The sequence below is a fragment of the Mobula birostris genome, chromosome 25 (assembly GCF_030028105.1).
Source record: "Mobula birostris isolate sMobBir1 chromosome 25, sMobBir1.hap1, whole genome shotgun sequence".
Classification (NCBI taxonomy): Eukaryota; Metazoa; Chordata; class Chondrichthyes; order Myliobatiformes; family Myliobatidae; genus Mobula; species Mobula birostris.
The window spans coordinates 6,379,218-6,451,306 of NC_092394.1; positions in this window are offsets into that span (position 1 = coordinate 6,379,218).

Sequence of the window (72,089 nt, forward strand, 5' to 3'; positions counted from 1 at the left end):
TGGCGACGCTTGCTGTCTGCTCCCAGCACACCCTCAGGTAGTGTTGGTTGTTAATGCAAATGATGCGTTGCACTGTGTGTTTCAGTGTACACACACACAAAAAAAAATTCTGGATCCGAATCTGAATTCTCGGGGTATGTGGTAAGTGGGACATAAAGAATCGAACAAAGGTGCCTATCCTCCCAGTTTTCCTATCAGGTTTAATGACCCATGTATTCTGCATCCTGTGTACAAAGAGGTGTGTCATCGGCAGAATTACTTTACTCTGCCCCAGGCCATTCCAGTTCTGTGCATGAGATGCAGCTACTAAAGGGAGGCAGATATTTGTTTTAGTTACAAATTGTAAAATCAATTTTTAATTTTGCTTTTGGTTCAGAAGATGAGGAATTTCTGATGCTGGACAGAAAGTCAGGTCTTTGTTTCTGTTATCAGAGGCAGCATTTAAACATAGAACATAGAGAATAGAACATGCAGCATACAGCATACAAAATAACAGCACAGTATAGTTTCTTTGAGCCACCATGTTGTGACAATCTATTAACCTACTTTAAGATCAATCAAACCTTTCCTTCTCACACAGCCCTCCATTTTTCTGTCATCCTCGAGCCTATCTAAGAGTTTATTAAATGCTCCTAATGTGTCTACCTCAACCGCCAGCCCTGGCAGTGTGCTCCATGTACCCATCACTCTCTGTGTAAAGAACTTACCTTTGACATCCCCCCCCCCCCCAATACGTTCCTGCCCTGGAAGATAACAGCCTGGGAGAATGTGTTGAGAAGAAGACAGAACGACCCCATTTCAGAGAACAGTGAGTATGCAGTGCCATTAGGCGCACTAGTGTGAAACCGACACCAGGAGGTCCTTCGAAAGCAGTCATTAGCTGTACTTCATGCTTGAGGACAAACGAGACAAAGCAAGACATTTTGCTGGCACCTTATCTGCAGCAGCAGACAGAAGCTCTGGGCAAAGCGCTGATAAAATAAATCCAATGCATTGTCGTAGAATGCTCCAGGCATGTTTACACAATTTAAAAAAACATCTTTCTAATGCTTCCACTTGGTAATACAGTACATTTAATGTTATCAAGGCTTGTTGCCTCCTGTATTTTCATAGTGCCTGACTCTTAACAGGCATTATGAACATAGAACAGTACAGTACAGTACGGACCCTTCAGCCCACAATGTTGTGACAACCTTTCAACTTGCTCCAAGATCAATCTAATGCTTCCCTCCCATATAGTCCTCCATTTATTTTCATCCATCTGTCTATCTAAGAGTCTCTGAAATGTCCTTAATGTATCTGTCTCTACCACCACCTATCAACGCACCCACCACTCTCTGTGTAAAAAAACCTACCTCTGACATCTCCCCTATATTTTCTTCCTTAAAATTATGCCTCTTAGTATTAGCCATTTCCACCCTGGGAAAAGTCTCTGGCTGTTCACTCTATCTATGCTTCTTAACATCTTGTACACCTCTATCAAGTCCCTCTCATTCTTCCTCATTCCAAAGAGAACAGCCCAAGGTTTAAGTTCTTGAATGGATATATTCTTAGGACTGAAGGCTTTGTTAGCAAGGGTATGGTTTGTGGTCACCTGTATAGATCATTCAGCTTCCTTGTTGCTTTGGTAGGCTTTTACAAAACCTTCGCATCTAACTATTAGAGGAGAAAGAAGAGATTGTTTGAGAATTAGACTGACTGGACAATGTTTTCTATGAGTCATAGACTCATAGAGCATGGAAGGGAGCCCACCAGGCCAACTCGTCCTTACCAACTGTAATTCTGAACTAAGCGGGTCCTATTCGCCTGCATTTGGCCCATAACCTTCTTAACCTTTTCTATCCATGTTTGCTCGTTCATTCATTATGTGACATGTTGTATGACGTGGGCGATGAAGGTCTTTCCATGACCGTGATGGTTCTTGGCAAATTTTTCTACAGGAGTGGTTTGCCATTGCCTTCTTCTGGGCAGTGACTTTACAAGACGGGTGACTCCAGCCATTATTCATACTCTTCATGGATTATTTGGCTGGTGTCAGTGGTCACATAACCAGGACTTGACCCTGACTGGGGTTGGAGGGGGGTGGTGTGCAGTAGGGGGGGGGGGTGAAGCAGGTGCTATACCTTGCCCAAGGGTAATCTGCAGCCTAGTGGAGAGAAGGAGCACCTCTCAGCTCCTTTGCTAGGGCCATATCTCCACCTGCCAGCCTGTTGTCCATCTATTTGCCTCAATCACTTCCTCAGCAGCTCATTCCATACACTGACTTCCTTCTGGGTGCAAAAAAAAAATCCTTCAGGTTCCGATTAAATCTTTCTTTTCTCACATATTAAACCTATGACCTCCAGCTCTAGATTCCTCAACCCTGGGAAATAGACAGTGCACGTTGCCATCTCTGCCCTCATGATTTTGTACACATCCAGAAGATTATCCCTTATTCTCCAAGAGCTGGCATGGGCATGGTGAACTGAACGGCCCTCTTTTTGTCTGCCTATTTTTAAGGCCAGGGAAGGACTGAAGACAGATATTGGCCAGGGGAGAACTGGCAGTAACTGGACATAAAGATCGGCTGAGTGTCCTCATCCCATTCTGTAAGATTATGTTATCTAATCGACGAAATATGATGTTAGTTTATTTTTAAAAATCCTACTTCAACAATGAAACCGACAGATCTTTAACAGTGGGTTTACGGACGGTTTAAACCAGTCCAACTACAGGGGACCCCGGCATCTCGATTGAACCACAAGTGTCTTTCCGCCACATCTGCCGCAGGTACTTAAAGTAACACCAACACATAATCCATAAACGGGACAAGGAAACGGTGGTGTTAATATTGCAGCCGATCACGTCCGTTGTCGGAGGATTCGCTCATTATTACGATGAACTCTACGGCTCCCATATTGCAAAGAAGTCTGTAAATCGCTCCATAGCCCTCAGACAAGTTTTAATGGCACTGCAGCGCGGGGGGAATGCGCCAATGTGTAATCCCGCAAGGTGAAGGACAAGTTCAGCAACACCATTAGGGGCAGATTTGTAAAGTGCGACCCTTTAATAAAATCCTCTCATTTCTGGCTCGCTCCGCAAAGGAAGCGGCTCGAAGCGGTATCAGACGCTCTCCGTCTCACCAGGCTTCGGAGTCATATTATAATTATTTGGAGTCATCTGATAAACAGCGGTTCACCAAACCACTGGAAATTCTTACGTTTAAATAAAAATACATGAAGATATCAACTCTAAATTAATAAGCATTCGCCGGAGATTCCGAAACAATAGATGAACGATTATGCAACCATTGGTGAGGTCGGGAACGGCCAATGCCGCGGTTTTAACTCCGTCTGCCGGAAAGTAGCCGGATCTCTAAGGGCTGGTCGGCCACTAACAATTTTGAAACATCAGTAATTTCTCGGTCTAATCCGCGGATTGCCTCATGCTCTGTCCAGAAAGACCTCGAAGGAACGCACGTCAAAAGAGAGGCGGTAACAGCGGTGTGAAGTCTTGGTTAAAGGGTTAATGGTGTTGAATTCAGCGCCCGCACTTTTAATATGGTCAACTCTCTTCTTCCCACATTGGTAAAATATTCCCCCGACACCCTTTGTGTTCTCAGCTTATCACTGAAATTTGAAACATTCACAGGAGATCCATATTTAAAAGTCATCCCTTCCCTTGAACGGACGATAGTATGTTGAGACATGTACATATTTGATAATAAATTTACTTTGAAGCACTGTCTGGCGTCTCTCCTGTATCTGAGGGTGAGATATTACCACAGAAATAGAATATACAGGAAATACTCTATAGGTCAGACTGCATCTGTGGGAAGGGAAATAAGCGTCAACGTTTCGGTTGGCGATCCTTCGTCAGAACTGAAAATGGGGCGGACCCCTGTAAAAGCTTAATGGTTAAAGATTAGTTTTGTCATGTGTACATCGACATATTGCACCATACAGTGAAAAGCATTATTTGTATCAATGACCAAGACAGGCTGGGGATGTGCTGGGGACAGCCCACAAGTGTCGCCATGCTTCCGGCGCCAACACAGCATGTCCACAACTTGCTAACCCTAACACTTACGTCTTCGTAATGTGGGAGGAAACCAGAGCACCCAGAAGAAACCAACACAGTCAGAGGGAGAATACAAAAACTCCATACAGCCAGTGGTGGAAATTGAACCCAAATCACTGATCACTGGCACTGTATACACTCATTGCAATACTACTGTGCTACCTACTGCAAGGGGAGTGGGGAGGCTGTAAGTCTCTGAGAGGGTAAAACCAGGATGACCATGATATCTGGTCAATAGTTAACGGGTGTGAGTTAGAGAGTGAGAGCACAGACAATAAAATGCGGGAGTTGCGAAGTGCAAAGCAGGAGGTTGTGCCCGGCAGGTCAGGCTGGGTGTGTCCTCCAATCCAAGTCAGAACAAGGAAAAACGTTAAACTAATAATGCAGTTGGTTGTCTGATATAGAGTGAGAAATCAAGTTGTAGAATTCAGTGTTAAATCCCGAAGGCTGCAACGTGGTGTCACAGGTAGAAAGGGTAGCAAAGAAAACTTTTGGCACATTGACTTTCATAAATCAGAGTATTGAGTACAGAAGTTGGAATGTTATGTTGAGGTTGTATAAGATGTTGGTGAGGCCAAATTTGGAATATTGTGCGCAGTTCTGTCACTTACCTAGAGGAAAGATATCAGCAACGTTGAAAGAGTGCACAAAAGATTTACAAGGATTTTTCTGGGACCTGAGAGCCTGAGTTACGGGAAAGGTTGAATATGTCAGGACATCATGCCCTGCACCACAGAAGAATGGGGGAAAATTTGAGAGAAGTATACAAACTCATGATAGGGTTAATATAAACAGGCTTTTTTTCCCACTGGGGTTTGGTGAAAATACAACGAGAGGATACAGGTGAAAGGTGAAGTATTTAAGTAGAACTTGAGCGGGTACTTCTTTCAGAGGGTGGTGCAAATATGGAATGAGCTGCCAGCAGAAGTGATGGATGTTTACTAGAATGTTACCTGGGTTTCATCACCTGAGTTACAGAGAAAGGTTGAACAAGTTGGGTCTTTATTCTCTGGAACGTAGAAGGTTGACGGGGAACGATAGAGGTATTTAAAATTTAGAGGGGGATAGATAGAGTTGACATGGATAGGCTTTTTCCATTGAGAGTGGGGGAGATTCAAACAAGAGGACATGAGTTGAGAGTTAAAGGGCAAAAGTTTAGGGGTAACATGAGGGGGAACTTCTTTACTCAGAGAGTGGTAGCTGTGTGGAACGAGCTTCCAGCAGAAGTGGTTGAGGCAGGTTCGATGTTGTCGTTTAAAGTTAAATTGGACAGATATATGGACAGGAAAGGAATGGAGGGTTATGGGCTGAGTGCAGGTTGGTGGGACTAGGTGAGATTAAGAGTTCGGCATGGACTAGAAGGGTCGAGATGGCCTGCTTCCGTGCTGTAATGGTTATATGCTGGTTCAATTTCAACATTTAAGTAAAATTTGGGTAGGTACATGGATGAGAGGGGCTTTGAAGAGCTATGATCCAGGCACAAGCCAATGGATCTAGGCAGAATAACAGTTATTCTGGCTAGATAAGCCAAAGGGCCTGCTTTTGTGTTTTAGTGCTTTGTGACTCTATTTGCAGATGGAGAATGAGGTGAGGTTCCTCATTCCTCATACTTGTGCTGGTCTCACAGTGACAGTACGAGAGGCTACAGACTGATAGGTCAGAGTAGGATGATGAATTAAAGGTGGCAGGCAACAGGAAGCTCAGGATCACCTCTGATGCTCCACAAAGCAATGGTCCAATCTTTGTTTAGTATCTCCAGTGTGAGGAGACCACACTGTAAACACAGAATAACCAGGAAAAAGGTGCAAATCAATTGCTGCTTCACGTGGTCCCAGGATGGAAAGATATGAAAAAAAAACAAGACAAAGGCAAGTTAATTGTCATGTGCACAAGTTCATGTATGCAGAGATGCGATGAAAAACGTACTTAAAGCAGCATCACGGGCAACTGGCATCATATAGGCAGCATTCACAACGCAATCTAAACATAAATTGTGCAAAGTTTTGCGCGAAAGCACAATTAGAACGATAAAAATGATGACCATTTTAGTGTAAAGTGGTCAAATTGCTCACAGTGGTGCTAAACTGTTGTGATTAGTGTTTTGTCGGTTGGCTTACGAATCCCTGATTGTGGATTCCGTTTCTCTTCCCCACAGGCACAGACTGACTGACCTGCTGAGTAGTTTCAGCATTTTCTGTTCAGATTTACAGCATATAATATAAAACACAGAGCAAGGCAGCACAGCACAGTCCTCTGGCCCACGATATTGTGTCGACCCTTTAACCATCTCTAAGATCAATCTACCCCTGCCCTCCCATATTGCCCTCCATTTTCTTTCATTCCACGAACCTATCTAAAAAATCTTTTAAATGCCCCTAATGTATCTGCCTCTACCACCACTTCAGTGAATTCCATGCCAGTCTGAGTTAAAAACTTATCTCTGACATCCACCCTAGACTTTCCCTCCAATCACGTTGAAGGCATGTCCTTGTCTATCAGCCATTGCCACCATGGGAAAAGTCTCTGGGGGTTCAGTCTAACTATGCTTCTCATCATTTTGTACACCTCTATTAGGTCGCCTCTCATCCTCCTTTGTTCCAAAGAGTAAAATCTTAGCTCGCTCAACCCAACACACGTAAAATGCTGGAGGAACTCAGCAGGCCAGGCAGCATCTATGGAAAAAAATGTACAGTTGACGTTTCGGGCCGAGACCCTTCGGGAGGACTGGAGAAAAAAAGACGAGCAGTAGATTTATAACGTGGGGGAAGAGGAGAGAGAAACGGAAGGAGATAGGTGAAACCGGGAGGAGGCGGGGAGAAATGAAGTGAAGAGCTGTGAAGTTGATTGGTGAAAGCGATACTGGGCTGCAGAAAGGGGAGTCCGATAGGAGGGAACAGAAGAAAAAGAAAGAAAACGGGGGAGGAGCACCAAAGGGAGGCGATGGGCAGGCGAGGAGATAAGGTGAGAGAGGGAAAAGGGGATGGGAAATGGTGAAGGATCGGGAGGCATTACCGGAAGTTCGAAAAATAGACGTTCATGCCATCAGGTTGGAGCCTACCCAAACGGAATATAAGGTGTTGTTCCTCCAACCCGAGTGTTGCCTCATCGTGACAGTAGAGGAGACTATGGACTGACATATCGGAATGGGAATGGAACGTATAATTAAAATGGGTGGCCACTGGGAGATCCCGCTTCTTCTGGCGCTCGGCGAAACGGTCTCCTAAACTGCGTCGGGTCTCATCGACGTACAGGAGGCCACACCAGGAGCACCGGACACAGAATAAGACCCCAACAGACTCACAGGTGAAGTGTCGCCTCACCTGGAAGGGCCCTGAATAGCGGTGAGGGAGGAGGTGTAGGGGCAGATGTCGCACTTGCCCGCTTGCAAGGATAAGTGCCAGGAGGGAGATCAATGGGGAGGGACGAATGGACAAGGGAGCCGCATAGAGAGCGATCCCTGTGGAAAGCAGAAAGGCGGGTGGGGAAGGTGTGCTTGGTGGTGGGATCCCATTGGGGATGGCGGACGTTCCGGAGAATTATATGCTGGAGGTGAGGCTGGTGGAGTGGTAGGTGGGGACAAGAGGAACCCTATCCCTGGTAGGGTGGTGGGAGGATGGGGTGAGAACAGACGTGCGTGAAATGGAAGAGGTGCATTTGAGGGCAGCGTTGCTGGTGGAGGAAGGTATGCCCCTTTCTTTGAAAAAGGAGGAGGACATCCCATTTGTTCTGGAGTGAAGAGGTTCATCCTGAGAGCAGATGCGGCGGAGACGGAGAATTGGGGGGGGGGGCGTTTTTACAAGTAACAGGGTGGGAAGTGGTATAGTCCAGGAAGCTGTGAGAATCAGAGGGTTTATAATAGACATCAGTAGATAAGCTGTCTCCAGAGATAGAGACGGTGAGATTGAGAAACGGGAGGGAGGTGTTGGAAGTGGATCAGGTAAATTTGAGGGCAGGGTGGAAGTTGGATGCAAAGTTGACGAAGCCGACGAGCTCGGCATGGGTGCAGGAAGCAGCACCAATGCAGTCGTCGATGAAGTGTAGGAAAAGTGGGGGACGGACGCTGGTGTAGGCTTGGAACATAGACTGTTCCACGTAGCCAACAAAAAGGCAGACACAGCTGGGGCCTGTGCGAGTGCCCATGGCTACAACTTCTGTTTGAGTGAAGTGGGAGGAGGAAAAGGAGAAATTATTAAAGGTGAGGACAAATTCCGCTAGACGGAGGAGAACTGGTTGTGTCTGGTGTCCAGAAAGAAACGGAGAGCTCTCAATAAGACATGTTCTCTAATCCGGGCAGCATTCTCATCTGCACCCTCACTAGAGTTTTCACATCCTTCCTATAATAAGGCGACCAGAACTGAACACAATAGTCCATAACCAGAGGGTTTTTTAAAAAAATACATAGAACTACAAATAATATGTCTTCTTGACCACTGATTTTTAACAGTCATACCAGATTCAAACTCACTCCTACCATCATCTTGCTTAAAGCTTCATTTACACGGGGTTATCACTTATTTCTTTTCTCTGTTAAACAAAACCTGACATATTGTCTGAATCATTTTATTATCTGCAAGGCACAGGTCAGGAGTGCAGGGGAATGATTTCCACTTGCTGCTGCCATCAGGAAGGAGGCACAGGAGCATTAGATCCCACACTTTGGAAAGCAATTATTAGCCTTCAAACATCAAGCTTCTAATCCAGCGTGGGTAACTTCACTCACCAGAACTCTGAACCAATTCCACAACCTACAGGTTCACTTTCAAGCACTCTACAACTCATGTTCTCATTGCTGTATTATTTATTTCCTATTTTGTTTTTTTTTGTATTTCTATAGTTTGTTTTCTTTTGCACATTGATTATTTATCAGTCTTTGTCTGCAGCTTTTCATCAATTCTATAATATTTCTTTGTTCTGCTGTGAGTGTCTGCAACAAAATGGTGACATATACACTCAGTGGGCACTTTATTAGGTACACCTGCGCACCCGCTCGCAAATATCCAATCAGCCATTCAAAGTATAAACGTATGCAGCCATGGTCAAGAGGTTGAGTTGCTGTTCAGATCAAACAGCAATATATGGAAGAAACGTGATCTAAGTGACTGGGAGCATGGCATGATTGTTGGTGCCAGGCGGGTTGTTTCAGTATCTCAGATGCCGCTGATCTCCTGGGATCTTCACGCACAACAGTCTCTGGAATTTACAGAGAATGGTGTGAAAAGCAAAAAAAAAGGCCAGTGAACAGCAGTTCTGTGGTCGAGAATGCCTTGTTAATGATAGAGGTCAGAGAAGAATGGGCAGACTGGTTCAAGCTGACAGGAAGGCGACATTAACTCAGGTAACCTCATGTTACAACGGTGGTGTGCAGGAGAGCATCTCTGAATGCAGAACTCGTCATACCTTGAAGAGGATGGGCTACAGCAACAGAAGCCCACAAACATACACCCAGTGGGCACTTTATTAGGTTCCTAATAACGTTGCCTTTGAGTGTATGTACTTCGATACATGGGACGTGGATGAATAGAGCTCTAACAGCACTCAGCATTATCTCCAGGACAAAGCGGCCCACCTGTCCACATCCCATACTCTCGTTTGAACATTCTCTCCCTTCAGACCATGACTGCTGAGTAAATTACCTTCAATATCATTGGGGGTTTGTTGCTTCTGTCGCTGTTCATTTCTGCGAAGGAGGGGGTTGGGGTTTGACGTTATTGTCGCTGTTTTCTCGCGGAGGAGTGAGTTGGGGATTTAGGGTTCAATGTTTCAGCCGCCATTTTCTGAGTGGGCGATCTGTTAGCTTTCGTGTGAGCGAGTTTGGGGTTTGCAAGTTTTGTTTCTCTTTCCTTTCCATGCACGGAGAGGGCTAACGTCTTTTCCCTTTTCTGTATTTCGTGGCTATCTGGAGAAGGCGACTATCAGAATGGTATTGTACATGCATACTTTGACAACAAAATTAACCTTTGAACCTTTGGACCAACAAACAAGAGGCTGGTCTCACCCTATCAGAGATATTCACTCATCCCACCCCAAACCCCAGCCTCTCTTCAATTTAGAAAACGTGTTTACTCCTTTTCTCATTTCTGAGGAAGGGTCTTCAACCTGAAGAGTTAGCTCTGCTTCCCTCTCTGCAGATGCTGCCCGAGCAGCTTCCTGTCTTGTTTTAACCGCCTGGGCTATTGTAGAATTTCTTTGGGCCAATATCGTATCGAATACAATATACTTATCTTGCATTCTGTATGTGCACAGTTTGGTAGTGTCTGTATGCTAATTGCTTGGGGTTTGCATTGTGTGTAATACAGGTTCAGTTACAGGTTATGTTGATCTAATCCAGCGCAGCTTTATCTACAGTGCCTGGCACCTTCATGAAATAAATAAATTACTGTCGACAAGAATTAAGCAGCCGGGGGGGGGGGGGGGAGAGACGACGCTGGTATTAATGCATGTTAGCTAGATATTTGTGAGCAGTTTTAGGCCCCGTATCTGAGAAAGGATGTGCTGGCATTGGAGAGGATCCAGAGGTTGACGAGAATGATCCCGGGAATCAAAGGATTAACGTATGAGGAGCGTCTGATGGTTCAGTGAAAGAATGGTGGTGGTGGGATGATCTTATTGAAACAATTGAACATTGAATGGTGAACGCGGGGAAGATGTTTCCTATACTGGGGTAGTCAAGGGCCAGCGGACAGAATAGAAGGACGCTCCTTTAGAATAAAGATTAGGAGGAATTTTCTTTAGCCAGATGGTGGTGAATCTGTGGAATTCATTGCCACATTCGGTTCTGGAGGCCAAATCATTGCGTATATGTATTGATAGGTTCTTGATTATTAAGGGCATCGGGGTTTACGGGGCGAAGGCAGGAAAATGGGTTAGAGATGGATAATAAATTAGTCTAACATTCCGCTCCTAAGCGTTATGGTCTCAAGTTTTGAGATCAATGTCAGAAGGTTATTGGCGGTGTGGGATATTGGAGAACTTGCTGGCTTCCCTAAGCCCAACTTGTTAAAACTCAAGTCCTTAAACTGGCTGGTTTCTGAGTCTCTCCATCTACGATCTGCGTTGGTCATACACGTGTGATTGCTTCCAGGAACACGACTGAGAATTAAAATTCAAGAGCAGCGAAAACAAACACTCACACACGCGTGTAGATTTACTGTTGAACATTACTATGCATGCAATTTTTTTCTTGCTTTTAATATGTATCATAAAATATTCGATGAATAATTCAATCGTTCAACAGCTATGGGACTGTGAAACAAGCGTTGCTGGCATTTGGTTTCACAACACTGTACTGAATGCCGCAGCCGTAGCGGAGCATGTCGTGCACACACCGCTAGATGTCGCCCCGGGTTGACAGTCCAGGCTCCAAAAGGCGGCCGCCTCGTCCCGTCCTGTCCTGACAGGAAACATTGGCCCAGTCACATCCACATTACGATGCCTTTGCAAGACAATAAAATGAGAAAATACTGGAGAAATTTAGCATGACATGGCGAGTGGAACAAAGAAGCTTTACGATGGCTACGAATGTTTTTTTTCGAAACAGGGAATGGCTAGAAATTATAAACACAGGAGATTCTGCAGGTGCTGGAAATCCAAAGCAACAAGGACATAATGCCGGAGGAACTTAGCAGGTCTGGCAGCATCTATGGAGAGGAATAAATAGTCGACGTTTCGTGCCAAGACCTTTCATCAGGACGGGAAAGGAAGGGAGAACAAAGCCAGGATGTAAAGTTTATCTCGCCATATCTGCTGTCTGCTCTGCTGAGTTTCGTCGGCAGGTGGTTAGAAATGAAACATGCTCCAAGTTGAAGGGAAGGAGGGAGGGCGGAGAGGATTAAGGGAATAAAAAGTTTGATGGCTCTGGGCCTGTACTCGTTGGAATTTAGAAGATTGAGGGGGTAGTGGGATCTCACTTAAACCTAACCAATATTGAAACGCCAAGATAAAGTGAACGTGGCGAAGATGTTTGCTATATTGGGAGATTCTAGGATCAGAGGGTACAGTCTCAGAATAGAAGGACGTCCCTTTAGAATACAGATGAGGAGGCATTTCTTTAGCCAGAGTGTGGTGACTCTACGGAATTCATTGCCACACAGCAATGAATGTGGGGGCCAAGTCACTGGGTATAGTTAAAGCTGCTGACCTCGATTAGGAAGGACACCAAAGTTACGGGGCGAAGGCAGGAGAATGGGGTTGAGAGGGATAATAAATGAACCGTGGTGGAATAGCGCAGCGGACTCGACGGGCCGAATGGCCTAATTCTTCTCCCATGTCTTATGGAAGGTCTGTGATAAGATGGAGAGGAAGAGAAGCTAGATGATAGAAGTGGAGGCAGTGCCAGCTGAGAGAGCGTGGAGGAATTTCGTTCAAGCCTCAACGTTACACTCAACAACTCACCGATGTATCTAATTTGTAACATACCTGTGCAGTCTGATATATTACCCAATAGAGTTAATTCCGTGTTTGCACAGATGCTGCCTGACCTGTTGAGTATTTCTACAGTTCCCTTTTATTTCCGATGCACTACAGCCGCAGTAGGTTTTACATCTCACAGTTCGAACCCGTTTTGCTCTGTTCCCATTCATCTGCCATCTACATACACCTCATCCGGACGGTCAGCAGCGTTTATAAGCCCCCGCCATCCTCTCTCTCTCCTATTCAGTCTCTCTGGGTCTTCACTCCACCTCTGAAGCTCTCACTTCTGCTTCTCTGCAACTGTGATTTCGAACTTTTCCGGAGGAAATCCTAAGACCATAAGAAATCATCGACCCGAAATCTCATGTTGCGAATCTCCACAGATTTCCAGCACTGCGTTTTTTTTTCTTCCACTCACATTGAGTCTTTTACTTGAAACTGTATAATACGGTACGTGGAATTTAATGCTGATTATAGTATTTGTAAATTTTTAAGTTACAAGTACTTGAAGATGTAATGTTCAGCGACTCCTCTCTGACTCTACGGAGACCGTGTGTCTACATGCTAATGGTAACAAAAACTACTTTCACTTTCCGCGCTCCAGGATAATGAAACGTTGGTATAGAACTGTGTCGACCAACAGGTTCTTAAAAACTTACTGCCACGGTCTGAAGTAATACAGCCATCCGTGTTAAAACCCAAACATGACGAGACTGGTCCCCTCGAGGCAGCATTCAATTCACATCGCCTAATTGCTGGCCAGTAAGTATGGTGATGTTATGTGGAAAAATATTCACCCTCGATGTTATAACTAAGGCAACGAGCCATACAAATGTTCCCGCGACCCGGCTCTGCCCAGGTATTCCTATAACACTTTCCTCTTCAAACCTTTATCCGACAGGAAAATTATTGTCCAAAACTGAAAATTTAATTCTAATACGGAGACCAAAGCATAATTTACAGATTACAAACAGGTCGGAGTTTGCATTTTTTTGGCGTGACCGTGGAAGTGCAGAAAATATACTTTCAAATAGGAAATGTTTGTAGAAGAGAGGAATAGACTCCTAGGATTATATCACAGAAAGTCTTCGAGTTAGCATTCAGGCCTAATGAACATCAAAACTGAAGCACTAACAATAGGATAAATATTAAACGATAAGGGTATCCAGACCAGTGTTAAACTTCTATGTAATCTTGTAGTTTTAAACCACTCGGCCCGAATGACAGACTCAATAAAGAGCCAAGATGAGCTATGTCCATCCGAGATTAATATTCGCGTCTCATGAGCATGAATGAAATATGAGGCAATTTTAGACGCGTTTCGAGGGTCGGGGAAGCTCACTTTCCGTGAAACAAAATACCCAACACTATATTTGAACGTAATCCCCGAACAAAAGACCCTCAACCCAATCGTAGTGAAGATTCATTGCATTTAATACACAAGCCCAGATTCTGTCTGCAGTGCCCCGGCCTGTTGTACATGTTGCAACACACAACAGACACACGTACACTGATACATTGTAACACTGATCTGTCGTGAGAGACAACTGTACCACAAGCAAGAATAATGACATTTACAGCATGCTGCATTTCGATGGCATCATGCATAATAAATTACACCGAACATGGGAAAAAGTAGCAATATGGGTTGGCTCCTAATTTATTGCCCGTTTACATTGCAACCGAGTACTTGGTGGAAACCACCAAGGGATTTTTCCATTCAAACGGCGAAACATAACTTAGTGTTCGATCTCGCTCTCACTGGAACATCTCTTATACCCCACAAGAAAATTTGCCACGTCATTATTTTAAGAATGCAATGAAATATTTTAATAAACTTTAAATACACAGTTCTATTTTTTAAATATTGTGATCATGTACACGTGCTATATTTATTCATACATTTTGCCTGCAAGTGTGGCGTTTACTGTACGTATGTAAGTGTGTGTATGTCTGCTTTAAGTGCGTTTATATATCAGGAGGTGTGCTTTTTTTCCCTCTAGTCTCTGAGTAAATGTAATTGTATTTTTATCTGTGTTAATACAAGTCTGTGTAATTGTATGCTTTTCGTGGTGGTCACATTGAAACGGCAGCTTCACTTTCAAATAATGAGCTTGATGTTAGCAACTTTTTTTTTGCAGGATAAAATTTAAACTCAAGATTTTAACAATGTGTCCGCGAGTAGTGACAGAGATCTGATTAACGCTGAGGAGACATTGGAAGATTGTTAAGGCGCAGGTTTCTTCAATCATAGTGAACATCATACCAAAGTAACAATACAAGACACGGAGTAGTTTCATAGTGTTACTTCATTTTTAATCTCTAAAAGTAAGCGTTAATGATGATTGGTCACTTATAGCAGCGACGAGCAAGTACCGAGATATAATAAAGGATACCTCATAAATCACCGACCGTCAATTTAATTAATTATTAACACACAAATTAGGATCAAACATCCGAACTAGCAAATATCTGCAGATGTACCGGGTCGCATCAGGACCTGGTATGGAGGATCTCTTCACAGGACCGTAAAGAAAGTTGCAGAAGGTTGCAAACTCAGCCAGCGCCACCATTAAACACCCCAGCACCCAGGATATCTTCAAAACGAAATGCCTCAAGAAGGCGGCATCCATTATCAAGGACCCCATCACCCAGAACATGTTCTATTCTTATTACAGTACTGCCATCAGAGAGGAGGTACAGGAGCCTGAAGACATATAGCCAACAGTTTCGGAACAGCTTCTACCACTCCGCCATCAGATTTATGAACGAGCAATGAACCCATGAACACTACCTCACCATTTTTGCTTTTTTCACAACATATTTATATTGTAATTATATATATATGTAGTGAAATAATTTACAATTATAACAATTATTTGTAAATTATAGTATTTTATGTATTGCACTGTACTGCTGCCGCAAAACAACAAATTCTCAATATATGTTAGTGATATTAAACCTTATTCTGAGAAGCAGGAGGAGATAATTCGGCCCCTCAAGCCTCCTTGGCATCCAATAAAATCATGACTGATCCGACCGTAAACTCGTCTCTACGTTCCTGTGCCGCGGTAAACTTTCACCTGCTTTCCTTAACGAGAATCTATCCGCCTCTTCCCTAATCAACATCCAAAGACTTTACTCTTATTGTTCTTTGACAGTGCCTTGGGAATAATTATCACTTTACAATCATCAGGCACCTCAACACTGAACTGATTCCGTAACCTACCGGCGCACTTTCGAGGATTCTTTACCGCTCGTTATTATTTTTATGCAATTGTCTTTTTGAACGTTGATTGTCAGCCTTTGTTGTGTATAGTTTTTTAAACTTCTATTTTATTTATTTATGTTAATGTGAATGATTGCAAGAAAATGAATCTCAAGGTAGTTGATGGTACATATAGGGATGCTTTGATAATAAATTTGACTGAGAAAGAGGTTTTCACGGCCCTCAGCGAGAAAAGGAAATCGCCCACCTTTGTCTTAGGTGCTTTATTTTGGAACAATGAACCTGCTTCCAGATTCTCCCTCAGCAGGAAATATCCTCACCACATCTACTCTGTCAAGACTGCTCAGGATTTTATATCTTTGATAGGCCCCCTCGCACTCGACTAAACTCAACAGTGAGCTAACGACATTGAATAGTAGTTTAATCTTGACATATTATCTGGGTTAAAATTAAATTCACACACACACAGAGCTGGAGGAACTCAGCAGGATATAGAGCTTCTATGGAGAAGAATAAATCATTGCTCCTTCGTCAGCTTGGTGAATTTCGAAGCCACTGCCGGGTTCACTGTGATCACCACAGACTCTTCCCTAGCCAGACAAGTAGTCTGTGGGGCCGATAAGACAATAAGATATAGGAGCAGAGTTAGGTCATTTGGCCAATCGAGTCTGCTCCGCCATTTCACCATGGCTGATCCATTTCCCTCTCAGCCCCAGTGTCCTGCCTTCTCCCTGCATAATTTCACACTTTGGCTAATCAAGAATCTATCAACCTCTGCCTTAAATACATTTGGGTTGCCTGCGGCAACGAATTCCATAGATTTAACACTCCAGCTAAACAAAATCCTTTCCATGTCCGTTCTAAAAGGACGTGCCTCTATTCTGAGGCTGTGTCCTCTGGTCGTAGACTCTCCTGCTGGTGATCTCGGCCCGAAACGTCGACTGCTTTTCCCCCTCCAAAGATGCTGCCTGACTTGCCGATTTCTTCCAGCATTTTGTGTGTGTTGCTCTTGCTTTCCAACATCTGCAGAATCTCGTGTTCATAATTAAAGTTGCATCTATGCTGTTACTGATGATGTGAGCGATACCCACTTTTGGATCCGAGTGACCGATGGACAGGCCCCCATTTGGCTGTCAGCCTGCCCACTGCTGTCTAGATAATCTCATCATCTCACAACAAGACAATAAAACAGGAGCAAGAACAAACAATCACACCGCCCAAGCATGGTCTGCCATTCAGACTGAACATGGCTGATCCTCTGTGTACCAGTTCCCCATAACCCTCAACTCCTCAGCTTTCAGATATTTCCTGATCTCGGCGGGGGGAAAAATACACACGCAGCTGGTGCCTCGGCTCTCCGGAGGGTGCAGGGCCCAGTGCCAAGGAGCGAAATAAGTGCAATTTTGAATTTACTGCATAAGCTTTGTGCAATGGTTTTGGTGACCGAAGTACAAGCTTTACATTGAAGCTAATAGCTTGGCGTGAAACCTTTGTGACCGCTGTGCCTTTTGAAAAAGAGCTGCCCTCCCTCTACTCCTCCGTTTCCTGTGCACTTTTCTTCTTCTTATTATTATTACTATTAGAGCCCTTCTGGGGCACCGCCGACACCAGCTCGCCAGAGTCCTCTGTCCTTCTCCGAAGGTTGATTGACCCCGTGACTACTCCTTTCACCGCAAGACCTCATAAACCTTCTAGTCGACGGATCTTCCACTCCCAGGGATAAGCCCTTCGGAGTTTCTGTTGGCGTTTCTGCAGTTCTGGGTTTTTACGGGATGGGGTTGCTAGCCTCATGCCCAACTCTTCTCCTTTCGCAGCCGGGCTTGGGACTATCCACGGCGGAGTTTTCCCATACATCCCTCCGAAGCTTAAATCGCCCTTGTCTGTCCCAATTTATCTACTAAATCTGGTAGAAACTAATCTACGTTTTACCCTGACTCCACACGATACTCTGACAAAAGGCCCAACGCGGTCTGAAGCGGAGTCCCTCCGAGTTATAATTAAATTCCTTAACACAAATTCAACCAAAGAATTTCATCGCAACATTCTCTTTCCAAATGATGTTGTAAAATTGAATTGTATTTCCTGATTTTGAAACAATGATTTGATTTATTTTTTCCTCTGTCTATAACTGAATATTAGGTCTGTTTTACTCACCTTGCTACTTTGAATTGGAAAATTCAACTTGACCTCGTTTAACAGATTCACTCTTCTTGCTTAATGTTGAAAGCAAACTCCAAACCAGATTAATGTAGACACATCATCTCCTGTTCTGGCTTCTCACCTGACGTTGGCGGTCTGAAATCTCGTGTTGCCAATCTGATTTTGTTTCTGTGATAAGGTTTCTGTTTTGTTTTGAGCCTAAGTGCTTTTTTTGTACTGTAAATGGTTGTGAAAGATCTTGCGACATGAAAGACCATCAGATACCTTTTAATCTAGCACTACGATGATTGAGAACCACCGGCCCAGGCACGCTAACAGCCACCGGAATTAACTATCTGATTTGAAGACAACAGAAGTTTGAAGAAATTAAAAGTTATTTTGTGATGATTACGGAGGAGGAAGGCTCGAAAGCAACGCTGTGGATTGCGGTTAGATCTCTGTTGAAATAGAGGATGACTGTCTCCTTTTGTAGAGATCAAAATGATCAAAGTTCAGAGAGTTCAAAATAACTTTCAAAGTTCAAAGTAAATTTATTATCAAAGTACATATATGTCACCATACACAACTCCGACATTTGTTTTCTTGCGGGCACGTTCAATAAATCCATAGTAGAATAATAATCATAACAGAATCGATAAAAGACCGCACCAACTTGGACAACACACATCAAAGTTGCTGGTGAACGCAGCAGGCCAGGCAGCATCTCTAGGAAGAGGTACAGTCGACGTTTCAGGCCGAGACCCTTCGTCAGGACTAACTGAAGGAAGAGTTAGTAAGAGATTTGAAAGTGGGAGGGGGAGGGGGAGATCCAAAATGATAGGAGAAGACAGGAGGGGGAGGGATGGAGCCAAGAGCTGGACAGGTGATAGGCAAAAGGGATATGAGAGGATCATGGGACAGGAGGTCCGGGGAGAAAGACAAGGGGGGGGGGACCCAGAGGATGGGCAAGGGGTATAGTCAGAGGGACAGAGGGAGAAAAAGGAGAGTGAGAGAAAGAATGTGTGTATAAAAATAAATAACGGATGGGGTACGAGGGGGAGGTGGGGCATTAGTGGAAGTTAGAGAAGTCGATGTTCACGCCATCAGGTTGGAGGCTACCCAGACGGAATATAAGGTGTTGTTCCTCTAACCTGAGTGTGGCTTCATTTTTACAGTAGAGGAGGCTGTGGATAGACATGTCAGAATGGGAATGGGACGTGGAATTAAAATGTGTGGCCACTGGGAGATCCTGCTTTCGCTGGCGGACAGAGCGTAGATGTTCAGCAAAGCGGTCTCCCAGTCTGCGTCGGGTCTCGCCAATATATAGAAGGCCACATCGCGAGCACCGGACGCAGTATATCACCCCAGCCAACTCACAGATGAAGTGTCGCCTCACCTGGTAGGACTGTCTGGGGCCCTGAATGATGGTAAGGGAGGAAGTGTAAGGGCATGTGTAGCACTTGTTCCGCTTACAAGGATAAGTGCCAGGAGGGAGATCAGTGGGGAGGGATGGGGGGACGACGAATGGACAAGGGAGTCGCGTAGGGAGCGATCCCTGCGGAAAGCAGAGGGGGGGGGGAAGGGAGAGATGTGCTTAGTGGTGGGATCCCGTTGGAGGTGGCGGAAGTTACGGAGAATAATATGTTGGACCCGGGAGGCTGGTGGGGTGGTAGGTGAGGACCAGAGGGACCCTATTCCTAGTGGGGTGGTGGGAGGATGGAGTGAGAGCAGATGTACGTGAAATGGGGGAGATACGTTTGAGAGCAGAGTTGATAGTGGAGGAAGGGAAGCCCCTTTCTTTAAAAAAGGAGGACATCTCAAGGCTCCATCCCTCCCCCTCCTGTCTTCTCCTATCATTTGGGATCTCCCCCTCCCCCTCTCAAATCTCTTACTAACTCTTCCTTCAGTTAGTCCTGACGAAGGGTCTCGGCCTGAAACGTCGACTGTACCTCTTCCTAGAGATGCTGCCTGGCCTGCTGCGTTCACCAGCAACTTTGATGTGTGTTGCTTGAATTTCCAGCATCTGCAGAATTCCTGTTATTTGCACCAACTTGGGCGTTAAACCAATGTGCAAAATACAACAAACTGCAAACATAAAAATAAAGGAATAACAATAATGATAAATAAGCAATAACTATCGAGACCATGAGGTGAAGAGCCCTTGAGAGTGAGTTCATGGGTTTGGGACTATTTCAATAATAGGACAAATAAAGTTGAGTGAAATTATCCTCTTTGGTTCAAGAGCCTAATTGGTTAGGGGCAATAACTGTTCCTGAACCTTCTTCCAGTTGACAGCAGCAAGAAGAGGGCATATCCTGGATGGTGGGGATCCCCGATAATGGACGCCACTTTCATGGGACAACGTTTCAAGCTGAATGGTGAGGAGGGGGCTTTACCCGGGATGGACTGGGCCATATCTACTACTTTTTGTAGGATCTTCCGTTCAAGGACATGGATGTTTCCATACCAGACTGTGATGCGGTCAATCAAAATACTCTTCACTACACACCTATAGAAGTTTGTCGAAGTTTTAGATGCCATACCGAATCTTTGCAGACTCCTGATGAGGTAGAGGCGCCGCCGTGCACTTATGTGCTGGGCCCAGGACAGGTCCTGCGAAATAATAACACTGAGGGATTTAAAGTTGCTAACCCTCTCCACCTCAGATAGCTCATGGACCTCTGTTTTCCTTTTCCTGAGGTCAATAATCTGCTCATTGATCTTGCTGACACTGTGACAACAGACAGACTTTCAATTTCCCTCGGATATGCTGATTCATCAGCACTTTGTTTCTGTGGCGACGGCAGACTTGAACGTGGCATCGGAGCTGTGCCGGTCACACAGCCACAAGGGTAAAGCGAGTAGAGCAGGGGCTAAGCACACAGCCTTGAGGTGCACCTGTGCTGATGGAGACCGCGGAGGACAGTTTGCCAATCTGAACTGACTGCGGTCTGCAAGTGAGGATATCGAGGATCCAACTGCACAAGGGAGTATTGAGGCCAAAGTCTTGGAGCTTATTGATTAGTTTTGAGGGGATGATGGTATTGATTGCTGAGCTGTAGTCGATAAAGAGCACACTGATGTATGCATCTTTGCTGTCCAGGTCTTCCATGGTTGAGTGAAGAGCCGATGAGATGGCACCTGTTGCTCCGGTAGGCAAATTGGAGCTGATCCGAGTCGCTTCTCCAGCTGGAGTTGATATGTTTCATCACCAGTCTCCCAAAACACCCTCACGGTTGACATAAGTGCTACTGGACGATAGTCACCGAGGCAGGGTACCACGTTCTTATTAGGCACCGGTACTATTGAAGCCTACAGGAAGCTGGTGGGTACCTCAGACTGCCAAAGCGAAGTGTCATAGGACGGTGGCTGGGAACGGACCCAAGTGCAAGACACAGACACTGAAGTACTAGGGACAGGACTAGGATAGAGGCTGAGGGCAAGGACATGGATACGAAAACCGGGAACCCGGAACAGGATTGGACAAGAGAGCTAGGAGCCCGGGCTTGGACTCCGAGCCAGAGACTGGACAAGGACCCAGTACCTGGGTCTTGCCTCTGACTCGGACCCCAGAACTAGGCAAGGACGAGGTTTGGCAGGCAGGCAGGAGGAGGCTGGAGTCTTCAGGCTTGAGCTAGAGGCGAGGATTGGCAGGAGGTAGGAGGCTGGAGTCTTCAGGCTTGAGGCTAGAGGTGAGGCTTGGCAGGAGGCAGAAGGCTGGAGGCGAGGCTTGGCAGGAGGCAGAAGGCTGGAGGCGAGGCTTGGCAGGAGGCAGAAGGCTGGAGTCTTCAGGCTTGAGGCTAGGCAGGAGGCTGGAGTCTTCAGGCTTGAGGCTAGGCAGGAGGCTGGAGTCTTCAGGCTTGAGGCTAGGCAGGAGGCTGGAGTCTTCAGGCTTGAGGCTAGGCAGGAGGCTGGAGTCTTCAGGCTTGAGGCTAGGCAGGCTCCTCCTGGGCAGGGCGCGGATCACCACTTGACAGAGGCATGGGACAGGAAGGGACAGAACCAACCGCAGGTAACGGCAAGACGGCCTGGCTTACCCGACGGAGGCAAGGGACAGGAAGGGACAGAACCAACCGCAGGTAACAGCAAGACGGGCTGGCTTACCTGGGCGGAGGTAAGGGACAGGAAGGGAGCTAGGTACAGGGTGGCTCCAGGACAAGACTTCAGGCGAGACGAGGCGAGAGTTACCGGCAAGACCAGGCAAGGCTTCAGGCAATGCAAGGCAAGATGAGAACTTCAAGCGAGGCGAGAGTTATCAGCAAGACAACGCAGGGCTTCAGGCGAGGAAACAGAAGGCAGAGGAGGGGATACAAGGAGTAAGGAGAAGAACAATCCAGCAGCCATGCACTGGTCTCTGAAGGTATTTATGCAGCCAGCCCCAACGAGCATCAGCTGACTCAATTAGAGCTCAACAAGAAAAGAAACAGGGTAGACAGGAAAACCTGGAGCAAGGGTCGACGGACTGGACCGTGAACCGGAATACGGGCTTCACGGACCGGACTATGACAGAAAGGTTAAACATCTCAGTGAACACGCCAGCCAGTTGATCAACACGGGTCTTTAATACCTGGCCAGATACCCCAGATGGGCCGGATGCTTTTCATGGGCTCTCCTGAAGACGGCTCGCACTTCGGCCTTAGAGACTGACATCACAGGATCATCAAAGGCTGTGGGAGTTCCTGATGATTCCTCCATGCTTTGACGTTTCCTCCATGTTTTGACGGTCAAAGCGAGCACAGAAGGCGCCGAGTTAATCTGGAAGCGACGCCCTCTTGCCGCCTATGCCGCTTGATTTAACTTGATAACAACTGATAGCACTCAAGACGTGCCACATCTGTCAGGCATCCTTCATTGGTTCAAGAATTGCCAACTCGCCCGTGAGATGGCTTTCCGGAGATTGTACCTGGACCTCTTGTAGCTGTTTTGGCCGGCTTGAATGCCTCTAATCTGATTTCAGCAGATTGCAGATATCAGGGTTCATCCAAGGCTTCTAATTAGGGAAGGCTCTGACTGATTTTGGGGAAACACACTCGTCTGAAACTGTTTTATTAAAGCCTGTCACAACCATGGTGCGTTCACTTAGATCCATAGATGAGTCCATGTACACGACTCGGTCCTCCGACTCGAAGCAATCTTTTTTACGCTGGGTTCGATGTCGCCAATAGAGACCCCGAGGTGAGCCGGCGAAGCGACCTGCACGTTGTTCACCTCAGAGGCTCAAGTACGCAAGTGTTTCCAGCGAGTGGACAGTCGCAAAGCTGCGGGACCGGACGGTATCCCAGGCCGGATACTCAGTGTGAACAACTGGCGGGGGTGTTTACATCCATTTTTAATCTCTCCATCTCCCAGTGTAGAGTGCCCTCCTGCCTCAAAACGTCTACCATTGTTCCCCTACCTAAAAAGACCAAGGTAACCCGTCTGAATGACTGGCGATAAAAAAGTTCACCTCAGACAGTTGAAGAAGTCCGGTGTGGAGCCCCCCAAATCCTCAGAACCTCAGGCAGGGGCACGGTTGTGAGCATCCTGACTGGCCGCATCACTGCCTGGTATGGGAACTGTACTTCCCTCAATCGCAGGGCTCTCCAGAGAGTGGTGCGGATAGCCCCGAGCATCTGTAGATGTGAACTTTCCGCTGTTCAGGATATTTACAAAGACAGGTGTGTAAAAAGGGCCCGAAGGATCATTGGAGACCCGAGTCATCCCAACCACAAACTGTTCCAGCTGCTACCATCCGGGAAACGGTACAGCAGCATAAAAGCCAGAACCAGCAGTCTCCGGGACAGCTTCTTCCACCAAGACATCAGACTGATTAATTCATACTGATACAACTGTATTTCTATGTTATATTAACTGTCCTGTTGTACATACTATTTGTTACAAATGACTATACATTGCATATTTAGACGGAGACGTAACGTAACGATGTTTACTCCTCATGTATATGAAGGATGTAAGTAATAAAGTTGTTTCTTCAAAGAAATCTGATGAAGACCCCCCCCCCCCACACACACACACACACACCAACTACGATTTGATATGCGCCGGGACTGACTTTCTTGTTTGGGGACAGCATCATGGAGTATCTCAAGCACTTGATTGCAGTCGCTACTAGTGGTATGTAAACTGCAGTCAGGATTATGGAGAACTCTATTGTTCACTATCAAAGTATGTGCATGTCACCATATATTACCCTGAAATGCATTTTCTTGCAGGCATTCACAGTAGATACAAAGAAGCAATAGAATAAATTAAAAATCAATAGTGGTCGTGATGATAACAGTAAAGGGTAATAAATAATATTGAGAACAGGAGTTGTGGAGTCTTTGAAAGTGAGACCACAGGTTGTTGGTTCACTGTGGAGATGAGGTGAGTGGAGTTACCTACGCCGGTTCAGGGGCCTGATGGTTGTGGGGTAATAACTGTTCCTGAACCTGGTGATGTGGGAATTCCACCTCCTGCCCGATGGGAGCAGTGAGAAGAGAGCATGGCCTGGATGGAAGCTGTCCTTGATTATGAATGCTGCTTTCTTGTGACAGCGCTCCTTGTAGGTTGTGTTCAGTGGCGAGGAGGGCTTATTTCTAGGCTTCCTTATCAGTCAATGACGTTTCAGCCTTATTTTTCTGCTCTGGGTGGTAACGACCTACGGCTGGTGACACCAAGTGAAGGTTATTGGCGGTGCACCACGGTACTGAATGGCCAATAACAGCTACGAGTAACCCACTTTCTAACCAAACGATATCGAGGGCATTTTTTTTTTAAACTTCAAATTTCAGAATATTTCCCAATTTCTGAAGGAAAAGTGGAACATTGCTATAAGGATTTTTAACTTTATTGCGAACTCTACGACAAAAAAATTTGACTGGGTGTCTTACATACTTTAATGGAGACAATAGAGATAACTTTATTGTGGTTTCATTTTTGACGTCTCCTTTTGCATTAATTAACCCAGTGGTTAGCATTTGAATGCTAAGATCTCTGCAGCAGAGGAAAATAATCATCTAAGTAGGGCCAGAAACCCCAACTAATTTATGCTGGGCCATGAACTGACGTGCAACTGACGGTCAAATGGACAAAAAATTCCGTTAGGAACCGGCAGACGAGCAGAGTTATTTCAGGCTAATCCACTAATCAACATAATTAAATAGAACAGATAACGTAATCATAGACTTAATTTATGTTGTACGAGCAAATTAGTGCCGTGTATTTCAGCTCATGAAAGACTTCAGTAATAGAAACGAAGTTATTTGTCACTAGTTTGAGTTATAACTCGCTTAACAACGCCCCCCACAAACTTTCTGCTGAACAAAATCTTAAAACCACATATTCGTCACGATGGCAGTGCCGATTGTACAGAACCCACAGGTGAAGTTCGAACATCTCGCACAAGAGATAGTCTTTCTCAAGACTCGACTATATTAATCTCATATTCAAAGCAATTTAACGGCCGCGACATTCAACAAGATTCCACCACTAGGTACACGTTTCCACCCACTCACTCACTCACTCCTTGCACAGGCGAAGGTGTTTCATCTGATCTTTACCTGTTAGTAAGTTAATTGGTCACATGGGTGTAATTGGGCGGTTTGGGGTTGTTGAGCTGGAAGGGCCTTTTACCATCATGTGTCTCTAAATAAACAAAAATAAATTAATTAACTCTCGCCCTTTCAAATTTTTAAGTAAATTTATTATCAAAGTAGGTATCTGTCATCAAATCCCACCATGACATTCATTTCCTTGCGGGCATTCACAGTAGATCAAAAAAAGTGCAACAGAATCAATGAAAAACTTCTCGCAAACATTGACAAACAGTGCAGATACAAAAGGACACTTGGAGTTTTGTCAGCATTTTGGGCCCCTTATCGAAGAAGGAATGTGCTGGTATTGGAGAGGGTCGAGGGGAGGTTCAAAAGAATGATCCCAGGAATGAAAGGGTTAACATGCGAGGAGTGTTTGATGGATCTGGGCCCATACTCGCTGGAAATTAGAAGAATGAGCAGGGGACCTAATAGAAACCTATCGAATATTGAAAGGCCGGCATAGAGTGGATGCTTCCTATGATGGGGAGCGGGGTCTAGGACCAGAGCGCATAGCCTCAGAATAGAGGGACATCCATTCAGTATAGAGACAAGGAAAGTTTCTTTAGCCCGAGGGTGGTGAACCTATGAAATTCTTTGCCACTGATGGCTGTGCAGGTCAATAGGTTCTTGATTACTCAGGGTGTCAAATTACTGGGAGCAGGCAGGTGAATGAGGTGGAGAGGGATAGTAAATCAGACATAATGGAATGGTGGAGCAGACTCAAATGGTGTAATGGCCTAATTCTGCTCCTATGTCTGATGGTCTATTGGTCTGATTGAGATGAATGGAAATAAATTTATATGAACTAATATCTTTTGGTAGTTGTTCTGCTATATTTGTTCTCATCATTAATATTTTAACATTTACAGTACTTCTCGTTGGCAGATCCATAATGCATGGAAGTTGATATGTGAAGGGTCTTGAACTGATGCAGTGACTATCCATCTTCCTCCCTTGATGCTGCCTGAGCCATTGAGTTCTTCCAGCAGTCTATTTGAAATGTGATGATCCATTTAACATTTCAAGAATCTCACAAAAAAATGCCTCGGTATCTTTGCAAAGTGTTTGAACTCTGTTTCCAAATGCTAGAGTTTACCTCCTGCCTTACCAATCTTCAGCCTAGATAAAATCACGTTGACGGTATGTCACCTCACGTTCCACAGGAGATGTTCGTGTGACCACAGGAGGATCTCCACTGCCATCCAAGCTTCTGCCAATGACTCAAACCTGCGAGGAATGAACGGGCAACTGAAGAATCCCCTTAGTATTTTGAAAGGAATTGTTAATGCCACACCAGAAGCATGGCGATATTTGTGGGCTGCCCCCGGCATATCTTCAGACTGTGTTGATGCTTTTCACTGTATATTTTGATGTAAATGTGACAGATAAAGCTAATCTTTAATGCCAGTTAATTCATTCTCAATGTCTGAAACATTTCAGAACCATTTGAATACTTTGGTCTTACAAGCGATGTTCGATTGTTTAAATTCAAAGCAACCTAAGCAAAGATGAACTCTGGTTGATTACTGTAGCATGGCATGGTAACATAATGTTTAGTTGCTCCAGGTGGTCCTAGAAAGTTAACTGAAAACATTTTCCAGTTTACAATGCTAGCGATCATATATTGGTGTTCATTTCCTGCCACTGCCTGTAATAAGCTTGGACATTCTCCCCATGACGACATGGGTTTCCTCTGGGTGGCCTGGTTTCCACCCACATTCCAAAGACGTACAGGTTAAGGTTAATGAGTTTTCCTTTCTGCAGAGAACCTACACTTGTCAGAGGCTCTCATTAATTTTCTGCAGAGGACCATTCCTTTTGCTGAAAGAGATTGAGCAAGAACACATCTTGTATCATGGTAACACACATCTGTAGGAAGAGGTGCAGTCGACATTTCAGGCTGAGACCCTTCGTCAGGACCTCTTCCTACAGATGCTGCCTGGCCTGCTGCGTTCACCAGCAACTTTGATGTGTGTTGCTTGAATTTCCAGCATCTGCAGAATTCCTGTTGTTCTTGTATCATGGTTCTCCTTTTGGAAAATTTATCGCACGCTCTACAGTTGGGCACCGATGGCTTTAGAAACTTGGTGCAAGCTGCAGTGGCCTTGGGAGGAAACAAGTTCAAGTTTAATTGTCATTCAACCATGCACAGGTATGCAGAGAAATGAAACATCATTCCTCTGGGATCAAGGTGCAAAACACACAGCACACAGCACATACGTATAGTTACGCTAGCACATACAGCCTCAAACAGTGGCAGGTGGGAAAGTCATTGCAAGATGCCGGCGTCTGGTAGCATTTCCACGGAATGTGCAGAGTGCCTCTTTTCGGAATGTGAAACTTGCTCCAAATAGTCCTAGAAGGTCAACTGAAAATACTTTCTAGTTCTTATGTTAACTACTCACTCTATCCTCTGGGATCTACATGTTAAACCTATTCTCAACTCTTAATCTGGTAATAACATTCCCAGCTGCCATGGATTGAATCTGTGACAACCTGTATTGTTTTAAGAGTTTAGCAAATCTAAGGACACGTACACATTAATATCCTTTCCCATTTTGTTCCTAATGTTATCCATTATAATGGGAGCTCGCTATCCACATTGTACACTTTGTCTATTTTGCTAAAGCATCAAGTAGCACTAGCAAGTTGGCCTTCATAACAAGGGGAGTTGGGTATAGGAGCAAAGAAGTCCTTCTGCTGTTGTACAGGGCCCTGGTGAGACCCCATCTGGAGTATTGTGTGCAGTTTTGGTCTCCAAATTTGAGGAAGGACATCCTTGCTATGGAGGGAGTGCAGCGTAGGTTCACTGGGTTAATTCCAGGGATGGTGGGAATGTCATGCGCTGAAAGATTGGAGTGATTGGGCTTGTATACACTGGAATTTAGAAGGATGAGAGGGGATCTGATTGAAACATATAAGATTATTACAGGGTTGGACACACTAGAGGCAGGAAACACGTTCCCAATGTTGGGGGAGTCCAGAACCAGAGGCCACAGTTTAAGAATAAGGGTAGACCATTTAGAATGGAGTTGAGGAAAAACTTTTTCACACAGAGGGTTATGGGTCTGTGGAATGCTCTGCCTAAGAAGGCAGTGGAGGCCAATTCTCTGGATTCTTTCAAGAAAGAGTTAGATAGAGCTCTTAAAGATAGCGGAGTCAAGGGATATGGGGAGAAGGCAGGAACAGGATACTGACTGTGGATGATCAGCCATGATCACAGTGATGGTGGTGCTGGCTCAAAGGGCCGAATGGCCTACTCCTGCACCTATAGTCTATTGTCTATAATAAGAAAGCGAAAAGGCTGCAGATGCTGGAATCTGAAGCAAGCAGTAAGGTTCAGGAAGAGCTCAGTGGGCCAGGCAGCATCTGTGGAGGAAAGGGGCATGTTGAAGGTTCAGGTTGAGACCCTGCATCTGGACTGGGGTGGAGTGGTGAGTGGGGGGCAGTTGAAAGGGTAGAGAAAAGATGGCCAATATATAGAAGTCTGGGGAGAGGAGCAACAGGAACTGGTAGACAACAGGTGGAACTTTGGACTTCCCTACCCTGACAAAAAATCTGCTACAATCCACTTTACCTATGATTTTAGATACCTCTGTAAGGTCACCTATCAGCCTCATTTATTCCAGGGAAAACATTTCCAGCCTATGCAATCTCAGGCTCTTCATTCTAGGTAATGTTCCCGTACCACTTTTCTGCAACTTCTTTATCTTAATCAACAGAATTACACGCAGGATTCAGAGTACTTCCCTTCCCAACTGGATGGACCCAAATGCTCCAAGCAATTCACGAATACAGCTTCCACTTTAGCAAACAGCACTAGTGCCCATCATGCAATCTCCTTTATACAGGTGACCCCCCCCCCCCCCCCCGTTATGGCCATTTGGGTAATGGAAATTCATCCTTACAGAAAACACAAATCACGACCAAAAATTTGAAATACAAAACAAGATTCACTCTCAGGGAATGTATGTGAAAGTAAAGTAAATAAACAAACAAACACAAACCAGAGAAAATCTGCAGATGTTAGAAATCCAAGCAACATACACAAAATGCTGGAGGAACTCAGCAGGCCAGGCAGCATCTATGGAAAAGAGTACAGTTGACATTTCAGGCCAAGACCCTTCATCAGGATTGGAGAAAAAAAATGAGGATGCAGAGTTAGAAGGTTGGGGGGGGGAGTGCGAGGGGGAGGAAGAAACTCAGGGTGATAGGTGAAACTAGGAGGGGTGGTTAGGGGTGAAGTAAAGAGCTGGGAAGTTGATCAGTGAAAGAGATACAGGCCTGCAGAAGGGGGAATTTGATAGGAGAGGACAGAGACCTGTCACCAAACTGAAGTTAAACAAAAAGTACCAATTTTATAGAGCATTGGAAACAAATATTGACCTATTGGTAACTTTGCGTATGTTCAAACTCCTTATTTGAATGATCAATCACCATTCACAATACGATAATGCTTCTTGCTTAAGAAATGTGGATGGTGGCAGAGGACAGGGTTCGGGGAGGCACTCCTCTCCTGAATTCTGTTGAACAACAGACAAAAACAGAGCAACCTCTGAGGTACTAATTCTGCCATTGGTGGCTCCATAACGGACTGGGAAAGGAGGAGGGTTGGGCATGAGACTAGCAACCCCATCCTGTAAAAACCCAGAGCTACAGAAACAGCACAGAAGTTCCAAAGAGGAAGGATCTTTGCCAAGAAAACGTATGAAGTCATGTGGTGAAGTGGAAGCCTCGGGGCTGATCCACCTTCAGCCCAGGACAGAAGACTCTGGTGAGCTGCTGTTGGTGGTCTATGCCCCATTAGGGACAACGAGCTTAAGAAGAAGAGCAATAGTCAATAGAAACTATTAGCTAACAGCTGACAATGCTTTGAAGTTAGTAAAATAACTGATCAAAAGTGAGTTTCAGCATAGAATCCTTCAATTGCATCTTTACCTTGTCTTGGCGTGGCAAATATCTCCAGTCCCCTGCTGTGCAAAGGAAGCAAAAGTCTGTAATCTATCGTTGCCTGGACATTACCTTAACCCTTGCCTTGCTGCATCTTCCACGGAGATGCAATCTGACTTCCTTAGAATTTCTAGCATTCCTTGTCTTTATTTCAGAAATCCAGCATCTGCGGTACTTTATATCTCACAGTTCCCACACTTTCCTCTCCTCCTTTGTTCTCTTTTTGTTTACACACTCTCTCTGTAGTTCATCCACGAGGAGTAAGTCTTCATCCTCAGTCTAAGAGCACTGTTACTCTTCACCCTACAAAAACAATCTTACCATTCCCTCCACACAATAGTCATATTCTATTGACTAGGCAAAGTTAGAAGTCAAACATCTACACAACTTAAAATATGTTTGATTTCTAACTTTGCCAAGATCTGACCAGTGGTTCCCAACCCATCCACTCTCAATCTAGATGCTGCCTGCTGTCTGTGTATTTCTTTCCTCACAGAGCCATATCGATGATCCCTACTCAGACTATGCATCTCCAAATGTTTGTAAATCCTGTCTCTAAGAATCTTCTCCAATAGTTTGCCTATCAGTGATGTAAGATGGACTGGTGTATAATTCCCAGGATTATTGCTTTCACTTTTCTTGAACAAGGTGATAATATTTGCCACCCTCCAATCTTCTGGTGCTGCTCCAGTGGCCAGTGAGGACAAAAAGGTCATTCAAGGTTCAAGGTTCAAGGTTCATTTTATTGTCAAAGTATTGACCCCCTCCCCACAGAAAAAACACAGCAACAACAATGACCTCAACCCCCTCACCGCAGAAAAAAACACAGCAATAACAATGACTCTGACCCCCTCCCCACAGAAAAAAACACAGCAACAATAACAAAACCTGACCCCCACCTCACTGAAGAAAAAACAGCAACATTACAATCCCTGATGTTATCACTTGCAGAAAAAAAGACAGCAGCAATAGCAACTCATCCCTACACCCCACCCCCCCACAGAAAAAAATCAATGACCAACCCCTCAGTTGCGAAAAAGAACAGTGACAGTAGCATCAAAAAACCTGCCTCCCCCCCCCACACACAATGAACTCACAGATCGCCCATCAGCCGCAAGAAAGAAAACGCTGAAAACTGAAGGAGACCAATATAAAGTACCGTCAATCACATAAATCTCAGAACATTGAGTAGTCCTTCTGTGACTCTGAACTCATGCCTGGTCCAAATGGTGGCCTCCATTGGGAGCGATTGCCATCTCTCTGGCCCCGTTGAGTGGGACCACTGACCCTCTGACCTCCACTGGGAGCGATTGCCATCTCTCTGGCCCCGTTGAGTGGGACCACTGACCCTCTGACCTCCATTGGGAGCGATTGCCATCTCTCTGGCCCCGTTGAGTGGGATCACTGAACATCTGACCTCGGTTGGGAGTGATTGCTGACTCTCTGGCCCCATTGGGAGCATTCACTGACCGGGTTCAAACACCATCACCTCGATGCTTCAGTCTTCCTCGCTGCTTCAAGATGGAATCGCTTGTGACCCCGCGTCCTGTCTTTGTTTTTTTCCCACAATTTAGCTTGTGTTCTCAGTCCTTTTCGGGCTCTTGTCTCTGATCTCCACAAGACAGCTCTCCAGACATAGCATAGTGCTGGATCCTTTGATCGAGACCCAAATTGTACGTTTCAGGCTCCAACAGTTTCCGTAACATAAACAATACAAAGGAACAAGCAGAAAGCAGAGAAAAGGTGAAATAATTTAAAAGGTTTGCTATCTGAAAGATGTCAGCCAAAGAATTGTTGTTTGCTGCTGCCATCTTGACCAGAAGGCCATTGCCAAAGGCAGAGCAATCTCTTCCCTTCCTTCCTGTAGTATATCTTATCCATCCCTGGAGACTTATGAATCCTAATGTTTTTAAAATGTTCCAGCACATCCTCTTTCTTAACATCGGCATGTCCTAGCATATCAACCTATATTACACTGTCTTCACATTTGTCAAAGCTCCCCTCAGTGGTGAATACTGAACCAAAGTATTCATTAAGTACCTTCTCTGACTTCTCCAACTTCAGGTTTGTTTCCTCTTTTATCCCTGATCAATCCTATTCTGACTCTAGACATCCTCCTGTTGTTCACATACATTAGAATGCCTTGGGGTTTTCCTTAATCCTACTCACCAAGGTCTTCTCACGTTCCCTTGGTTACCAGACTTTCAATGTCCTGATAAACTTATCTCAAGACCGGCTAAGTGGGAACCCTAATTATGAGAGAGGAAAGCAAACCGATGGCAAGGGCTGTAGTCAGGAAGTGGCTCATTAGTGCCTTGGCACCCCTACCCTTCCCCCTCACCGCTTCCTGACTGGGGCACCCCGGTGACAAACAGGCCAATTAATCTTTTACTCCACCTGCACAGCATTTCCTAAGTTGTTTTGTTTTGATTTCCAAGGCAGGTGTAGAGGTTTGGAGGTGAAAACACACTGCCTCTTAAGTTATTAGAGAGGCATTGGCTCTGGAGCCTCAGGGCGCAAGTGCCTTACTAAAGCGTTTAACACAAAACAGATCTCTGTAGGAAAGTTTTACAGCAGTGAACATTACATACGGCACAGCCTTCTTTTTTTATTAGCTTTGCTTGGCTTGTATTAATCACATGATGTTGATTCTGCTTTTGTGCCAATATAAAGAGAAGGCGGGGATAACATTAATTAGCCTGGGAGCTTTGGTCTGCTTGATCCTCAGTCTGGCATCTCAACTTTCTATCCCTTGATGATCAGCTGCCATTCAGATAATACTCCCTGTTTTAAATTCCTCCAGTATTTCATATTGAACTACCAATGAGGTCCCTCTATATCTGAACAGTGCTCCATACTGATTGACGCAAACACGAGGAAATCTGCAGATGCTGGAATTTCAAGCAACACACACAGTTCACCAGCAACTTTTTTGTGCGTTGCCATACTTATTGAATTTGTTCCCTGCTGGCCCTTGCACGTCTTCATTTTCCATTGCCTCATTGTTGGCGGTCATATCTTCAGCTGCTTAGGCCCAGAACTTGTGTCTTTTCTGGCTCTCTGTTCTCCTATATGTCACCCTGTTCTCTTTGTCTTTTTTGGCTCTCTGTTCTGTATGTCTCCCTGCTCCTTTGATTGATTGAGCTTTGACTCAATTTGTCCTCAAGACGCTTAGTGTGTCTTGCATCAAGTTGTGTTTCATAATGATCATGTGAGCTCTTTGGGAGATAGTTTTGCCTTCTCAGAGGAACTATGAGTGAGCTAGGGCTTTTCTCTTTGGAGTGAAGGAGGATGAGAGGTGACCTTATAGAGATGTACAAGTTAATAAGAGGCATAGGTAGATAGGCAGCTAGAGAGTTTTTCCCAGGGCAAAAATGACTAATACAAGCAGGCTTAATTTTAAGCTGTTTGGAGGAAAGTTCTTTACACAGAAAGTGGTGGGTACTTGGAACATCCTGTCAGTGATGGTGGGATAGACATACATTAGTGACGTTTAAGAAATTCTTAGATAGGCACAAGGATAATAGAAAAATGGAGGGCTATGTAGGAGGGAAGGGTTAGATTGATTTAAGATGTCGCTACTTAAGATGAGCAACTCCTGTTGGTGGTTCATAAAGCAAGAAATACAACCAAATATTTTACTAATATTACTTTTTCTGTGGTAAATTGTAGTTACCTATCACCACAAACATTGAAGAGGCGAGGGAAGGTGAGGTTAACTCGAGGGTCGAGGCGTGTGGATGCGATGCAAAGTCGGAGCAAGGCATGTTCGTGGAGACGTAATTGGAACAAGTCAAGGCATGTTTGAGACTGAGTTGGAGTGAGCGGAGCAGAGAAAAGGTGGAGCGGAGTGGTTATGGAGCCTGTCTGCCCGAACCAAAAGCGAGATTGCTTTGATCTAAGTGCCTGGCAGGTTTGGAGAAATCAAGTAAAGGCCGGAATGTGACAGCAGATCCAGGCCTGGAGCCCATCACTACGGTGGGGTCCGACCTCGCGGGGCGGTGGGGGGAACGACTACCCAGTGTTTGGACAATTTAAATGCCGGCCCGGATGGACTGAAAAGGGAGGGTGTCGGGACTGGAGGTAACATTTACTCTGCTCTCCACAGCACTGAGGCAGTGAACCTGCGCGAGCTCCTCCGGGCTTTGTGTCTGAGCTGGGTGGTGATTTGCCCCACTGCGTGACGAACTGAGGTTGAGGCTATGAACTTGATCCAGCTGCTCCAGGCTTCGTGTCTATGGACTTAATTTCGTTCTGAATGCTGTTGCCTACTTTTATCGTTTGCACAATTTGGGTGTTTTTTCTTCTCTCCCTGCACATTGGGTGTTGGTCTTTTTTTCAAACTGGGTTCTTTCAAATTCCTTCCTTTGTGGCTGCCTGTAAGCAGACAAATCTCAATGTTGTATAATTTATACATACTTTGATAAGAAAAATACCTTGAACTTTGAGCTTTGATCTTTAGAGTAGATTAAAAGTTTGACACAATAATGTGGGCTGAATGGTCTGTACTGTAATGTTCTATATAAATGTTCATTGTTCTTCTTTGTTCTTGTGATGCTTCAAGCTATCAATCTTAAGGCAGGCAGAGCCATGCATCTCATTATGTTTTGTTTGAATGCAAAGAAACCTTAATTGATGTTTTTTGTTTAGTGCATTCCACCATTGCAATAATGTACAATCCTTTGATCTTGTAGCCAGAAAATTGTGTAACAGCATGCGACAACAAAACTAATAAGGCCTGGTGGCACTGGAGCCAAGTGTTATACAAGCATCAGAGATGGCCGTGCCAATTTCGAAGTATTGCTTAATGCGTTGCAAGAGACTGCAAAGCAGAAAGGCATTAAAGACCTGGTGGTGGGGAGGATTTCTCAGTAATGTTTATCACAAGTAAAATGCCTAACAGAAGAATGCCCAGCAAGTCAGGAAACAGAAACATCTCTAAAGCAGACTGAAATCAAACTAGCCTACACACTCAGTGTCCACTTAATTAGGTTCAGGAGATCCCTAATAAAGTGGCCTCTGGGTGTACATTAGTGGAAACCAGTGACAAAAGCTGTGGCCAAAAGCCTGAGAACATAGCTATAAAATCAAGAAAGATATACATTTCTTTGGCACTTTTCACTTATTCATTCTCTGTGTTCGGTAGATTTTGAGCTTAGTCACAAAGCAATATAACAAACAGGAGAAAATAAACAATGATAACCTTTTTTATTGATGGTGATTGAGGAGGAAATTTTGAACAAGGCACAAAATAACTCTCCTTCTCTCCTTAAGAAGAGTTCCAGGAGACAGAATAATTATTTAGCATGGACTAGATGGACTGAAAGGTCTGCTTCTGTATTGTAGCACTCTATGGCTCTATGATTTTATGATTCTCTGGCTCTATGTCTCCATGTCTCTATGTCTCTATGACTCCATGACGCTATAACTCTATTGATCTATAACTCCATTACTCTATGACTGTATGGTTCTGTGACACTGTTGCTCTGTGGCTCTTTGGCTTGGTGGCTTGCAGGCTCGGTGGTTCAATAGCTCTATGACTATGACTTTAAGGCTTACTGGCTCTATGGCTCTTTGGCACACTCACCTGGCAGAAGGTTTGCCTCATTCAACTGATGGTTTCTCCAACGTTGCAGATCTCTCTCAGTAGGTGTGAACTGACAACACACCTTGCTCCTCACCTCTCCACTTTCCTTGTTCTGTCACAGATACCCAATATCCAGAACTGTATGAACATCAGTTTCCTTTTTGATAACCAGCTTTCCCAAAGCCAATGGAATAAAATCAGTGAACATGAATTGATTGGAGAAATGAACAACACAAGTCTGGCCATTTTGTGAGCATGGGCGGTATCAGCTTTTTTAAGATTGAAAGGCCAAGATAGAATGAGTGCGGAGAGGATGTTACCAATAGTGGCAGAGTCTAAGATCAAGAGGGCACAGCCTCAGAATGGAGGGACATTCCTTTAGAACAGAGATGAGAAAGGGGTGAATCTTTGGAATACATTGCCACAGGTGGCAGGGAGGCCAAGTCATTGGGTATATTTAAAGCAGAGGTTGATAGGTTCTTGATAATAAGGGTGTCATAGTTACAGGGAGAAGACAGGAGAATCAGGCTGAGAGGAAAAATAAATCAGCCATAGTTGAATTGTTATTATTATTTCTTTTTCTTTTTTTTTGCATTTTCACAGTTTGTTGCTTTTTGCACATTTGTTGCTTGTCCTGTTGCGTGCTGATTTTCTTTGATTCTATTGTGTTTCTTGTATTTACTGTAAATGCCCCTAGGAAAACGAATCTCAGGATTGTATATGGTGACATACACAGTGTGTTACTGTACCTTGAATATAAATTTACTTTGAACTTTAAATGGTGGTGCAGACCTGATGGACCAAATGGCCTAATTCTGCTTCTGTGTTTCATGGTCATATGGTCTAAGATCAAATGACTGCTCATTGCAAAGAGATTCTGCATGTCACCTTTTGATCCGAAATAGGGTATACCTCATATAGCGTTGTTTATAGTTTACAAACTTTAACTCATTGAAGGAAGTCTAAGAGAAATAATGTCTCTTCAAGTCCTTTGTTCTGGAGTTATCAGTTGACTGATATACAATGCTCCACCACAGGAAGTGATGCCTTCACTTTCCAAGTCCCTAAACTCTGAAATTCTCTCCTTGAGCTCTTACATCTCCTCCCCTACTACATTCCTTAAAGCCTTAGCTCCACCTAAGCCAGCGATCACATGTTTTAATATCTCCCTCGGCTCAGTTCTAGTTTTTCTCTTTGATTACGTGTGAGATATATTTTGACTGCTATTTTACATCTTTAAACCTGCTTTATAAATACAGCGCTGTCTCTTTCTGTAACTTATAGGGCCCTGGCGGCCCAGTGATTGAGTATTGTAGCATACATTGTATTATACAATGGCAGAGACCTGATGGTGTTCCTGGTCTTATTTCACTTACGTCCAAGAGAAACTGAGTAGAAATCTTGGCAATAGGAAAGTAAATTTAAAAATATATTTTTTTCAATGTTACTCATTTCAAGTAATTCTTTGAATGAGATTTGTTCTCCTGGAGCCAGTCTCCCTGGTGCTGGTTTGGGCATTTGTCCAACAAGCTAGGGAAAGCTTTACTTCATTCCTGGCATCAATAGATGCACACTGTATCGGCTCCACCACAGGGTCCTGCACCCAAGGTGGAGCAATTAACCCCTTTCTGACACCCTAAACCTTCAAATGCTTAGAACAATTAACAGTTTTCCATGGATTATTCTGTTTTGCATAAATTATTGACACATTTTATTGATAATTTTATATTGGAAAACAAATTGAAATTACTGAGTTGCGGAGAAAGAATCAGATTTAATATCACTGGCATAGTCCTGAAATTTGTTGCTTTGCAACAGCAGTACAGTACAATACAAAATTTTTTTTGAAATGATAAAATAAGAAGTATATTTTAAAAATTAAATTAAATATGTAGTGAAAAAATAAAAGAAAAATAGTGAGGTAGTGCTTATGGGTTCATTGTTCATTCAGAAATGTAATGGCAGAGGGAAAAGTGAGTGTGTGTCTTCAGGCTCCTGTACCCTCTTCTTTTCCTTGACTGTGTCTGTACACATAAAATATTCACTTAATAATTCAGAGCAAACTGAAAGAATTTACTGCTCCAGAATTTCTTATGAAGATAGTTTGGGTGAACTAGGGCTTTTCCATTTGAAACAAAGGAGGTTGAGAGGTGACTTGATAGAGCCAGAGACTTTTTACAGGACGAAAATGTCCAAAATGATGGGGCATAATGTTAAGGTAAGTGAAGGAAAGTATGGAGGGGATGAAAGAGGAAAGTTTTTTTTACACAGAATGCCCTGCCTGGGACAGTGGTAAAGCAGACACATCAGGGACATTTAAGAGAACTTTAGATAGACACATGGATGATACAGAAATGGGGGAAGGGTGGATTGATCTCAGAGAAGGTTAAAACGTTGGCACAACATTATGAGCTGAATGGCACTGTGCTGTAGTTCTATGTTCTATGTTCTTTGTTCTGTGCTCTGTGTTCCATGTTCGTAATTGTGCATTGCACCATGAATTAAAAGGTCAAAAATTGTGTTATATTCAATGATAGAGTCAAAGTCTCATTATTTCTCTCTTTTTTTAAAAAGAGCGTTACCAATGTATTGATCAATTCTGATTGGCAGGTTTCTGATGTGGAAACTGACTGAATTATAAAATCTGGTCATGTGGCAAGTAAGCTTTCATCTTATAAGTTCTGCAGTACCTCTCATATAGCTTGCCAACTGAATCTGCTGTGTATTTACTCATTCTGGAGAAAATATTTATAGCTGTTCTGGTAAAAGGACAATGGCTATTTATTACCTTAGTTACACAGTGTTCCAGTTAATTATACCTTTGCAGTTCTGATACAGCAAGTAAACAATTAGGAGACTTTTAAGTGAAATTCTCAGTGACATAGAGTAGCCAAATAAATATTTCCTGCCTATAATCATTAATGCTATATTCATTTTTTTCCCTGGATATTTGAAAGCTAGACCTCAACTTCTGAAACTTCACTGAGCCTGCTTAGTTTTTATATGGATGGTAGAAAGGTTTTAGAAAGAATTTAAGAAAACAGTCAGCAAGGGTCCAAATCTTAATCAACACACACAAAATGTTGGAGGAACTCAGCAGGTCAGGCAGCATCTATGGAGAGGAGTAAACAGTCAACATTTCAGGCCAAGATCCTTCATCAGGACTGGAAAGGAAGGAGGCAGAAGCCAGAATAAGACAGTGGAGGGAGGAAAAGGGGCCACACGGCAAACACTGAAAATTAAATTTAGTTATAGTCTTAGGAAAAGGAGAGAGTATTTTTGTTTTCTGAAGAAAATGAAGGAACATACTGAATTCTCACCTGTTGCTCCAACTCCAGGACCACAGCCACTTGCCCTTGAAAATATCTACTGTTCTATTTCAAATATAATTTAATTCATTGGTCTCTTATCACAGCTTGTTGATTACTGATTTAGGTACCTTGAGTGTTCGAGGGTTCAATTTGCCTGGATCACTGTTACTTACTTGCCATATTATTAAACATTTCATTTGAATTTTTCCACCAAAGACTGAAGTTAATCCCTTTTTCTAATTAAATTTTAAACATTTTTTTATTACATACCACTGTACCACCTTGAGGCTAATAATAATCTTTCTGCAATATTCAAATCTGGATTTGGAAGGTGTGGTTTGTCTGAGAGAGAGAGAGAGGGAGAGAGAGAGGGGGGAGGGGGGAGAGAGAGATATGCTTCATTTGTTTGACCTGAGCTCCATCACTTGGTCTCTTCCTGTGGAGGGAGCAGAGATGCAAGGTGCTACAAAAACATTCTGGGTGTGTAACTGCTCATGTTCTGAATCAAAGGTGTTGTTGCAAACGTTTTACATTCTTCTTCTTAAGCCCATTACCCCTACTGGGGCATAGGACGCTGATAGCAGCTCACTGGAGTCCCCTGTCCTGGGTCAGCCTTTCAAGTTGTCCCCAGGTGTAGCCCACCTTTGAAGATCTTCCTCTCACCGGGGATGAGGTCCTTGGAGCTTCTGTTGCCATTTCTGCAGCTCTGGGTTTTTATAACGGGATGGGGTTGCTGGCCCCATGCTCATCCCTCTTCTCTTTGCAGCCAAGCCTGGGACCGTCCATAGCAGAGTTCAGATTAGGTTAGCTGGGTCCAAACGGAATTGTCAACTAGTCACGAGGATGCTATTTTATCTACATACTCAGATTTAAGCAGGTATGCTTGGTGTTTCTACATTTCTAATATTCTATTGTCAGGTGTTAAAAGACATACAATAATGTTTCTAATATTCTTAATTCTAAATATTAAAATTTCTAATACAAAAACTGTGCAATATGACCATAAGACATAGGAGCAATCAGGCTATTTGGCCCATCGAGTCTGCTCTGCCTTTCGACCATGGCTGATAAACCAAAGAGAGGCAATACTGGCAATACTGGGTGGGGTGGGGATGAGGTGGAATCTAGGAGAGATTAAGTGGGGAAGTACAAAAGGACTAATGCCAGCAAGCAAAGGAAACGGAGTGTGGACCAAGTGTAACTAACAATAGCAAGTAGTTACTGGAGCTACCGGCTAAAAACAAATGAATCCAGTGTTATATGAAATTGCTGACGTAGAGTTCCGGAGAGAGGTGAAACCAATTATTCAGTACTGCTCCTTGGACAAGATGGAATTTAATAGAAACCTGAGCATCGTTTGGTTTTATCCAAAACACGTAGACTCAGAACAGCCTGGATGCACTCACTACTGTTTTACATGGTGATCACAATTTGATGTCCCTTCTTCAAAATTCATCCAGCATCATGATCTGCGAGACTGCAAGTGACCCCAATGGAGGTAGACGTTCTACAAGCAGGCGAGACCTGTTCCTGCACAAAGTGTGATGTAGTCTGACAAGGACCAGGTCTGTGGAAACGAGACCATCCTCTTGACGGGTCTCCTTCTCGCCCCCACCTCCCACCTTCCACCATCAGCTGTTCAGTTCCAAACAGAGCCTGCTGGAGTTGCTTCTTCAGTCCAACTTTACCCCAGCACTCCTGCTGTCCTGGACCTGAGATCCCAATTCATCCCAAAACGAACGTCACTTGAGTCCTCACCATCTTCTCAGTCAGGATGATGTACAGCCCTCATCCTTTACAAGCTCTGCACTACCAAAACCTAGAAGAGGTTTTGTGCTGTACTATTCTATGTTCTATGAAAGGCCTTCAGGAACATTTAGACACACAGTCCATTTCCACCGTGGCCATCACATTGGATGGTACATGAAACGGTGGATGTTGCTTGAGAAGAAACCAAGTACACAGCACGTTACCTCCTCCCATACCATGCATTATCAGTTAAGTACACACCTGCCCAAGCTCAATACACACAAGGTGATCTCACCTAACTTTTTATTAATGGAAGCCTGCCAACAGTTGAAAGGTCACAACGAAAGGTTGACAACTGTAGTCAGCAAGTCTGGAAGTGGAGATATGATAATCAAATCTCCTGGGTCGGTGTGTCCGGAAGTCAGAGGCCTGATACCTGTGAGTCTACGACTGTGAATCCACAACCAGTGTGGTCGAGTCTGAAAGTCCATGGCTAAGCCTGTCCTGGGGCTGGAGGCTGGTCTGTGTGAGTGGGAGGGGGGAATAGGTCCTGATTTGCTTTTGTTCTTTTGTTTTGTTTTGTTGCTGCTGTTGGCTCAAAACGTCGACTGTTTATTCTGCTCCATAGATGCTACCTGTCCTGCTGAGTTCCTCCAGCATTTTGTGTGTGTGTGTTGTGTTGTTCTTGTTGTTTATGTTCTCCTGCTGAATATCATGGGCATGTTGTGTTAACACAAGAATGTGTGGTGACATTTGTGGTTTGCCCCAGCACATCTTCAGGTTGTGTTGGTTATCATTGTGCGTTTCGATGTACTTGTGAATTTGAATCTGAATTGAAAGTGAAGTGCCACAAGTACTGGAGATCTGGAATAAAACAGGAAATGTTGGAACTTCCCAGTGGAACAAATAACATTATGGTCTGAGTTAGGTAAAGTTCCAGGATGGGTTTATCAACCTGAAATGTGAACTTTGTTTCTCAACATGGATGGTGCCTGGCCCACTTAGTATTTCCAGGAATATTCGGCAGCCAGGAAAGCAAAACAATATACTTTATTAAATCTTTAAAAATATTTTCCATCCTACCATTTAATTAAAAAAGTGCACCACAATGTTAAAGTGTTCATGCATGAATTATGTTATTGGTAATATTGAAACCACTTGTTCCATAATGGTGATAGTCTATGTATTGATTAGGGATGGAACAAATTGCTGTACATATGGATTCCAACTGTAGCTTTTGCCTTTGCTAATTCTGTACTTGTTTTGCCAAAAACACTGATCTGCAATAACAACTGAGCAGCAGTAAACATTTGAAAGAGTGAACAGCTTTGTTGCGTATGAGGAGTAACGAGTATCCAAGCATGTTTATTTTTGCAAAGGGTTACACAGACAAAGTCCCTGTAACTCACTCAAGGACTGGTCACATATATAATGGAAGATTCAGCTAAGATTTGTGCTTTTATGATTTTTCATTCTAGTGATAACTTGCAGCATTTTATATAGATTTTTGAGCATGTCCCTGTTAGTTCAATTGGTTCAGCCGAGATAAACCTCCTCCTTCCTTTCTCAATCTAACCCCATATCTCTATAATCCTTATTTCTCCATGAGTTTAATATTGATTATTGGTTATGGTTATTTGGTAATTATTGTCACATGTAGTGATATATACTCAATGGCAACTTTATCGGGTACCCTTGTACACCTGCTCATTAATGCAAATATCTAGTCCGACAATCATGTGGCAGCAACTCAATGCATAAAAGCGTGCAGACATGGTAAAGAGGTTCAGATCAAACATCAGAATGAGGAAGAAATGTGATCTGTGACTTTGACCGTGGAATGCTTGTTGGTGCCAGATGGGGTGATTTGAGTATCTCAGAAACTGCTGATCTCCTGGGATTTTCATGCACAACAGTGTCTAGAGTTTATAGAGAATGGTGTGAAAAAGGAAATGTAACCAGTAAGTGGCAGTTGTGTGGGTGAAAATGCCTTACAAATGAGAGAGATCAGAAGAGAACAGCCAGATGAGTACAAGTTGGCAGGAAGGTGACAGTAACTTAAATAGGCATGCATGATAACAGTGGATTGTAGAAAAGCATCTCTTTACAACACATAAAACTCTGAATGCACGTGCTATAACAGCAGAAGACCACAAATATACAGAAGTGCACTCAGTGGCCATTTGATGAGGTACCTCCTGTACCTTATAAAAAATGGCCAGTGAGTTCACAGTGAAAAGCTTTAGTTTACATGCCATCCAGACAGATCATGCCACAGAAAGCTATATCGAGATAGCAAAGAGGGAAACAGAATGCGGAAAGTAACATTGCAGTTAGAGAAAGTAGTTTGCAGGCAGACAAATGAAGTTCAAGGGTAACAGTGAGGTAGCTTGGCCCTTGAGCATGTCCATCTACCCTGTTCCCGTTACTGGGACCAAATAGCAATGAGGTATTGGAGCACAGTGATGAGTCCAGCATCTAGATACTTAAACAACTGGACTAGAAAAGATAAGCCACATCCCACCCTAGGAAAATTAACTGCGAGTAAATAAAAAGTGAACTAATACCTTTGTATTGTTCATTATCAGTTAGAAAGCACCCGATTCACAAAAGTTTTCAGTCATGGCGATTATTTTTTCTATATCTGAAGTCAAAAAAGCTGTAGAACTATAAGCACAAAATAGAGCTTTGACCAGTGGCCAATCTGGCCATCAGAAATTTAGAGAGAAGGGGACCTCAATCAGGTCCACTGCCTGAGGATAAATGGTAGGAGCGGGTCAGGGCAGCGTAATAGAGCTTTGACCAGCGACCTTTTGGCATGTGGGATTGATTAGTAAGGGTAAATTAAAGGAAAGCAAGCACAGTAGTCATTGTCTGAGTAGACATAGTCAGAGTGGTGATCTTATGGCTTAAGCTCTTTGAGGCTTCAACAAAGAGAGACTTCACTTGGAGAAAACAAAAGAAAGAAAAGCTCAAGTTTTTTCCTTCTCTTCTAGAACAGTAGGGATGACAGGCAGGATAGTGAAATGGTTCTCTTGCGGCATGTGGGAAGGCAGGGAGACCTGCAGTATCCCTGACCACTACAGCTGTGAGGTGCATCCAGCTGCAGCTTCTAACAAACTGCTTTAAGGAGTTGGAGCTGGAACAAGATGCACTCTGGATCATTCAGGAGGCTGAAGGGGTGATAGATAGGACATACAGAGAGGTAATTACACTGAAGGTGCAGTGCATAGAAAACTGGGTGGCAGTCAGAAAGGGGAAAGGGGTTAAGGAGCCAATGCAGAGTACCCCTGTGGCCATCCCCCTCAACAACAGGTATATCACTTTGGATACTGTCGGGAGGTGGGGGAATTGACCTAACAGAGGAAGTCACAGTGGTCGGGTCTCTGGCACTGAGTCTGCCTCTGTGACTCAGAAGGGAAGGGGGGAGAAGAGGCACGCTGTGGTGATAGGGGATTTGTTTGTTAGGGAAATGGACAGGAGATTCTGTGGATGAGAACGAGATTCCCCAGTGGTGTGTTGCCTCCCAGATGATAGGGTCCGGAATATCTCAGATCGAGTTCTCAGCATTCTTAAGTGGGAGGATGAACAGTCAGAAGTCGTGGTCCATGTAGGGTAGAAGGAGTGACAAGGTTCTGCATTGGGAGTTCAGGGAGTTAGGTGCAAAGTTAAAGCACGGGACCTCTAGGTTGTGATCTCAGGATTGCTACCTGTGCCATACTAGCGAGGCCAGGACTAGGAAGATGATACAGTTTAATACATGGCTAAGGAGTTGGTGTAGGAGGCAGGGCAAATGATTTTTGGATCATTAGGAATGTGGGACCTATACAAAATGGATGGATTGCACCTGAACTGGAGGGGAACTAATATCGTAGTGGGAAAGTTTGTTAATGTTGCACAGTTGGGGTTAAACTAGAGTTGCAGGTGGATGGGAATAAGAGTGCCAGAACAGTTAGTGGACAGGTTGTGGAGACTACAAGTTAGTAAGACCACAGACAAAATTAGGAATCAAAAGGTTGAGCATGGTACAACTAGTGCCCTGAGCTACATATATTTCAATGCAAGAGGTATCATAGGAAAGGTGGATAATAGTGCTGAAGATGAGGTAGCTGGTTTACAAACAGAGGCAATGTGTAGTAAGGAGAGGCTGTTGATAGGGGAAAACGGCAGTTAACAGGATAAGTTGCAATGTAAAAGGCAGACAAAATCAACAAGGGTGAGCACAGGACTGAAGGTGTTATATCTGGATACATGCTGCATACAGAATGAGGTAGATAAACTTACAGCACAGTTGCAGATTGGCAGGTATGATGTTGTAGCCATCACTGAATCATGACTGAAAGATTATAGCTGGGAACTCAGTGTCCAAGGATTCGCATTGTATCGAAAGAACAGGCAGGAGGTGGGGGGGGGGGGGCGGCATTGCTCTGTTGGTAAAAAATGAAAGCCAATCATTAGAAAGAGATGACATAGGGTCTAAAGGAGTTGAATCATCGTGGATAGAGCTAAGGAACTGCAAGGGTAAAAAGACCTCTCCCCCCACCCCCACGAAACAGTAGAAAGGATTCCAAGAGAGGGAGTTTCTAGAGTGCCTACAAGATGGCTTTTTAGAGCAGTTCATGGTTGAACCCACTGGAGGATCAGCTATTCTGGATTGGGTGTAGTGCAATGAACCAGAACAGAATAGGGAATTTAAGGTAAAAGAACCCTTAGGGGAAAGTGATCATAATATGATCAAATTCACCTGAAATTTGAGAAGGAGAAGTGAAAATCAGATGTATCAGTATTATAGTGGAGTAAAGGGAATTACAGAGGCATGAGAGTGGAGTTGGCCAGAATTGATTGGAAAAGAACACTGGCAGGGATGACAGCAGAGTAGCAATGACTGGAATTTCTGGAAACAATTCAGAAGGCACAGGATATATATGTTTGTACATCCCAAAGAAGAAGAATTATTCTAAAGGAAAAATGACACAACCATAGTTAAAAAGAGAAATCAATGCCAACATAAAAGCCGAAGAGAGGTCATATAATAGAGCGAACATTAGTGAGAAGTTAGAGAATTGGGAAGCTTTTAACAACTAACTGAAGGCAACTAAAAAGTCATTAGGAAGGTAAAGGTGGAATACGAAAGTAAGCTAGCCAATAATATTAAAGTGGATACCCAAAGTTTCTTCAGATACATGAAGTGTAAAAGAGAGGTGAGAGTGGATATCGGACCACTGGAAAACACTGTTGGAGAAGTAGTAATGGGGGACAACAAAATAGCGGATGAACTGAATAAGTATTTTGTATCAGGCTTCATGGTGGAAGACACTAGCAGTATGGTGGAAGTTCCAGGTTATGAAGTGTGTGATGTTACCATAGATAGAGAGAAGGTTCTTCAGAAACTGAAAGGTCTGAAGGTAGATAAGTCACCTGGACCAGATGGTGTACACCCCAGAGTTCTGAAAGAGGTGGCTGAAGAGATCGTGGAGGCATTAGTAATGATCTTTCAAGAATCACTACATTCTGAAATGGTTCTGGAAGATGAGAAAATTGCAAATGTCCCTCTACTCTTCAAGAAGTGAGAGAGGCAGAAGAAAGGAAATTATAGGCCAGATAATTTGAACTCAGTCGTTGGGAAGATGTTAGAGTCAATTGTTAAGGATGAGGTCTCAGGGTGCTTGGAGGCACATGATAAAATAGGTCATAGACAGCATGGGAAAATCTTGCCTGACAAAGCTATTGGAATTCTTTGAAGAAATAACAAGTAGGACAGACAAAGGAGAATCAGTTGATGTTGTGCATATGGATTTTCAGAAGGCCTTGGACAAGGTGACACACACAAGGCTGCTTAACAACTATTGTATGAGCCCATGGTATTAAAGAAAGATTCTAGCATGACTACAGCAGAGGCTGATTGGCAGGAGGCAAAGTGTGGAATAAAGGAAGCCTTTTCTGACTGGCTACTGGTAATTTAGTGGTGATCCACAAGGGTCTCTGTTGTGGTTCAATTCTTTTTACGTTATATGTCAATGACTTGGATGACGAAATTGATGGCTTTGTTGCCAGGTTTACAGACAATATGAAGATAGATGGAGGGGCAGGTAGCTTTGAGGAAGTAGAGAGGCTACAGAAGGACTTAGACAGGTTAGAAGAATGGGCAAAGATAGGGCAAATGGAATATAGTGTCAGGAAGTCTTATGGTCATGCACTTTGGTAGAAGAAATAAAAGGGTTAACTATTTTCAAATGGAGAGAAAATACAAAAAAGAACTAAGGTGTAACGAGACTTGGAAGTCCTTCTGCAGGATTCAATAAGACATAGGAGTGAAACTAGGTCATTCAGCCTATCAAGCCTATCCTGGATCCCACTCTACCCCATACACTTCCTTTCTCACCATATCCTTTGATGCTCTGACCAATTACGAAACGATCAACTTCTGCCTTAAATATAGCCACAGACCTGGCCTCCGCCACAGTCTGTGGCAGACCATTTCACAGATTCACTACTCTCTGGCTAAAAAAATTCCTCCTTACCTCTGTTCTAAAAAGGTCACTCCTCAATTTTGATGCTGTGTCCTCTAGTTCCATAGGAAACATCCTCTTACATCCACCTTATCCAGTTGTTTCAACATTCAGTAGGTTTCAATGAGATCCGCCCGCATTCTTCTATATTCTAGTGAGTACAGACCCAAAGCTGCCAAACGCTCCTCATAGGTTAACCACTTCATTCCCGGAATCATCCTTGTGAACCTCCTCTGGACTCTCTCCAATGACAACACATCCTTTCTGAGATATGGGGCCCCAAACTGTTAACAATACTTTGAGTCTGGCTGACTAGTATCTTATAAAGCCTCAGCATTACCTCCTTGCTTTCATAATCTATTCCCCTTGAAATAAATGCCAACATTGCTCTTGGATTCTTTACCACAGACTCGACCTGTAAATTAACCTTCTAGGAGTCTTGCACGAGGACTCCTAAGTCCCTCTGCACCACTGATGTTTGAACCTTCTCTCCATTTAGGTAGTAGTCCGCACTATTGTTCTTTTTACTAAAATGCATCATCATACGTTTCCCAACACTGTATTCCATCTGCCACTTTTTTGCCATTCTTCCAATTTGTCTAAGTCCTGCTGCAATCGCATTGCTTCCTTAGCACTACCTACTCCTCCAACTATCTTCATATCATCTGCAAACTTTACCATAAAGCCATCAATTCCATTATCCACATCATTGATAAACAATGTGAAAAGTTTCGGCCCCAATACTGACCCCTGAGGAACACCACTAGTCATTGACAGCCAACCAGAAAAGACGAGTTTTATTCCCACTCGCTGCCTCCTGCCTGTCAGCCATTCCACTATCCATGCCAGTATCTTTCCTGTGTCGCCATAGGATTTTATCTTGTTAAGCAACCTCGTGTGGCACCTTATCAAATGCCTTCTGAAAATCCAAGTAAGTGACATCCACTGCCTCTCCTTTGTTCACCCTATTTGTTACTTCCTCGAAGAACTCTAACAGATTTGTCAGACAAGATTTCCCTTTACAGAAATGATTCTGACTTTGACTTTTATATTATTAGTCTCCGAGTACTGTACCCTGAAACCTCATCCTTAATAATGGACTCCAACACTTTCCCAACCACGGAGGTTAGGCTAACTGGCCTATAATTTCCTTTCTTTTGCCTTCCTCCCTTCTTAAAGAGTGAAGTGACGTTTGCAATCTTCCAGTCTTCAGGGACCATGCCAGGACCAAGTGATTCTTGAAAGATCATGACCAATGCATCTGTTATCTCTTCAACAACCTCCAGCAGGACTCTGGGATGTCATCCATCTGCATCAGGTGACTTATCCACCTTGAGTCTGCCTTGCACTTTTTCCTTTGTACTAGCAATGGCACTCACTCCTGCTCCCGGTCACTCACTGACCTCTGGCACACCGCTAGTGTCTTCCACAGTGAGGACAGATGCAAAGTATCCATTAAGTTCTTCTGCCATTTCTTTGTCCTCATTACTACCTCACCAGCATCATTTTCCAGTGGTCCAATATCAACTCTCACCTTCCTTTTACTCTTTATATAATTTAAAACACTTTTGGTATCCTGCTTTATATTATTGGCTAGTTTGCCCTCATATTTCATGTTTTCCCTTCTTACAGTTTTTTTAGTTGCCTTCTGTTGGATTTTAAAAACTTCCCAATCATCCAACTTCCCACCTACTTTTGCTTCCTTATCTGCCCTTTCCTTGGTTTTTATGCAGTTCTTTACTTCCCTTGTCAGCCATGGCTGACATTTTGTGGGACATATCTATCCTGTGCCTTGTGAACTATTCCCAGAAACTTCGGCCATCTCTGCTCTGCCATCATCCCTGCCAGTATCCTTCTCCAATCCACCTGGATATGCTCCTTTCTCATGCTTCTGTAATTCGTTTTATTCCACTGTGATACTGATACATGTGACTTATGCTTCTTTATACTTTATTGTCACCAAACAATTGATACTAGAGCGTACAATCATCACAGCGATATTTGATTCTGTTCTTCGTGCTCCCTGGAGTACAAATTGATAGTAAATATTAAAAATTTAAATTATAAATCATAAATAGAAAATAGAAAAGGGAAAGTAAGGTAGTGCGAAATAACCGAGAGGCAGGTCCGGATATTTGGAGGGTACGGCCCAGATGCAGGTCAGGATCCATTCAGCAGTCTTATCACAGTCGGAAAGAAGCTGTTCCCAAATCTGGCCGTACGAGTCTTCAAGCTCCTGAGCCTTCTCCCGGAGGGAAGAGGGATGAAAAGTGTGTTGGTTAGGTGGGTCATGTCCTTGATTATCCTGGCAGCACTGCTCCGACAGCGTGTGGTGTAAAGTGAGTCCAAGGATGGAAGATTGGTTTGTGTGATGTGCTGGGCTGCGTTCACGATCTTCTGCAGCTTCTTCCGGTCTTGGACAGGACAACTTCCATACCAGGTTGTGATGCATCCCAGAAGAATGCTTCTCCCTCTCAAACTGCAGTATGAATTCAATCATATTATGATGGCTTCCTCCTCAGGGTTCCTTTACATTAAGCTCCCTGAAAAGACCTGGGTTATTACACAGCACCCAATCTGAGATCATCTTTCCCCGAGTAGTTGTGACTCAGAAATTCACACAAGTTCCCAAAACGTTAATTTGCAGGTTGAGTCTATGGTGAGGAAGGTAAATGTAGTGTTAGCGTTCATTTCAAGATAACTAGAATATAAAAGTAAGAATGTAACGTTGAAACTTTATAAAGCACTGATGAGGGCTCAGTTGGAGTACTGTGAACAGGTGTGGGCGCCTTATTTTAGAAAGGCTGTGCTGAAACGGGAGAGGGTTCAAAGGAGGTTCATGAAAATGATTCCAGGATTAAATGACTTGTCATACGAAGAGCACTTGGAAGAGGAGAAAACTTTTTTCATTCTCTGCAATGCCGCATTTTTGGCAGACCACAAAAACACTCTAATAACCACAGAGGGATAAATACTTAGAATAATTATGGATGTTCAGGTGTTTGTCATTTTTACAATGGCCTTTTGCTTCCACGCCTGCTGAACTCCAGGTGGGCCTGGCAGAGCGTGAAAGGAGAGGGAAGGAATGTAGCTGGGTTGGACGTAGAGCGAAGGAACCAGCCATTCAATCCAACCAGTCAATCCACAACTTCCTCATTCACCCGAGTTGCATACTTTGGAGAAAAATGAGTTTACGGCTGAGCCCTCCTTGTTTAAAAATTGTTGGAAGTAATACATTTATGGAGGAAGAGTCAAGGAGTAAATTATAATTAAGTAGGCTTTGGGTGGAGATGACTTTGAGATTCCACCTAGGAAAGGCAGCAGGTAGCTGGGACAGATGTCAGACTGAACCAGTGTCCCAGCTGTATTATTGACCTTACGAAACCTCGAAGGCTCTGCTTCCTCTCCGATTGTGTGAACTTGGCTGATCTCAGCCGGGTCAGCAACTAAGTTGTTACAGTTGGCCTTGGTCCTCCTGGATAAAGCCTGGTGTAATGCAGCCAAGAGCTCAGTATCCAGTTGCTAAGCAAGGAATCCCTCTGCAAAGTGCCTTTGTCACTTGGTGACTGTGATGCACTGTTGGGACTGTAGTCAGCAACTGAAGCTCTTCAGAAATCTGTGGGGGTGTTGAGCAAAGTCCAATCTCTGCTGTAAATCTCAGGGGTTATCTATCTATTTATTTGTTATTTAGATAAGCAGCTTGGTAACAGGTCCAACACTCCCATGCTACATAATTACACCCAGGTGATCAATTAGCTTACTAACTTGTACCTCCTTGGGCTGTGTGAGGAAATATGCAAACTCCTTACAGACAGTGATGGGAATTGAACCCGAGTCACTGATGCTGTAAAGCGTTATGCTAACCACTATGCTATCGTGGCACCTCACGGGTCGATTTATCTTCTCCTGCATGCTGTCACAAGATCCTGAACTAGTTTTCGACACCTTGATACTTCATCAAGAGCCTCCTACAGATCTCCTTGATGATGTTCTCATCTGCATGAATGATGCCCCACTTTTGCAAATGTGGTATAGTGACATGGACTGGTGACCAACCCATTGATGGGTTGTTCTCAAGAGGATTTTTCTTCTTCTTGTGTCATTGAAGTATAGAATTCTGTGCTCCAGAATGAGGCCATTCAGCCTGTTGTAACTGTACTGATGCCTCCGTGGATTTTGCCTTTGCATCTTGCTGCCTTGATAAAGTAGCCAACATACTTAAAGACATATCCACACCGGACCTTCTCTCCTTCCCTCCCTCCCACCCACCCATTGGGCAGAAGACATCAAAGCCTCAAAGCACATACACTGGGCTCAATGACAGCTTCTACCCGTGTAATTGACGCTGTTATAAGAATATTGAATATTTCTCTAGAATGATGAGATGCACCCTTGACCTCACAATCTACCTTGTCTGCCTGCGCTGCACTTTCTCTGTAACTGTAACACTTCATACTGCATTCTGTTGTCGTTTTCCCTTGTCCTACCTCAATGCACTGTTGTAATGAAATAATCTGTATGGATCCATGCCAAATAAAGTTTACACTGTGTCTTGGTATGTAATAAACCAACTACTGATTCAGCAAGTATCCTTGAGGGACCTGTCCAAATTTTTTACCACTTTCTCTTTCACAGCCCTTCAATATCTGAATTCCTATTTAGCTGTGGTTCCTTTGTCAATTGGGGTGGCAGACTGGCAACCAAAGGAGGTATAGGGCACTACTTCCCTCTGCTAGCTTGCAGCTCACCCCTGGGCAAGGTGTAGCACCTGCTTATCACCTCCCGCCCACCCCAAATCAGGGTCAGGTGAAGCCATGAGAGAAGGTGGTGGATGGTCATATGAGCAGCCCGTGCACATCACAAGTCCTGGTTATGCAACCACTGACACCAGGCAGACAATCTCTGAAGAGAACTGATAATGGCTGGGGTCACTTGTCTTGGAAAGACACTGCCCAGGAGAAGGCAATGACAAACAGCTTCTGTTAAAAAAATTTGCCAAGAACAATCATGGTCATAGACCATGATCGCCCACATCATATGACATGACACATAATGGTGATGACGATATTTTGCAGCTACCTTACATACCTCCTCATCAGGATGAGGGATTGCAACCCAAAACATAGACTGTTTATTCCCCTCAGTGATGCTATCTGACCTGCTGAGTTCCTCCAGCATTTCGTGTGTTCCCCTGGATTTCCAGCATCTGCAGAATCTCTTGTGTTTGCATCTTATATGTCTATCTGCTGGTTACCTCCCAATCTACTCTACCACAGTCCTCTGACATCTTCCATGCGGCAGATGGTTCCGGCTTCTCCATATTATTCCTGCTCACTCTTTTATTTCCTTCCAGATCTTATCATAGAAACCATAGAAACCACAGCACAGAAACAGGCCTTTTGGCCCTTCTTGGCTGTGCTGAACCATTTTCTGCCTAGTCCCGCTGACCTGCACACGGACCATATCCCTCCATACACCTCCCATCCATGTATCTGTACAACTTATTCTTAAGTGTTAAAAAAGAACCCGCATTTACCACCTCATCTGGCAGTTCATTCCATACTCCCACCACTCTCTGTGTGAAGAAGCCCCTCCTAATGTTCCCTTTAAACTTTTCCCCCCTCACCCTAAACCCATGTCCTCTGGTTTTTTCTCCCCTTGCCTCAGTGGAAAAAGCCTGCTTGCATTCACTCTATCTATACCCATCATAATTTTATATACCTCTATCAAATCTCCCCTCATTCTTCTACGCTCCAGGGAATAAAGTCCCAATCTATTCAACCTTTCTCTGACTGAGTTTCTCAAGTCCCGGCAACATCCTTGTAAACCTTCTCTGCACTCTTTCAACCTTATTTATATCCTTCCTGTAATTTGGTGACCAAAACTGAACACAATACTCCAGATTCGGCCTCACCAATGCCTTATACAACCTCATCATAACATTCCAGCTCTTATACTCAATACTTCGATTAATAAAGGCCAATGTACCAAAAGCTCTCTTTACGACCCTATCTACCTGTGACAACATTTTTAGGGAATTTTGTATCTGTATTCCCAGATCCCTCTGTTCCACTGCACTCCTCAGTGCCTTACCATTAACCCTGTATGTTCTACGTTGGTTTGTCCTTCCAACGTGCAATACCTCACACTTGTCAGTATTAAACTCCATCTGCCATTTTTCAGCCCATTTTTCCAGCTGGTCCAAGTCCCTCTGCAGGCTCTGAAAACCTTCCTCACTGTCTACTACACCTCCAATCTTTGTATCATCAGCAAACTTGCTGATCCAATTTACCACATTATCATCCAGATCATTGATATAGATGACAAATAACAATGGACCCAGCACTGATCCCTGTGGCACACCACTAGTCACAGGCCTCCACTCAGAGAAGCAATTCTCTACCACCACTCTCTGGCTTCTTCCATCAAGCCAATGTCTAATCCAATTTACCACCTCTCCATGTATACCTAGCGACTGAATTTTCCTAACTAACCTCCCATGCGGGACCTTGTCAAAGGCCTTACTGAAGTCCATGTAGACAATGTCCACTGCCTTCCCTTCATCCACTTTCCTGGTAACCTCCTCGAAAAACTCCAATAGATTGGTCAAACATGACCTACCACGCACAAAGCCATGTTGACTCTCCCTAATAAGTCCCAGTCTATCCAAATGCTTGTAGATTCTGTCTCTTAGTACTCCCTCCAATAACTTACCTACTACCGACGTTAAACTTACTGGCCTATAATTTCCCGGATTACTTTTCGATCCTTTTTTAAACAATGGAACAACATGAGCCACTCTCCAATCCTCCGGCACCTCACCTGTAGACAGCGACATTTTAAATATTTCAGCCAGGGCCCCTGCAATTTCAACACTAGTCTCCTTCAAGGTCTGAGGGAACACCCTGTCAGGTCCCGGGGATTTATCCACTTTAATTTTCCTCAAGACAGCAAGGACCTCCTCCTTTTCGATCTGTACAGTTTCCATGATCTCACTACTCGTTTCCCTTAATTCCATAGACTTCATGCCAGTTTCCTTAGTAAACACAGACACAAAAAACCTATTTAAGATCTCCCTCATTTCCTTTGGTTCCACACATAGCCGACCACCCTGACCTTCAAGAGGACTAATTTTATCCCCTACAATCCTTTTGCTCTTAATATACCTGTAAAAGCTCTTTGGATTATCCTTCACTTTGACTGCCTAGGCAATCTCATGTCTTCTTTTAGCCCTCCTGATTTCTTCCTTAAGTATTTTCTTGCACTTCTTATACTCCTCAAGCACCTTATTTACTCCCTGCTTCCTATACACGTCATACAACTCCCTCTTCTTCTTTATCAGAGTTGCAATATTCCTTGAGAACCAAGGTTCCTTATTCCTATTCACCTTGCCTTTAATCCTGACAGGAACATACAAATTCTGCACTCTCAAAATTTCTCCTTTGAAGGCTTCCCACCTACCGATCACATCCATGCCAGAGAACAACCTGTCCCAATCCACGCTTTTTAGATCCTTTCTCATTTCTTCAAATTTGGCCTTCTTCCAGTTAAGAACCTCAACCCTAGGACCAGATCTATCCTTGTCCATGATCAAGTTGATCAAGTCCATGATCATCTGATGCCATGAAAGACCTGGAAGGAAGAAAAGCAATTTATACCCAGCAAGCTCAACAAGTCTAACAGAGCACATCTACATTAAACATTGCTGAAGAAAAGCGGCATCCGTCATCAAAGATCCTCTCCACCCAGGCCATGATCTTTTCTTTGCTTGCAGGAAATAGAATCACATGGTTGTATATAGTGACGTGTATGTTCTCTGATAATAAACTTTACTTTGAACTTTGAAGTCAAGTAGAGGGTTAGTTTATCTGTTTGGTAATGGTTGAGGAAAATTCAATTCTCAGGGCAGCTGGAAGAACTTTTTTGCACATTTTGGAATAATGCAGTAGGAACTGATGACTCCTGTTTCGGCACCCTAGTTCATTACAATGAGATAATCTCCCCAAATCACTCCACCATGACCCCTTTTCCTTTTAAGACAACGTCTGAAGCTAATTTCTTTAGCTAGCGTTAGGTCATCTCCCCTGTTATAACCTTGCTTGCCTTGGCATTCAATCTACTTGGAACTGGAAAATACATTAAGATATTTTTCTGCATTATTTTTCTGAAATAAAAATAGCTTGTTATTAGTCGTAATAGTGGTATTAATAATATATTAATAAATAGTTAAAACATATGAGATTTAAGATTAGCTTTATTTGTCATATGTACATCGAAATATACAGGGAAATGTGTTACTTGTGTTAATGACCAATTTATTGTACGGGGGGCAGATCACAAGTGTTGCCACACTTCCAGTGCCAACATAAAATGCCCACAACTTGCCAATGTAGCATGCCCACAACTTACCAACCCTAAATGTACACCTTTGGAATGTGGGAAGAGACCAGTGCAGCTGGAAGAAACTCACTTGGTCACGGGGAGAACCTACAAACCTCTTACAGACAGCAGTGGGAATTGAACCCCTATCTTCCAGTTGCTGGCGCTGTAAAGTGTTCCCTAACCGTTACGTTACCGTGTTGATGTCATCGAACTTCAAGACTTGGGCCTCTATTTATATGAGGTATAAATAGTAATTGTTGGTGAATGATCTTCAGCTGTGTTCTGCCAGAAAGTTTCAGTGTGTTTGATGGTTCCTTAAGCTGATAATAATTGGCTGAGGTACCATATTTACTCTGCATTAACGGTAGCTGATTGAGTTCAGGTTGGAACATTTACAGAAATAATATTTAATTATTTCTCACAATTCAAAACAGTACAGACATTGTGGCTAATTTGGAATGGGGAACAAAGTAGCTTTATAATCCTCAAGTTTAGTGTGCCTGAGTACTCGGAGACTATTTAAAAAAAAAGTACAGTTTCTTGCAAATCAAAATGACTACATAAATCCTAAATTCCGATAATGCCCAAGTGAAGCACTATGGAACTAAGCCACCTGGATTACTAACTGCCTGGCAATGAGGCACTTAAACTGGAGATAAATTCAGACAGACAGACTCAAGACTGGCTGCTGTTCAGACTCCTTAATAGTTCTTGTATATTAAAAAACTCCAAAAAAACCCAGCAGGTGTGGACTCTGAACAAGTAATGGAGCATTGTAAGATACTTCTGCAAAAGTACAGCCAGCGAGAGAAAAAAAAGTCTTGTATTGGAAACAGATGAGGTCTGAATCTCTATTTTTTAGAGAAAGTTCGAGATAAAATTATTTCAAAGCCAAGCTTTGTATTATTCATTCCATTATTTTCTCTGAAATGTAAGTATAATTTTCTACTCTAATACAGAAAGTAGATTTAATTCTTATTCATGGGAGTATTCACCTGCTTCATGTTTTCTTTCTACATGTTTTAGTTTCTGTCTTCTTCAATTTTATTGTCTCCTCCCTCTAGAAGATTGTTCAGAACTTTCAGGAAGTCCTCCAAGCCCTTTCTCCAAGCAGGGATTTCTTGCAATTGCCCTAAAATATAGATGGGGTGTCCAGAGAGGGGTAGCACCTCTAGTGAAGGGGTTTGTTAAGTCCTCTCTGGGGCAGCTCACTCACCTTTGGTCTCCACCGGACACTCAGCACTCACCTGCAGCTGTTTGCATGTGACAGTGGCCACGTCCTGTTACACCACTTTGATAGGTGGGCTAAACGAGGTGAGGGTCGCTGGAGAGCCTCATACCCTATTGTGATAGGGACATGCCTAATCACCTCTGGTGGGCTGGGCAGATGAGATCAACAGTGAGATCCAATGGCCAGGAAGGCAGTTCTGCAATGCTTTGTAGAGAGCAAAGGGCATGACGAGACGCAGAAGTCTATGGTCATCTACTGCAACCAAGGAAGACCCCAGTTGTGTCAACTACTTGTATCACAAGACCTGGACTTCTGATATTGAGAGAGTGGAATTATCCCAGTACAGCAGCTTTTGCACTTTCAGAAACTTTCCTGCACAGGTTTCCTGTCATTGTCTGATATGGTGGACAACCACCGCAACAGATGCAAAATGCCCCATTATTATCAGAGTTGATCTTGTACATACCAAAGCACAAGAAATTCTGCAGGTTCTGGAAATCAAATGCAGATACAGCCTCCTCTGCCTTGGAGAGGCCCAAAATAGATTGGGGTCCCGTTTTGTCAATCTTCTCCACTCCATCCACAACAAGCAGGATTTCCCAGAGGCCAACCATTTTAATTCCATTCTCCGTTCCCATTCCGACATGTCGGTCCATGGTTTTCTTCACTGTCAAGATTGGACCACTCTCAGGTTGGAGGAGCAACAACTCGTATTCCGTCTGGGTAGCCTCCAACTTGATGGCATGAACATTGATTTCTCTCTCTTCCGGTAATTTCCCACCTCCCCTTCATTTTTCTTCCCATACCCCACTCTGGCTTCCCTCTTATCTCTTCTCCTCACCTACCTATCACCTCCTCATGGTGCCCTCCCTCCTTCCTTTTCTCCCATGGTCCACTCTCCTCTCCTATCAGATTCCTTCTTATTCAGCCCTATACCTTTTCTACCTATTAACTCCCTGCTTCTTACTTTGACCCCCTAACCCACCCATCTGGCTTCACCTATCATCCTCTAGCTTGTACTCCTTCCTCTCCCTCCACCATCTCATTCTGTCATCTTTCTCCTTCCGTTCCAGTCCTGACGAAGGGTCTCAGCCCGAAACGGCACTGTTTATTCATTTCCATGGATACTGCCTGACCTGCTGATTTCCTCCAGTATTTTGAGTGTGTTACTCTTTTACTTACCTATTATCTATATGTGAGCAGAAGGAGAAACTGCATCTTAACATAGAACATAGTACAGACCCTTCAGCCCACAATGTTGTGCCAACCAGTTAACCTACTCTAAGATCAATATAACTCTTTCCTCCCGGATCACCCTCCATTTTTCTATCATCTATGTGCCTGTACAAATGCATCTTAATTGTTCCCAGGTTCCATGCACCTACCACTCTCTGTGTTAAAAGCTATCTCTCACATCCCCCCCATACCTTCCTCCACCCTAAACTTACGTCCCCTCTTATTAGCTATTCCCACCTGAGAAAGAGCCTCTGGCTATCCATTCCACCTATGTCTCTTATTGTTTTGAACACCTCTATCAAGTCTCCTCTCATCCCCCTTCTCTTCAAAGGAGAAAGCCCCCCAGCTCACTCAACCTATCCTCATAAGACATGTTCTGAAATCTAGGCAGCATCCTAGTAAATCTTTAAAGCACCCTCTCTAAAGCTTCCACATCCTTCCTATAATGAGGCAAATAGAACTGAACACAATGTTCCGAGTGTGGTCTAGCCAGGGTTCTATAGGGTTGCAATATTACCTTGCAGCTTTTGAATTCAATCCCCCAACTAATAAAGGCCAACGAGCATATGTGTTCTTAAGAACCCATCAACTTGCATTGCAACTTTGAGAGATCTATGGATGTGTACCCCAAGATCCCTCTGTTACTCCACACTGTTAAAAATCCTGCTGTTAACCCTGAACTTCCCTACATCCTAGCCACAGTGGCTAAATATGGTGCTTTTATGTCTGTCTTGGTTGTTCATAAACTGTGTGCCTACTGCAATGCAATCTTTGTTATTGCACAGTGGCAGCAATATTACCCACAACACCAGTTCTAATCCACCGGAGCATGGCTTACAATTTAAATATGGAGATTTTTCTATAAAAATAGGCAGGGCATCTCGGGTATAGAGTTAATGCTAACCTTATCAATGATGACCACATCCAAAGGCTGGGAAGAAAATTCAAGGAAACAGAGTAAAAAATACACAAGATACTGAATATAATTGGACACATAGAACACAGTATAGGTTCTTTGGCTCACGATGTTGTGCCAACCTTTTAATTTACTCTAAGACCTATCTAACCCTTCCCTCCCACACACACCTCCATTTTTTTCTCATCTATGTGCCTATCTAAGAGTTTCTTAAGTGTCTTTAACGTATCTGGCTCTACCGCCACCCCCAGTAGTACATTCCATACACTTACCACTCTCTGTGTAAACAGGCTTATATCAATTAACGTTTCTTTGCACTCATGCAAAGCATAAAGAGATGTATGGCTTTGCTAGCCTTACAACCCATAGCTGATAAGCAAAGGAGAACAATATTCATTTATATAGAACATAGAACATTACAGCACCATACAGGCTCTTCAGCCCAAGATGTTGTGCCAACCTTTTAACCTTCTCCATCTTGAATGGATATGGGAATCATCCAACAATCTTGACCTTCAGGATTTTGTAGGAAGCGGAGATAACAATTTGTTGCGTTGTTCTTTTTTTTTACCATTTCATTCAAAATCCATACAGAAGGATTTAAAAGTTTAAGACAAATAAGTAACTTGTGACAGATTATGAGAATATCTTATGACCTGAGGGGGCATTATCTGGAGAATCTGAGGAGGCAGAATTTTAAGGTGTTTGGAGGAAGGTTATAGGGGGATGATCGAGGCATGCTTTTTACATAGAGTGTGGTGGGTGCGTGAAATGTGCTACTGGGGGTGGTGGTAGAGAACTCTTAGACAGGCACGTGGATGGAAGAAAAATGGAAGACCATGTTGGAGAAAAGGGTTAGGCCAATCTTAGTGTAGGTTAAGAGCTTGGCACAACATTTTGGGTTGAAGGGCCTGTACTCTACTATAATGTTCTACGTTCTAAGTTAATAGAATACACACTTCCAACTGAATCATACCAACAGAAGGTATGATTTGCTTGATCTTCCTAAAGATCTTACTGAAAGATTTGCTTGAAACAAAAAGAAATCCTTTAAAAGGTCTTATTTTTCTAGAACATTTTTGTAGTCTGGGATTATCCCAAAGCATTTGATGGGAAATGACCTGCTTTTGAAACGAAGTCACTGTGGAGATTCGGCTGCCAACTTGCACAAGGCAACAAAGAAATAAGAGCAGATGATGTGGATAAAACATGCTCCACAGTGCTGATCCCTGACAGAGCAGCACTGGCCAATGATCCACCAGAGTGATGGACCGGAACTTGAACCAACAATTTACTGACCCAGTGTGATAACTGTGTCAATTTGGACAGAACTCTCTGATGCTAAAAAAAATGAATAATGTAATTACAATGATATTGACACAGGGCATCGAGACAAATTGGCACGGTTGTAACTGAATTTGTAACAGTTCTAAGTGAAAATAGATGAAGTTAATGGGCCCAGCCCAGATCTGTTCTTAGTGCATTGGTCATGCTGTTCAAACCACTGATGCCCCCACTGCACCACTTCATCCTCTACACCCATCTGAGGACCCACCCCTACACAACTCCTTAGGAGGACATCATACTCGACTCGAGTGATTGCACTACTACTACAAGACATATTAACTGTTGACATTACAGGTCAAGACCCTTACTTAGTCCAGTTGGAGGATCTCGATCCAAAACATTAATTGCCCATTCCCTTTCATAGATGTTGCCTAACCCACATAGTTTCTCCAACATCTTGTACTTTGCTACAGATTCCAGCATCTGCAGTCCCTTGTGTCTCCATTATACATAACACATGCTTATCAATGAAACTGTAATGAAGGAAATAGACAGACAGACAAGGGAGGCTTCAAATTCCTGATTTAGCTGAGGGAGATCATATTTGACATTGAAGTATTCCCAGTATTGTCAATTTCACAGATTTTATTGCCAGAACCGAAATATGGGAATCAAATTAGTGCAACTTGCTGAACTACACACTGAGCTTCTTGCTCACTTTGTCTCTCTAAAGCACCTCAGAGTATTCCGTTTTAAAACCACATGTATTTACATGGATAGCATATTAACAAAAATAATTCATTAAAAATCATTTCTAAAATCCTACAAAGCAAGTGTAATTTCCGGTCAATTTCCTCAATACAGTTGACAGTCTGTTGTTCAAGGGTGTTAAATGATAGTTGAAGCATCCACAAGGGAAATGGAAGTGGATAGAATCTGGCGATCTGGCACTTTTGCTATCTCTGAGAGAATTTGTTGTGGTTGAGGGCAAGGTTGAGATCAGAGTATGTGGCCTAATGGTAGATGCATTACTTGTCGATCTTGCCAATTAAACTTTGAGCAAAATTGAAATCAATGAGGATGAGAGCGGAAGGTGATCAGTTGTTCAATGCCATCTGCCTGTGTTTGACTGGTCTCCCTCTCCCTCTTGCTTGTTGCTGTCGGAGGAAGGTACAGGACTCTTGGGTCTTGGGCAAAGTTTGATCAGCACAGTTTGTGGATTGGACTCATTTTTAGAGAACTCTGCAGTTCATGTTGTATTTGTTTCTGCTGTCTGGTTACAACTTTTCTCATTGCTATTTTGATTGGGACACTTCAACGTGGACTTGCTCAGTGGCCTGCAGTCAACGAATGACACAGCACTAAACTGAACTGAACTGAACTGCACTGAACATTCCTAGACTGCTTCAAGGACTCTGTGGTTTGATGTTTAATATTCTGTGTATTATTCACTCGCATTTTGCCACTTGCGTGATTTGTTCTATTTTATGTGTGTTGGGTGTTTGATGTTTTCTTTGAACGAGTTCCATGGTGTTTCTTTGTTTCCTGGCTGTCTGTGGGAGGATGAATCTCAGGGTTGTATACTGTATACATACTTTGATAATAAATGTACTTTGAATCTTTGAATGCTGTTTGCAGAGAGCATCAGAACATAAGGGTTTACTTGGCTACTAATGGAAAAAAGAGTTGTAAAAATGTTACTTGTGTAGTTCCTGGAAAAAGACATAGGGATGAGATTTTCTTTTTAGGATCAATGTTCTTACATCCAGATTGGTCTGGGTTCATCAGTTGAAAATATCTCCAAGCCACTAAGGAAATTTCCACCAGGCAAGCTTGCACCCAATGTATTGCTCAGCCTGACGAAAAGCCAACTCCAATTTCAAACTCAACCTCTGGCACACAAGGGAAGCAATGTCAGTTATTATTCTTCTCCATTCTGAAATTACCACGCATCAGCGGTAAGCTGATAACAGTTTATTTGACTGCTTGATTCAGTCATTCAATTGAGGACTAGTCCTCAAAATTCAAAGTAAATTTATTATCAAAGAACATGTATGTCACTACATAACCCTCTGAGATTCATTTTCTTGTGGATATTTACAGTAAATATAATGAATTGCAGATCTGTAGTTAATCTGATGTATGTACCTTCACTGTCCAGATGTTCCAGAGTTGAGTGAAGAGCTAATGAAATGGTATCTGCTGTTGACCTGTTGTACTGGTAGGCAAATTGGAGCAGATTTACGTCAGTCCTCAGGCAGGAGTTGATATGTTTCATCACCAACCTCTCAAAGCACTTCATCACAATAGTCATGAGTTCTGAGTTCTCAAATTTCCCACAGATATTTTCAATGTTTATAATGTCACTACATAACAAAGATGTACAGTATGTAATTGTGCGCAAATCTTTCAGAATTGATTAAAGAAAAATTAGTATTATTTGTCACATGTACATCAAAACATACAGTAAAATGCATCGTTTGCATCAATGACCAAGGTAGTCCAAGAATGTGCTGGCGGTGGCCCGCAAGTGTCGCAATGCTTCTGGCACCGATATAGGATGCCCACAACTCAGTAAGCCTTACTGTACATTTTTGGAATGTGGGAGGAAACCAGAGCACCCAGAGGAAACCCATAAAGTCACAGGGAGAACTTACAAAATCCTTCAGACAAGGGTGATAATTGAGCCTCATTTGGTGATTGCTAGCACTGTAACACTGTTATGCTAACTGCTATACCACTCTACTGCCCAAATGTATTTCGCTATTGTAATAGCAATTTGACAAAATATAGAAATCCATTTTGGTATATAGTGTTAGAGCGACTATTTGTAATGATACAATATGCTTTCAGGTTTGGTTTGAACCATCACCAAATAGTGTACCATAATACACTGTATAGTGTATAGTGTACAGTGAATAGTGTACCATAATAAATTACTGTATAGTGAATAGTTACATCGACCAGTACACCTTATGATTTATTCATGAATCTTTCTGCTCCCCTTCCAGGATTCCTGGTACAAAGGCTGAACTTTCTGCATCTGGCAACTTAGCCCTAGTTTCTTTACATCAAAACTCTCAAATTGAAATAATGCAAGCCAATACTTACCAGAAAACTGAACTAGAAAGCATGTCTTATGAAGAGGCTGAATTCTAGCTTGAATAAGCTAGGGTTCTCTCTCTGGAGTGAAGGAGGATAAGAGATAAGTTCTTCTTATTGTGTCCACGACAGGCTATACATGGCTCAGCCAGAACTGGATACATTTTTGCGCCTTGTTGTCGAATTCGGCAAGATCTGCAACAGTACAGGGTTCCTCTAGAGATAAGTGATAGATGATGAAAGGCATACTGTAAATCGAATGGACAGCCAGAGGCTTTCTCCCAGGGTGGAAATAGCTAATGCAAAGGGGCATAATTTTAAGGTAATTGAAGGAATGTATAGGGGGATGTCAGAGTTAAGTTCCTTACACAGAAATAGTGGCAGAGGCAGATATGTTAGGCACATTTAAAAGACTCTTAGATAGACATATGGATGAAAGAAAAATGGAGGCCTATGTGTAGGGAAGGTTTAGACTGATCTTAGAGTAGACTAAAGGGTCGATGCAACATTGTGAGCCATAGAGCATGTACTGTGCTGTGATGTTCTATGTTCTATGATAGTTTGGATTTTGTAGAGGCTGAACTGCAGTATCGGTATGTCAGACATTCCCTCACAATCCCCACCTTCTGACTTGGTAGAAGAGCACAAGTTTGGGACAAGCTATTTATTTACTTAACAAGAACAGACTGTACTTCATCTGGCATAAGTTAGAGACATGGAAGAGAAGTGATTCACAATGAGGTGGCTCGCCTGCACCCCACTGACTGAATAGAATTTTGGCTGACAGAGACAAATTACAGTTCAAAGTTCATTTGTTACATTCAGCATTTTTTGTTGGTACCTGATGTCAGTGTGCCATTTTCTCCCATTTATGACATAGAATTGTTTTAAAAATAACTGATTTATAAGTAATTTGCATTTACCCAGATGTTAATTTAGAATGATTTGGAATATTTTATACAATTCTGTACCTTCAATATTAAAAGCTGTATGTAGACACCCACTTCCGAACAATTGGACTTCAGACATTATGCTGACCCATGGAATGTTCTAACCCATCTTTAGAAATAAGCTATAAAAGTAGGAATGGGGGCAATTCCAGGGAAATTCAAAAGTCCAAATATTAGAGTTGGAATGCCAGCCCCATCTGCTTCCACTTGGTCCGACTGTCTGCACCCTCTGATTCACCACTGGAGGAGCACTCTGGCTTAAGGTGACTGTACTCCAGGATCTGTACAGATCCCAGCAAGGAGAGGCAGCTCCCTCAGAAAGCCGTAGCTAATGTGAATGGGTGGTGTGTATCGACTTGAAGGTAGTGCTCCTGGCTCACCAAGCCTGAGGGTGGGGGGCAGTGTTTTCAATTTAGAATGGAGAAGATACTTTGCCAGAGTGTATCATCTGGGAAGATTCCCCCATGGGTTCCTTCAGCTTCTGGATTTTGTCAATGAGATCAAGGTGCCACATCACTCATAACACCAGCTGGTTTATAAACCATATGGTTAAATTACTTCCAACTCTTGCCAGTTTCCCATCTAGGTTTCTTCACAACATAGAAGATGAGGTATATAAAACAGAGATATACAAAGTTATGAGGGGTATAGGTAGGGTAAATGCAAGCAGGCTTTTTCCACTGAGGTTTTGTGAGACTACAAACAGAGGTCATAGCTTAAGGGTGAAAGGTGAGAAGTTTAAGGGGAACATGAGGGGAAACCTCTTCACTCAGTGGGTCGTGTGAGTGTGGAATGAGCTGCCAGCACAAGTGGTGCTGGTGAGCTCAATTTAAATGTTTAAGAGAAGATTGAATGGATATTAGGGGTATGGAGGACTGTGGTCCCAGTGCAGGTTGATGTGAGTAAGCAGTTTAAATGGTTTCAGCATGGACTAGAATGGCCGAAGAGCCTGTTTCTGTTCTGTACTTTATGACTATGTCAGAGGAACTCAGCAGGTCAGGCAAAATCTGTGGATGAAAATAACAGTGGATGTTTCATGTTGAGATTGGACGATGAAGTGACTCAATCCAAAATGCTGACTGTCCTTCTCCCTTCATAGATAATCCCTGATCTACAGCATTCCTTCACCGTCTTGACAACCCAACTGATTCCTGTGAAAGATGTGACTCTGGTACACATGCATCCTCTGTCATTCAGTGTGATCAGGGATGAAGAGCAGGACATCAAATGAAAGCCAAGACAATGACATCCACCCAAACAGGCATAGGAGTGGCTAGGGTGGAATACAATTGGACATGGGCCTCTAAATGTCTTCAAGAAGCCATTTGGAATCAGGATCCAGAAGGTGACCTGAGTCATGAAGTGAATCCATGCACACAAAGAGTTCTAAAATTGATAATTCACTCGATCAAACCGCTTTGAGGGAGAGATAGACCTGGTACCTCCTGAATCTGGTCCGTTTTCAAATGGACATAACCCAAGAGACAGGTCAGAGGTTCCACAGAACATGTGGGATTAATTATGTGCCCGGACCAGTCGACATGGCCAGGACAAAGATGTTACCATTTGGGTTCCAATTTCTTAAAAGTCTGGACCTCCCGTCTTGTGCAGGAGAACGCCGATTGCCCTGCGTTAGTAGAGAGCCCGGAACCCTATAGGAAATGCATCCCACAGTGTTCGGCTGTTCATGACAGTGGAGAGACGAGTCGTAGCGCTCTCACGTGACCTGAGAGTGAGAGGCTCAGACTTTCAGCCCTCACTCTCCGCGGCCCTGCTCAACTATTCTGTCAAGAGCGTCCTCATCTTCTCCGCAGTTTCCACAGCGAATCCGGGCTATCATCTGGCACTTCCCTGGATCACAAACAAAAAAGTTTAATCCACTTTGATGAGGACATCTCCAGTAACTTTTCTGGCTCATAGCATTACACATTGACCAATGAATCTAGCGAGTGTGTTTCAATTCGCCCGACAGTTTAATAAGTTTTTTTTTTTGCTGAGTCGCTTTGATTTCCTTTTACTTCAGGATTTTCCTACAAAGGACTCATTTCCCACGTATAAATATGTTCGCAATTCCTTGAGGGTCTTAAAGCTGAAAATTTAAAGTGAGCCAACACGACTAATAGTTTAATAACTTCTCTCGCCTGCGGGTTAACTAACAAATTAAAATAAGCATTAACATCCAGATTTAATAAGTTCTATAGAGAGGTAAACAGTTGGCAGGAATTCCAACCGTGGGTTAGTTGGACTATTTTTTTCAGGAAGTCTTTGCTGACTCTCGGGATGCAGTGAATGTTTTTTGAGGTTCCCCTGTAATTGCAAACTGCTCCGCCACCCTGATGCTCTGTCCTGCGGTTAGTTGGGTTGAGCGGGAGTTGGAGATGGTGGTATTGTAGTTTTGTTTGTGAGTAGTTTTTCATCGATTCTGTTGTATTCTGTTGAGTAGTGGACCGCACGACCCAATTTACATCGGTGGTGCGCAAGTGGAACAGGTCAAAAACTTTAAGTTCCTTGGGGTCAATATCACAAATGACCTGACTTGGACCAACCAAGCAGAGTTCACTGCCAATAAGGCCCACCAGTGCCTTTACTTCCTGAGAAAACTAAAGAAATTTGGCCTGTCCCCTAAAACCCTCACTAATTTTTATAGATGCACCGTAGAAAACATTCTTCTAGGGTGCATCACAACCTGGTATGGAAGTTGTTCTGTCCAAGACCGGAAGAAGCTGCAGAAGATCATGAACACAGCCCAGCACATCACACAAACCAATCTTACATCCTTGGACTCACTTTACACCGCATGCTGTCGAAGCAGTGCTGCCAGGATAATCAAGGACAAGACCCACCCAGCCAACACACTTTTTGTCCCTCTTCCCTCCGGCAGAAGGCTCAGGAGCTTGAAGACTCGTACGGCCAGATTTGGGAACAGCTTCTTTCCAACTGTGATAAGACTGCTGAACGGATCCTGACCCGGATCAGGGCCGTACCCTCCAAATATCTGGACCTGCCTCTCGGTTTATATGCACTACCTTACTTTCCATTTTCTAGTTATGATTTATAATTTAAATTTTTAATATTTACTATCGATTTGTAATGCAGGGAGTGGGATGATTGTACGTTCTAGTATCAATTGTTTGGCCACAGTAAAGTATAAAGTATTTCTTTGTTCTACAGTAAATATCTGCAAGAAAATGCATCTCAGGGGTGACATATACGCATTTTGATAATACATATACTTTGAACTTTGGTCGAGTTTATTGTCATGTACATCTGCACAATTGCAATGAAACACTTGCAGCAGCTTCAGAGGCACACGGCGACAGAGGAGCAGAATTCACAAGAAAAAAAAAGCAAATTAAAATATAAAGTAAGCACAATCTTTACAAGAAAGAACACAATTAGAACAAAATACAGCTAAACTGTAGTGATTGGGATGTGTCATTTAGTTCAAGATCTGAATGGCAGAAGGGAAGTGGCTGTTCTTGAACCTGATGATGTAGGACTTTAGGTTTCTCTTTCTCCTCCTGGCCAATGGTAGCCATGAAAAGATGGCATGGCTGGATGGTGGGGGGTCATTGATAATGGATGAACATAAGCAAGTCTGCAGGTGCTGGAAATCCAAAGCAACGCACACAGAATGCTGCTGGTCAGGCAGCATCTACGGGAAAGTGTAAACAGGTGTCGTTTCAGTCCGCGACCTTTCTTCAGGGCTGATGTTACCTTTCTGAAGCAGCACCTCCTGTAGATAATACCGATGGCGGGAAGGGACGTACCCGTGATGTACTGGGTATGTTTTAGTTGAATAATGCATGATTTATGTAGAACACTACGGCCTTAGCTTAACCCTCTTATTGGCAAGTAATACCTGATTAATTTGCCGACCGCTGCCTTGGGAAGGTGGCTAACATCACCGTTGTCTTGAATCTTCTCACATCCCCTTCCATTTCGCATAAACTAGTCTTTCAATCTCAGCCGTAGCACGTAGAGGAGATAAAAACCATAAAACATAGGAGCAGAATTAGGCCATTTGGCCCATTGAGTCAGCAAAGGCAGAAAATAAATGAGAAGCTCTACAGGTCGTGCAGAACTTGTGAAAAGAGAAGACATTAATGTCTGGCGTAGAGCTGCCCATGGGTCTTCAGTCTGAAACGTGATCCGCTCCTCTCTCCACAAGTGCTGCCTGACCTATTGCGTTTCTCCAGTATTTTCTAATTTAATCTCATATTTGCGGAGTCTGCAGTATTGTTTTGAGTTTCAGTAACAGTGGAGGAAATGTCAAATAGCAGTTATAGAAAGGGGAGACATCCCACAGGCTCACCTCATGCCAGTGTTGACTTGGTTGTTGTAAAAGCTTTCTACGGACCTGATTCTGCGGAGAAAACTTTAAACAATTCAATATCAGAATCAGGTTTAGCATCACCAGCAAATGTCGTGAAATTTGTTGATGTTGTGGCAGCAATGCAATACAGTACATAATAATGGAGAAAAAAGCTGAATGACAGTTAGTATATATGTGTTAATAGTTAAATTAGTTCAAAAATGGAAATTAAAAAGTAATGATGTAGTTAGTGTTCATGGGTTCAATGTACATTTCGGAATCAATGGCAGAGGGGAAGAAGCTGTTCCTGAATTGCTTCTGTGTATCTTCAGGCTTCTGTACCTCCTTCCTAATGGTAGCAATAAGAACAAGGCATGACTAGGGTCAAGGGGGGCCTTAATGATGGACGCCGCCTTTTTGATGCATCGCTCCTTGTAGATGTCCTGGATACTAAGCACGTTAGTGCTCATGACAGAGCTGACTAAGTTAACAACTCTCTGCAGCTTACTTTGACCCTGTGCAGTAGCCTTCCCCCCATACTAGACGGTGACGCAGCCAGTTAGAATTCTCTCCATGGTACATCTGTAGACATTTTTAAGTGTATTTGGAGGAATACCAAATCTTCTCAAAGTCATAATGAAATATAGCCGCTGGTGCCTTCTGCGTAGCTGCATCGATATATTGGGTCCATGTTAGATCCTCAGAGATATTGACACTCACGAACTTGAAGTTGTTCTCTATTTCCACTTCTGATTCCTTATGAGGACTGCTGTTGAGTGCAAGGTTGTTGTTACGACACCACTCCGCTCACTCCTGTACGCCCTCTCGTCACCATCTGAAATTCTGCCAACAATGGTTGTATCGTCAGCAAATTTATAGATAACATTTGAGTTGTGCCTAGCCACGTAGTCGTGGGGGGGGGCGGAGAGACAGAGACACAGAGACACAGAGACAGATCTTCGTCTTGAAATGATGAGGCCGATAGGCTGATAACTCGAAGGCTGGAGCTGGAGACCGACTGGGAACTGCTCATCAACATAGAGCAGGGACTTGTCCTTCGAAAAGCCGGGACTCATCGTTAACACGACACCAACATGAGACAGGACAGTACATAGACATAGAGCCGGGACTTATACTTAGATAAGCTGGGACTCAACCTCTCCACACCAAAGTGGGACAGGTCCACCTGTTGAGTAATGGCAGAATGGCCAGACTTATTCAACAGAGGCAAAGACAAGACATGTCCCCCCGCAGAGCAATGGCAAAACAGCCTGACTTACCCCACAGAGGCGAGGACAAGACGAGACAAACATCAATGAATGACAGACAGTTCCATCTGTGCTTCGGGGTTGCTCCAAGTCGCAGTTACAGCCAGCAACTTCCGCTAGCTACGGAAAGAGCGGATCCCTACCTAGCTCGGAGTGGCTGACGGCCACTTAGCTGGCCCGGGAAACAGCCGAATCCATACTGCAAAGACTTCTCCAACAAGTGGCAACAAGGCTCCATGAAGCAGTGGTCGTCCAACCAGGCCTAGAGATCATGAATGGTTTCTCTAGCCTTTCATCGGCAGGTTGCTCCAAAGGGGAATGACAAAACAAACCAGCAGCCCACACTCAACCCCAAGGCTACTTATATTCCAAGCCCAAAGATGGGAATCAGGTGCCTATGATTAACTCAACCAAACAAGGGACAGCTGGAAGACCCAGAGTCCTGAGTCCACAGACCGGACCATGAACCGGAATGCCGACTTCATGGACCGGACCATGACACAGTTTCGTTGTTCATTGGGGTCTTCATTTAAAATGTAAGCACCCATGATTATCCAGAGACAAGTTTGAAACGAAGAATGAGTTCCACCTGTGGTTATGGCTTTCACAAGCAATTTGATGACAAAATTCTATTATTATTGTGTAACCATGTTTTGTTACAGGGGCTGGTTTCTTTTTTCTAAAAATACTCAATTAATAGAAGTTGTTTCAATAAGTAAGAAAGTAGGATTGTAGGAAAGTAATTCTTAACATTTTGATCAAGTAATATGACAGGGGCTGAATAGTCCAAAGTCGCCTGTGGCTAGACTCTGCCGATTCAATCCAGAAAATCACAGAATTTCTTTATCACTAATATGAATTAAGGACCCCCAGCACCCAGGGCATGCCCTTTTCTCACTGGTACTATCAGGTAGGAGATGCAGAAGCCTGAAGGCACACACTCAGCGATTCAGGAACAGCTTCTTCCCCTCTGCCATCTAATTCCTAAATGGACATTGAACCCGTGAACACTGCCTCACTTTGTTAAAGTATATTATTTTCTGTTTTTAAACGAATTTTAATCTATTCAATATACATATGCTGTAATGTATTTATTTCTCTTCTATATTATGTATTGCATTGAACTGCTGCTGCTAAGTTAACAAATTTCATGCCACATGCCGGTGATAATAAACCCAATTCTGACTCTGAATGTTGTGGCACGGGAATCCAGGAGGGCTAGATAACGCATCCAACAGAATAGACAACGCCAAGCTCTGTTGTTATTGTGGTGACTGTGAATTTTTTTCCTCGTGCACCTAATTGTACAGAACAGAAAGCCAACACTAGCCTATGTTATCAGACAGCAATGGCCACTCAAACTTCCAATCATTCTTAGATTGTAACGGAATAAAATGTGACTTAAATGAAAGACTTAAAAGGACAAATAAATGGAATTAATGAAATATTTGTTTAAATGGATGGTTGTTGTTGACTCAATGGGCCCAAACGATCAGCTTCCTCTCGGTATACTCCTTGACGCTTTTAAAGAATAAACTATTTCATCGACACTCACTTGGTTGGTGAAACCCCAGCTGCCGTGTAAAGTTGGAATTAATAGTATTTTATATTCAACTGTAGTTAAGTCCATGGACAGGAGCGCAACGCTTTACCGTGCACCAGCTCTAGAGATTCAACCCACGCTACTGTCTATAAGGAGCTTGTACGTTCTCCCCTAGACTGCGTGGGTTTCCCCCGGGTGCTCCGGTTTCCTCTCACATTCCAAAGTTGTGGTCGTGGGCATGCTATATTGGCGCCGGAAGCGTGGAAACACTTGCGGGCGTCCCAGCACAAGTTTGCTGATTTGATTTGATGCTAACGAAGCATTTCACTGTATGTTCCGA